The sequence below is a fragment of the Sinohyriopsis cumingii genome, chromosome 18, assembly GCF_028554795.1.
Source record: "Sinohyriopsis cumingii isolate HCF-2022 chromosome 18, ASM2855479v2, whole genome shotgun sequence".
Taxonomy (NCBI): Eukaryota; Metazoa; Mollusca; class Bivalvia; order Unionida; family Unionidae; genus Sinohyriopsis; species Sinohyriopsis cumingii.
In genome coordinates, this window is record NC_142978.1 from 3,496,747 (window position 1) to 3,568,835 (window position 72,089).

Sequence of the window (72,089 nt, forward strand, 5' to 3'; positions counted from 1 at the left end):
TTCTGTTGTGAACCTTACGTCTTTAGATGTTGTTGGTAACAAGTAGGACTGACAAACGTGCGCTGACAAGCAGGAAAATGCATTCTTTCTTGTCCTTTGTCCAGACAGGGTTGAGAGGCCAAACATCCTGAGCATTTCGAACCACGATGTTTGTGTTGCTCTCGATTGTTATAGACATAGTCACATTTCTCACAGTAATATTTGCATCCCAGGAATCCGGTGATAGTAGTAATGGCATCGAAATGTTCATGGTGATGATAAACGTGAATGTATTTTCCATCTTTAAAATCTTGGCCTCGAAACAACAGACTTCCGCGCACTTGCTGAGGGTGCACTTTTAAGGTGTAGCGTGGAGCTATGCCATCGTGCAATTTTTGCATTTCAGGAATGCCACAGGGTGTCTTTGGACAGGCCGGCTTGTTGTAACAGGAGTTCTGCTTCATTTCGTTGTTTGGCTTGGTCCGATTGTTGAATAGTTTTCCAGCCTCTTGAGGAATGAAACGTGGGTCATGGACAGTGTCACTTTGCCATCGGTGATGTGAAACTGGTCATTGGATTGTTGTACCTGTTGAATCTTGTCCATGACTTTGGAAGGGGTCAATTCTACGTGGCTGCTAAGCCCGATCCAAACAGGGGATTTCAAGCTGTCGTGATGTATGGATAGTCTCAAGCGATCGTCTTCTTTGGCTTGACAGTGTGGTTAACAAAGAATCCCACATCTCGGTAATGAAACCCCTTACTTTCTCCAACGGTACGTCGGACTTGAAATCTTTAAACTTCACCGTGTAGGTGTAAGCTGTGGTTCTAAATTTTCTAGAGGAGCATTTTACCGTCTCTCGAATGTGATAGTACTTTTCAGGGTTTACTAAGGGTGGTGAATTTTGGTTAGATGAAGACACTCTGGGCCTGGATTCTGGTTCACTCATGTCATCTTCAAAATCACTAGCATGAATCTGTGCCAAGAGGTCAGCTATTGTACGACGCGATAGATCAGGTTTCTGCCTTTTACTTTTTTCTTCTTTCTTCTCGAATGAATGCGATCGTTTCATCTTGACTGCGAAAAGTCAAATGACCACATGTTAAACACCATAGGTTACTTTATATCTATGGCACACCAGCGTATATATAAAGGGTGAGTGTCTTGCCTTCCCATATTCATTTCACTCTCAAACCAAGCAGAACGATGGAAGAGCCTACACAGATCGAACTTTTCATCAGAGCTTTGCCAGGGGTCATCAAAAAATTTTCTTCATACAAGCCGACGGACTACTCAGCCTACTTTCGAGATAAAAGTCAAGATCCTTGCTATATCTGTAAGAAGAAAGGGCATTGGTCTTCAGAGTGTCCAGACCGTTAAACAAGCTAAACAGGGACTAGAAGAGATAAAAGTCAAGATACCTGTTACCATTGTTAAGAAAAAGGACATTGGTCTTCAGAATGTCCTAAGAAACAAGAGGAGAAAGAAGAAGAGATGAGTTGGGGAGAGGAAGAAGAGGAAGAAGGCAGACAGGTGAAGAAACAGAAACAGGCGAAAAAAAGAAGGGAAGAAAGTGAGGAGGAAGAGGAGGAAAAAGCTGTCAAACGAAGAAATTTAAAAAACAGAGAGTGAACACAGACGCAGAAGAAGCGAATGAAGTTTTTAATGTGTTATGTTGTGAATTGGATTGTAAAACTTTTACCAGAATAGACACTCTATAAAACGTAAGTGTCTCTTGGCTTTGATTTTTAGAATCAGAATCTACACTCACGCACTCTCTCTCTCTCTCTCTCACACACACACACACACACACATACCATAGGGGTAAAAGTTTTTTTAGAGCTTTAATTGATGTTGGTAATTAAAATATTATCTCTTTTCGAGAGAAATGGCTGGCCCTGAAAAGGGCCTTTGGGGTATTTTTTGGTTTAAGCAATGAACTTTAACTGCCTTAAGCCTTTGCCACGGCCAAGGCCTACTTCTGGTCTGCTTACTTTCGATGATTTGGTAAAATCACTAAGGGTGGTATGGCAAGCGTAGTCACAGGGTTAGGTTGCTTAGCTCGGGAAGGCCTTTTTCTCTTCGATCGTGATAAAGAAGTTTGATACATTTGTTTCAGACTTCTTAACTCCGCTAAAATGTCTAACAGTACCATGACCTTTTGACTTTCACACCCTTGTTTCGTTGCTGCTTCTTCTTCTTGCTGTTTTTTTCTTACCTCTTCTTCTTGCTGCTGTTGCTGTAGGAGAAAAGCTTGTTCTGCTTCCTTTTGCTGCTGTATAAATTTCTCCAATTCTTCTTTCTCTCTCTGTTTAAAATTCTCCACGTGTGGTAAAGAAGGATCAGGTGACGAAGGTACTGGTTCTGGAACAAATTCATGCGACGTAAAAAAATCCACAAAATCCCAATTCAAATTCACCTCTTCTGGAAGTAAGTCCGGGTTAACTTGGGTAGTCGATGCTATTCCATCCCTTTTCGTTGCCACGGCCGGTGCACCCCAATTCATCGTCTTCTGAGTTTCCGTCATGTTTGAAAACTGTAGCATTGATTGACTGCGCACAGACGCTAGCGACTCTGTATAGGGAATGTGACGTCACAGACAGCTCTCTTCGAATTGGACATGTGGTGACTGAATTTTGTAACGCGTGTTTGGATTGGTCAATGAACTGAATCCGTTTCGATCCTCCCTTCCCCTATAAATAACTGCAGTTCGCTGCATTCCTTCACCTGTTCTCGTCACCAAGATGTGGACCAACGTGGAATCCTCTACTCTAGTATCTTCAATGCTGTTCCGTACGGACGTACCCATGTATGTCCGATCATCGTGGACTATTGTCAGGATGACAGATACAAACATTTGGAAGAGAATAAATCTACGTGGAGAGGCAAGGCTGTTTAAAGAGTGTTTTAATTTACCGACCAGAAGTGAGACAAAGTTTGAGGACAAGAAGAAGACCTAAGCGATGCCCTCTATGTTAACGGCATGGTATGTTAACATAAATCCAAAGGCCCTTTTCAGGGCCCCTCCATTATCTCAAAAAAAATTTGACTTTCTTGCCTAACTCCCAATTTTTTTTCAATTTGTTGTATCAGTGTTTAGTCTGTTGTCTGTTGCCTGTGTTATATCCATCTCCCATGTTAAATTTCCCTTGACGCTACACAGACCCACAATATATTCCCATGTTAAATTTCCCTTGACGTTATACAGTCCCACGATATATTCCCATGTTAAATTTCAATTGATGCTATAGAGGCCAATCGATGTTAAAATTCCCCCATGTTAAATTCCCCTTCACGCCATAGTGGGTATACCCTATTTTAACATTAAAGTCCCCTTGACGCTATACCGTCCCACTACACTACTTACGACTGTACTAGGTATCCAGCTTATACGATTGCACGAAAGATTTGCACATCTGTTTTGTTAAGGAAATTATTAGGAAAGATCTTAAGCTTTCTCTATGGGCATATTCTGTCAAGAATGCATGTCTCTGATAAGCATAAACGTAAGCTAAATATTTTAATGAACATGGGGTCAAAGGTAGTAAATCGTTCTAGATGGAAATATACATATAGTTAGAACAATATTTAAAAACAAAGGCAAATTGTATTGATACCATCGGTGACTATTATGCATGCTGTGCACAATTCCGCCACTGACGTCACAAGGATATGCCTACGTATCGGGCTGATTAGTAAAAGTCGCTGCGTTGTTTCTGTAGAGTTCACATTTTAGTGATGATTAAATAGCCATATATCCATTTCCAGTAAATGAATGTGTGTCAAATCTTCGAAGTGCACGTAACATGTGTTACAAATTATGATGACTGACTGTTGTATACGTCATTCAGGTTTACCAATAAGATGTCTAAGGTTTACGATTAAGATGTCTAAATTCTGGCTTGCCATTAAGATGTATAAATTCAGGTTTATAATTTAGATGTCTAAGTTCATGATTAATGGTGATGCATTTACAATGTAATGCAATTACGAAGATTGTATAAAAGCTGTGATATACTGCAGGCAAGAAAGTCACTAGTCAAAATAGATACTCATCCTTTTCCTGTTTCATACATATTGTTCTTTCAAATCATGACTGGATGTGTGTCACTAACACGTTATTCTCATAAAAGGTTTAACAACACGAAAATATCAATATAAATTTCCTTTGCCATAAAGCTAACGTGGCAATTAAAGTAATAAGTTTATCTGTGTAACATACAAATAAGCAAATTACAACACAAGTTTTAATTTTCAATGTTTACTTTTCAATTTGCGATATGAAATGAATCATTATTGAGAGTAAAAGAAACCAATTTTTTCCCTCTAGTCAGCCTCGACTTAACGTGATTCGTTATCTTTGATATAAAGTAACCACCAGGTATAAGCTGACTTTTGCGAAATGAGAGCTGTAGATATTCGGTGAAGAAATGTTGAATATGCATAGAAGTTAAGGGTGCGTAACTAGCTCTTTCGATGATGTAAGTGTCAATGTTATGTCTTATGCATTGTAACCATGAATTTGTACATATGTTGACACGCATTCATTGAAACACTGCATCCCGCTAAGTGCTTTTCTGACTTTAGTGAAACTAATACAAATGATAGTACAGATAATATGCAGAATAGGTTGCTTACTGTATCAATTACATGAATGATTCTTTACATCATAAGCATATGTATACTTTAATCATACAAGAATCAATATAGCAATTTTACAATGAAGGCTGATTGTGACTGAGACAAAATCAAAACAAAAAGATTACCGGAGAATTAGCAAACATTAAAATCACAAAGTAGCATATGGATCAAAAAGATACTTTTTCAGAGCTACAGAGATAATAACTGAAGTATAATTATCTATATCAATATATAAACAACCTAAATCACACCAAAATATTAAGAAATATTCACACTACTGATTATTATGAACCACTATATCATAACTGTAAATGTCTACTACAGCAATCAATTCAACGCAGTCCGGAAAAGCCGATTACTGTTCAGCGTTTGCAATAGCAATAGTCATCTCCAGCTGACTGTACAAATAGTTGGTCCAGTTCCACCCTGATTTCTGCAAATGTCGGTCGCTTCTCTGGGACTATGCTCCATACTCTTTGCATTACTCCATACCACCTGGTAAAATAAGTTTGATTGTCATGTTGCGGTGAATTGAAGTTCTTTAACTAAAATTAGACAACATATTTCCACCAGTGAAAAATATCGCTTGCATTTAGAGCTTGGGTTTCTGACTTCTATGAGCAATGAAAAATGAAAATAAAAACCTAATATACGAATAGAATTGAGATAATCATTTCGTTTATCGGATGCATGTTCTCAGATCAGGTATCTGTTTCATTTTTGTACCAACAGAACTGATACATTATTGTAAATTCATATACAATTTTACATATGTTAATGATGTGTGTGTGATTTGGATTTTTAACGTAGCTTCAACAAGTTTTGAGTCTTATCGCAACGATGTCTGCAGTGTGGCAGTTTATTGCATGTCTAGCACTGGGGCAAAAAGCCGCAGATATGTAGCATGACGCCCCACCTAATCACATTATCCTGCCACCAGGCTGACCAGTCCTAACACTAACCTATTAATGCTGTCACGGAATGGTGTAAATATTATTCATTAAATACATGTACTCGGGTTTCGTTTTTATCGCTGTACAACGATACCCGATGGTGATAATGTATATGGTCTATTGTATTTCGAAATCGTGAGTACGATTCGTCCTATGCCACACGTGCAAGGTGCTTTCGATACGGCAAAACGAAAAGTCTAAACGTATAAATACTTTACTGCATGTAAATGGTCTTTACAATACTAATGGTTTTGTCAGCAAGCGGCCTGCTTAAAGGATTCGCACAACTCCAGCTGTGGGGCTGTCTGAGGGTAGGAATGTCCGGGGTGTCCGGTGTTGTTGGATGGTAGGAATATCCGGGGTGTCCGGTGTTGTCTGAGGGTAGTAATATCCGGGGTGTCCGGTGTTGTTGAATGGTAGGAATATCCGGGGTGTCCGGTGTTGTCTGAGGGTAGGAATATCCGGGGTGTCCGGTGTTGCCTGAGTGTAGAAACGTCTGTTTGTCCGGAGCGTTTAAGGTGCCGGAGTGTCTAACGTCTAGTGTCCGGAGTGTCTAATGTCAAGAGTGACTAAGGTGACCCAGCTGTAGAGCCGTCAAAGGACCAGGGTGTCCGGAGGGTCTAATATGTGGAGTGTCCGGAGGGTCTAATGTTCCGAGTGATCATAGTATTCCGAGGGTCCGGAGTATGTAGCAGTTGTGAAATTGATTCGTAGGAGCTGTGGAGTGGATATGGTGCACGGGTAACGGAGTGTATCTCCATACATGTATTTTATTAGCTGTAGGCTAATTTTGGGTTAGTAAGACCTAGTGTATCATTCAGGACTGGACAGATAGATGGTATATTCGTTCTTGTGTTTAGCAACATAATTTCGCTACCTGAGCGAATACATTTTTACTATGAGTAAAAAGCTGACATCGTTTACTATTTGAGTGAACTATACTCATCTTTCCATTATTAAATCATTTGTGAATCATTTATCCTGTGGTTTTTTTTTTTTTTTTTGTGTTACTGAACTAATTTATTCGTATTTTTTATTTCCATCTTTGAATCTGTGCGTTTTATGTTAAATGGATCCAATATTTGGATTATCAATACGCACACATCTCCATAATCTACTGCTCATAAAAATCACCACATTAAACCGTATATATCTGTGTCGTCAAAACGTGTTCTGTTGTCAATCCGAAATATCCCACTTCTGACACCATTTGTAACAAGATAACCGGGTGGGATATTTCGGACTGACAACAGAACGCGTTTTGACGACACACACACACACACACATATATATATATGGTTTAATGTGGTGATTTATATGAGCAGTAGATTATGAAGATGTCTGCGTATTTATAATCCAAATATTGGATTTATTTAACATAAAACGCACAGATTCAAAGATGGAAATAAAACTACGAATAAATTAGTTCAGTAACACAAAATAAAACAGAGGAAAAATGATTCACAAATGATTCAATAATGGAAAGATGAATATAGTTCACTCAAATAGTAAACGATGTCAGCTTTTTACTCATAGTAAAAATGTATTCGCTCAGGTAGCGAAATTATGTTGCTAAAACACAAGAACGGATATACCATCTTTCTGTCCAGTCCTGAATGATACACTGGGTCTTACTAATCCAAAATTAGCCTACAGCTAATAAAATACATGTATGGAGATACACTCCGTTACCCGTGCACCATATCCGCTCCACAGCTCCTACGAATCAATTTCACAACATACTCCGGACCCTCGGAATACTATGATATTGGGAAGGGGGAGGGGAGAACGAACACAGGCCTAGACTAAAGATCTCCCATAAAACCATTCCGTACTACCAGACATCACTCTTTTCAGTAGCCCCGGTGGTGCTCTTCATACACTCTGGTGCCATCCATTTAATTGGAATTCTCTCCTATAATAATAATTTTAAGATCATGCTTACTACCACTAGTACCTTTACTTGGACATTATTCTCTTCTTATGCATACTTGGTAGTCTCTTACAAAATATAAAACATTTTATCAAACCACTGTATACTGAATCAACCCGTATTGTTGATGTCTCTTTGGCCATAACAATTTTAATGTCTAAAGTAACACATGGATAATATAATACTTTACGTGTTTTGTTCTTTAACAGTGTTTTGCTTTTATATAAAGGAAAGGAAAAACAAAAGTTAAATGTGTTGTTGTTTTAATGGTAATTAAACTATGCTTAACTCATTAGTATTCAATAAAATAATTTGAATGCGCACGCAGTGAAATAGAAGAGTAAACTATTTTAGAGTGTTAACAAGAATAAAATGTCATGGAAAAAAATACATGTTAAGAGAAATGTGAAACACAAATAATGTGCGCAATAGTTTACACGCTACCTACTAAAATGTTCTTTAATAGTATCTGAAAGCCAGATAAATTATATTCTATGTTTCTTTGATCAGAATTGAAGAATGTCTCTAGTGTATATTTCCCTTATATTTTACTCATTTCCTGGCTCATGAAATGGTGACATTGAAAGCACTGATGATACCCACCTTCTTCTCAGAATCTCCATCATTGTCATCCAGTTCGAAGTTATGTGGTCCGAACCCAGAGATTTTGACTTCATTCATGGAGGTCAAAATAATGTTCCTTGTAGCAAGTCGGCGATGAACAGTCTAAACAAATCGTAGGGTGTATTGCAAAAGGAGTAAATATATTGCAAGAAAAGGTAAAATAAAAACAAGAAGCAATTAGTATTAACAAAATAAACTAAACATTTTAAGCTCATTTACAGCCTTCAAAAATTAATATGTAAATTATGATCGCTTCAGTCCGACGAAAATAATTAAATGCCAATATGGATAAAACGTTTGCTTCATCAAACCTGTGTACGAATATATATGTACGAGGCTTTCTTATTTCCTTAAGAATATTAGTGCTTTAACTTGTACTGATAGTAATTAAAAATGATATTCTACGAAAGCTAATATAGATGATCCATCTTTGTTACTTTAGAGCTTGAACAACAGGTGTCCGGATTTTATAAACAGTTACATTTATATTTTCATCGTCATGTTGAGCCATCATTCTGCACAGAGCAAAGTCAGATCGACACATACACACACACACACACACAGAGAGGAGAGAAGATAGAAAGAGAAAGGCAAACCTTTCAAGCTCTTTGCGACCACGGTTTGACGTTTTTTGGAACTAAAGTGTAGACATGCTTTGTATATGTTGGCAAAGCGACCGCTTGTAATCAAAGTGTCGAAAACGACGTCATCACGGTTGAATTTTAATGTCCGATGTAACATATTTGTATGTTTGCAGTCTTAGAACTATTGGAAATACCAAAGCTTCATGAAATAATTTTGTCTGGCAATGCTCAAATATTATAATTATACTAATTCTACTGTATTGTATATTCTCTAATAAGACACAGATAATTGAAATATCTATTGTTACAACTTACATAATAAAAAGATAAATATTACATAATGTTTATATATGTAGACTTTTAAATTATAATCTCAAACAACATATTTACAAACGGCTTGAATTGCTCTATATGAATTACAACAAAAGCTGACAAATAATATGGGTAAAAATATGAACGTTTTGCAAGGGAGGAGAAACAAATGTTGTGCCCATCTGTCGACAAAAAATGCAGTCTGAAAGCAGACATAAGGAAAAGTAGCAATTGTCCACTACGCGAGTCTGATTAATCTAAGCGACATAGACAATACATGTATTTGTCCTACAGTGACATGATACGTAACATCAGCATCTTTCTAAATGGATAGGTGGACAAAGTATTGGTAATTAAAACGGATGAATGGTATAAAGACAGTTATTTTGAATTTACCTAGAACTCCTCCAATTATTGCCGCGGTGGGAATTAAATCTTCCTTGGCAGCTACACAATAAAAGAGAATCAGCAGAAATCAAAGATAGTTTTACGAAGTGAAAATCACGACAATCATGACGACGATGATAATGATGCTGATGACGACGATAATGATAATGAATATGTAGCACATCACATCGTAAATGATAAAGCAATGGTCATTTAGAATGATTTTGGCTGCAACTATCATAACGACGACAACGGAGAGTAGAATGACAAAAATAACTAAGACGGTTAAGACTGAACAATGTGACAAAGATTAACAAATGCAAGCGAAGTCTTATTACTTAGTTACTTTTAACAACAATAACAATGGAACGCAGGAAAGATAAATGTCACTGATTTAGAAAAACGCCTTATTAGGGATATAAGGACATAAAGTAAGGGAGATAAGTGTACATTTCGAACTAAGACAGCCAAATAGGCAACTGAAAAATAACAATTAGTAAAATATTTGATCATTTGATGGTCTTATTGATAGCACTTTCCTCACATATAAATTATTATATATTGAATGCAGGACAAGTTACTTATCTGCAAAATTGTTTGGTCACTTACTTTGATCCAAAATTTGAACTGACACTTGTGAGAGGATGAAAGACAATAGGATTCCAAAAGCTTTATTTATTGCGCCAAGCTTTAGCCAGAAATTATGCTCGATGACAAATTGCAATACCTGTTTGAAAAGAAAATGTGATATTCCCCATTCTTTGCTCTCCGTAGCCGAGATTGAAAGCTGCCGTGTATCCTGCATCTGGATCCAGTCCTATTATGTCTACAAATGTAGTATTTCTGCTGACAGTGTAAACTTTGGTTGAACCATCTTTCAAGTACAAGATGACCACAATGTCCGTCCGTCCGTAGCAGGATTCAGTTTTAGGGAGATCCCATTCCAAGCGAACACCATTAGAATTACTCTTTGCTACACGAATATTTGTTGGGCCAGAGTCTGAAATAATCAAAAGTGAACGATAACATCCATTGCTCTGCACTTGTGAAAAAACAAAAAGTTGTTTGAAAATGTTATGACAATCATGAAATCGGCGTCATGTTGAATTATCTGACATCAAAATGAAGAATAACTCAGCATTAATAGGGAACAAAACAAATAATAGCGGTATATTTTATCCTTCTTTTCAGAACTAGGTATGCCTCCCGTATAACTTTCTACAATAGTGCATTAAATATGATCATTAACGAATATATAATACTTTGAAAGCTGGAAAAGATTTATTGATTTTGAAGTCTCAAAGAACCGTATTAGTTAAAGGATATACAGTACGGGTAATTAATAACAACAATAATAATAATATTAATAAATAATAATAATAATGAGGACTTTGTAATGCGCCTAATCTTTAGCTATAGCGCTTTGCAACATTAGACAACACATATAACATAAAAAAAAACATATATAACGGTATGATTAAAAAAAACACCATGAAATTAGAAAACATAAAAAACATGCTGAAAATATTTAAGGTAAGAGAAATTATTATGTCTTTAAGTTTCTCCTTGTAGTCGAAATAAGTGAGTTTTAAGAGCACTCTTGAATGAGACCACTCTGTCTTTGTGTCTAAGTTCAGTGGGCATGTCATTCCAAGTTGCTGTGCCTTCGTATGCAAACTAACGTTGTCCATATGACTTCGTTATCATAGTGGGAATAATGAGTATACGATTGTTAGAAGAGGAGCGTAAGTATATTGCTGGTATATACACATGGGTGAGGTTGGATAGGTATGTCGGACTGGAGTGCGTCAGTGAAACGTAGCACAGAAAGCACATTTTGTGTTTGATTCTGGATCGCATGTATAGCCAGTGTAGGGTACAGCGCAGTGGGGAGGGGTGTTCTGATCATGGTACTCTAAGTATGATCAGAACAGCTGTGTTTTGAAGTTTCTGGAGTAGATATTGAGATGAACCAGACAGAACTGAGTTACAATAGTTCAGTCTTGAAAGTAATAATAAACACACAAGTGTTTAGTGGCATCACCTGAAAGATATTTGCGAATGTAGCTGATGCATCTCAGCGCAAGATATGCAGCCTTGTATATATTCATGACATGTTGGTGCAATGTGAGAGTACTGTCTAGAAAACACGTAGATTTCGTACTGAGTGTGTGAATTTAATGTTGGTTTTGCTGATATTTATCGTTTGAGGTAAAAGATGTGAATGAGAAAGTCTTTATGTTGTGATCAGAATAGCCTCAGTTGTATCATCATTCATATGCGGCTTGTTACATCTCATCCATGATTTCATATCAGAAATGCACCTCTCAACACCTTGGGTGGCTACATTTGTATATACGGGTGTCGTCAGCGTACAATTGGTGAGACACTGTATGATGATTTATGACACTTGAGAGCGGATGAGTGTATGGAATGAAGAGAACAGGTCCGAAAACAGACCCCTGTGAAAAACCACAACATAGATTAACTAGGATGGATTGTATTCCATTTGCAGACACAAGTTGTGTCCTGTTGACCAAGTAGAACTTGAACCACAGAATGTCTGTATCATGAATGCCAAATACATGCTGGAGATGAAGTAATATATTATGGTCTGTTGTGTCAAATGCTGCAGACAAATCAAGGAGGGTGAGGACTGCAATCTTTCCGCTATCTAAAGCAGAGAGAACGTCATTAACTACTTTTAGAAGAGTAGTGTCAGTACTGTGGCAAGGGCGATATGCAGATTGTACATTGCTAAAAAGACTGTTTGAATAAAGATGAGAAACAAGCTGGGGTAGAACAACCTTTACTAAGATTTTTTTGTATGAATGCGAGATTAGAAACTGGGAGGTAGTTCTTCGTTATGGTCGAGTATTAGTTTCTTCAGCGGAGTCTTTACAATGTCAGTTTTGAAAAGTGATGGGAATTCCCCGGATGAGAGAGAAGTATTAATAACATCCGTTAATGATAAAACAAGGTTGTAGGAAAGAACTCGTTTGGCAAACTGAATTTAGCAAACAACTATATCCACAAATCCATTGAATGTCTATTGAACATTGAACGTGTATCGGTGACAATTCATTTTTAATTGATTCTTTTCCCTAATTTGCACTCTGTATATTAGACAATGCAAACATACATCATATAAATGATTCTGGGAAATCACAGGCTGAATGTAGATCATCCAGGAAAGTAAAACTGTAAATGTGAACCAAACAAGACCTATGCTTTTGAAGCTTGAACTTAAGAATTAACGAACATCTGATCATAATCGCAAGATATCATGTTCCCGTAAATTTCACGATATCAGAAAACCTTAATTATGATATAATACCCTTGTAATGCTACGATAAACATTTTAGTTAGACCATATATATTTCGATCAAGATGTCTAATACATTTTAACGTGCATACTCACATTGTTCAAGGCCACGCAATTCATTTAACTTTCCCATCTAGAAGAGAAATAATTAGTTTAATGACAACCAGCTGTTTTACAGGTGAGAAGTTTTAAAATATTCATTAAAAATATTCATTACTCAAATATTTTCTCTAAAGTATTCAGCAAATTATTCAGTTTCTCAAAAGAAAAGTTATGTATGATGTCATGTTTGTAAAATATACATCGGAATATCAATACAACCTGCAAATTAAATAAAAAAATACAGCAACCTGTCATTGTAAAATTAATATTTAAAATCGCGATGCGAGAACTGTTGTGGTATTTATATGAATGTTAAATCTAAATTAGATCTCGAAAGTTTCTAGTTACTCATCTCCGAAATTTCACTTATAGATTTAGGTACTTATGATTGCCGTCTCTTTATATCATCTCAATATTATCGTATGTATTTCAAACATACAGGTTGCTTTGTAAATCTTAATAAAGGTTAAACGCTGACATACAGGAGAATATCAATAGATGACCTAATAAAGGCTATAAAATACTGATTACATACTGTAACATTAAATGTTTTTTCTAACATCGCTTGGTTGTACACTGTAACCTCTACATTTATGTTTACATGATCATGCTCTTCTTGTGCCGTCTTGAACCAACAGTTGTCAAGGTCTAGAACCTGATTCAGAACAAAGCACTTTTCAAGGACGCAAATGCAATCAACGTCGGGACATGATATCTGTAAATAATAGGATATTGCTCTTTAATCAAAACGGTCATACAGAAAGCAGCACTAAACGTGCATTTATTTACTTTAATAGTAACCAATTGTGAATATAAACAACGTGGTTTAATACGAACAATTGCAGCTCGTCGACTTCTAGTGTCTAATTTAAACGAATGCTCGTACAATGAAAATGCTTCGATAAAACATTTGAAAAAATTAGAACATGTTGAACAAGAGAATATATAAGAAATGAGACAAACGAAATGACATTGTTATACAGCGACGTACATCTGTTCATAAACTGAAGCACCAAAATCGAATCAATTTTAAGAAATTTAAGACAAAAGCGAAGTAAGATATATAAATTTGGTAAAAAGTACAAGAGAATGCTCATAAAATAAGAAAGTAACATTACATTAAGAAACTAACCAATTTCAAGTTAGAATTGAAGAATAACATTAGTACAGAATAAACAGAAATTGAAAAGAAACAGATCTTAATTTTAATTTACGGAGAAGAATATGCAAAATGGAAAGCATAGGAAAGCTGGTTTGCGTATAGTACAGTCATATATGTCACTGTCAGTGTCGAAAGTTCTAAACACATGTCTTAAGTAAATAATTAATTAATCATTTTGACTAAGTCCTTTACACATTTAAATAGAGTGTCAGAATTGTGGGATATCATCGAAATAACCAGCTTCTGGCATGCAAATGAGACATGTTGGAAATACATTTTGCAGTACCGTGTATTTGTTATTCTGTTCGGTGGTCTATATGTGGCTTTTATAACTAACTTTACTTGTGGTAGCTTCATACTCTTAGCTAGTATAAGCATCATTTACACTTTATAAGATGAGCAGTTTAACTAGGTATAGAGCAATCCTTATTAATCCATATTATTGAAATTGCAAGCATGGCAAAGAATTTCAAGATAAGATATTTCACAAATGTGATGAGGTTTTGGTACATAGAAGGTAACGTTCAAGATTTTTGACAAATTCGATACATCGAAGCAAAGTTAAGAAAACAATTTTATATATGTCGAAGATATACTTTTTTATTAAAAAGTAAAACTAGCAATTTAATACGCAATTGTTATAAGATTTGGAGTTTGCAAAATTTCGCAAAGTTAAAAGTTCCTTACATTAGGTATATAGATCGTAGTATTGTTACCCGCTGGATAGAGTTGAGAGAAATGACTCGTACAACAAATCTTTTGCAAGTAATATAAATATGATTGAGCTGAAACCTGCTAGCAAATTATTGCAATTTAAAACAAAGTTTCAGTTTGTTTAAATATTTTATATTCATATCTCAGAAGGACAGAGGAAAGCTAGTTAACATATATATATATATATATATATATATACTTGTTTAAAATATGTATCTTGTCTTGAAATGGGGTATGTATTCAATAACGTTAAGGCGAGATTTCATTACATCCTGTCACAGTTATCATAGCCTTGACGGAAGCATAAAATTAAAATCTTGATGAATAGCATAAACTGGAAAAGATTGTATTCTGTTAAAGATAAAATTTAAACGTAACGTGAAGAAACTCACATTCTTTTGTGCTCCAGCGACAGATCCACTGTATTGCACGTGGCCCGTATCATCCCGTATAAGTCTAAATCCAATTTTATGAATACCACTGTTGTCATCAGCAGCTTCGAACAGAATCCTTGCGAATGCAACAATTCGGAATTTTACTTTATAGTAGAAGGTTTTATGTATTATATTTACCAAGTTCATGTGTGTAGGTCTCTTTGAATAATTGTCACATCTCTCTTAATTTATTTTACATGAATAATAATACCTAAACCCCCCCCCCAAAAAAAAAATGTAAATACAGGACACCCATGTAGTTTTCAAGATTAAAATTTCCCATCTTTGTAACTTCAGTGAATGCAAAATTTCGTAAGATATGTTCTTTTATTGTTTCAGGCTGTTCCTTCATATTGGTTTTTTGCTAATGAAATGTATTTTGAAATAAATTTTACAAGCAGAGTTCGACACCGTTTCACTACGATCACGTCAGTTTTATTACCATTGATTTATCTAACCCGTGCGAACAGATTTGTTTATTTGATTGGGTTTAATTGTGAGTTTAAATAATATGAACGTTCGATCCTGAACGGAGTCCATCCATGGACATATGTTTGAATAAGCCCCCCTCTTAATTTTCATTGTTCAGAAAAGATAATTTTGCAAATAGATTATTTACATTAATGGAAGCTGATGTGTCCTTGAGAGTGCGAGTACCAAATACAACTTGTGTTACCTGGTAGTGTAGGTGAAGGTCCCGTTCTCTTGATTACGTACAAAATGAATTGAACTGTTCTTCAGCTTTGGTGCGGATGAATCAAAGTGAACTTCTGTTCTGTCTGTCCTTGTGTTTCCTAGAACGTCATGAGCCCTGACCCAAACTCGTGCAGTTCTTCCGTCATTTATAGTTGCATTAAAAACCAATTGCTCTTCTAATCCACTGATGTTAAACCATCCAAATGTGGGTTCCTCAGTACCGTCTGTGAAACTTGTTACTGCCTCAAAACGGATGATGCCGTTCTTGTTTGGTTTTTCACTGACATTTCTCTGACCCTCGTTATCGTCCAAACCAGGGAAAACGAATCTGTATCCAATGCATAGTAGTTGTTATATTTTAACTACCTAGAATACGGCGGATTTGTACTACCTGATCCCATTACCCGAAACCTAGTGTGCTGGACTCTCAATGTTCAGAGTCAAATCATAATTTCACGCTGAAGAATGAAATGTAAGAGTTGAGTTTTTAACAAGGCTGAGGCATGTGACAAAAAGAGCAAAATATTCACAAAATTATTCGTTCGAATTCTGTACTAAATGAAAACCTTTAAAATTATAATAATCTGAACACCGGCCTAAAAATATAATGAAATCAAATATTAAAATATACTGCTTAGAATAGAAACAGTTTAGGAGTATGAAAAAAAGCCATAATAGTTACGTTACTGCGTCCTTTTAGTTAAATTTGTTAATAAAATGATAGTCATCATAAAGTAAAATTCTTACTTTGTACTGTGAAGTATGCCGTCTTTTTGAATGTCAAGGAACTATAATGGATATGGCTTAACCTTGTTTAGAAGTTTTCCGTCTGTGATAAACTCACTGACAAAATGATTCTTCCACTGGACATGTATTTCTGTTTTATTTCCTACTTTTGTTGTCTGCCACATGTAACCTGTCTCAGGTACTGCCGACGAAACAAACATTCTTTTATCGTCAACAGTACTCAGGCTAATGCTTGAATTGGGATCATACAGTACAAAGCGTCGACAGATTTTGGAGTTATTTGCCTTATCAGCTGCTTGGAGCAGCACGGAAAACATGCCGCCTTCTGGTGGAGTGTACATGTATCGATAAATGCCATCATGTGTATGGTTGAAGTCCTTAAAGTGGACAGGATTTAACGACGACTTTTCTTCTAGTTCTCCATATGGATCTGGGGTGAGTTTAAAAATTTCCAAGTGATAGCGTTCCAATTGTGACAGATCGTCTTCCCATCCAGCCCAAGAAATGTTGATTGGTACCTACGAACAGTATTTTATCAACGTTTTACTGGAACTGATATATGCGTGATTAGTTTATTTTTAGTCAGGGACAATCTGATTTATGCGCACGCCTTAATGTATTGATATGTGGATATTTTAATGCATATAAACCACGCAAAGATAATATATATATATATATATATATATATATATATATATATATATATATATATATATATATATATATATATATATATATATATATATATATATATATATATATGTGTGTGTGTGTGTGTGTGTGTGTGTGTGTGTCTGTGTCTGTGTGTGTGTGTGTGTGATAGAAACGTTTTAAATAAAATCAGTTTTCATTGTAAATATCTGTTAATTTTATATCAATAGAAATTACCTTACTAAATTCTTTTTCAATGTGTAGGGGGACATCGGCTACTGATCTACATTTAGTGGTTCTGTCCGAGTCCGAACAGTGTATCGGTGCATAGAAATCAAACTTGAATTCCACTTCCTTCAGACCCGTTTGACCGTTATAATTTTGGGTAGTCCAGATGTTCTGCGGATGATTTGGATCCATCAGGCTCCTATAACCACCACTCGTTGCGTTAAAGACAACACTGAGCCTATTGTAAGAGAAAATTAAATTATTTATAACATATCTCTAGTCTTAACCAAACCATGAAATCATCAAGATTTTAGTTTGCGGTAACACAATTTGTTAAAAACAAGGCGTCTGAAATAAAATTTGACTAAATATAAGTTAATGTCTCTATATGGCAGTAAATATGTTGAAAACTAAACCGTTAACAGTCAATACAATATTTCGATAAATTAGTGTTGTCTATGTACTGTTATAAGGCACAAATGATTTAGGCGATAACGATGATACATAACGTGAAAAATCAATGCGTTCTAATCAGAATTGTATTGCCCAACCTTCTGCTAGCCAAGTAAAATACAAATATAGTTTCAATCAAACCTCTATAGGCTTTAGAATGGATCTTGCTGACACGTGTTTGTAATTCAAACCTCTATGGGCTTTAAAATGTAACTCGCTGACATGACACGTGTTTGTAATTCAAACCTCTTTGGGCTTTGAAATGTAACTCGCTGACACGTGTTTGTAATTCAAACCTCAATCGGCTTTAGAAAGTATCTAGCTGACACGTGCTTGTAATTCAAACCTCTATGGGCTTTAGAATGTATTTCGCTGACACGTGTTTGTAATTCAAACCTCAATCGGCTTTAGAATGCACCTAGCTGACACGCGTTTGTAATTCAAACCTCTATGGGGTGTAGAATGTATTTAGCTGACACGTGTTTGCAATTCAAGCCTCAATCGGCCTTAGAATGTATCTCACTGACACGTGTTTGTAATTCAAACCTCTATGGGCTTTAGAATGTATCTCGCTGACACGTGTTTGTAATTCAAACCACAATCGGCTTTAGAATGTATCTCGCTGACACGTGTTTGTAATTCAAACCTCTATGGGCTTTAGAATGTATGTCGCTGACACGTGTTTGTAATTCAAACCTCAATCCACTTTAGAATGTATCTAGCTGACACGTGTTTGTAATTCAAACCTCTATGGGCTGTAGAATGTATTTAGCTGACACGTGTTTGTAATTCAAACCACTATGGGCTTTAGAATGTATCCAGCTCAAACGTGTTTGTAATTCAAACCTCTAAGGGCTTTAGAATGTATCCAGCTCAAACGTGTTAGTAATTCAAACCTCTATGGGCTTTAGAATGTATCTCGCTGACCCATGTTTGTAATTCAAAGCTCAATCAGCTTTAGAATGTATCTCGCAGACACGTGTTTGTAATTCAAACGTTTATGGGCTTTAGAATGTATCTCGCTGACACGTGTTTTTAATTCAAACCTAAATTCGCTTTAGAACGTATCTAGCTGACACGTGTTTGTAAGTCAAACCTCTATGGGCTTTAGAATGTATCTAGCTGACACGCGTTTGTAATTCAAACCTCTATGGGCTTTAGAATGTGTCTCGCTGACACGCGTTTGTAATATTTTTTATTCAGCACACTAAAATGTAGAGATGTCAGCCAAGTGGAAAACGTTTAGCAAACAAGAGAAAATGAGGCAAGCAATTAAATACCTAAATCTAACTATTTATCATATCAACACAAACAAACGTTACAAGTTTGTATATTAATGCGGAACCTAAATATCGCGATTGAACCTAACAGTTTATTCGTGTCATTTGATAGGAAGGTGGCATGAAATGCTTACAACCCAGTGTTAAACAATTTGAATATCGTGTTCCTGAAACAAGTTACCATATATTTTGTAAGCCTTGCTTATTTCCACATAAAATGACTAAAATATGTTTGTAACATACATAGGTGTATATCTGTTTGCAGGCATTACAACAAACATAATTCATCCAGATATCATGAGTGAAACAGAATGCTATTTTCAGGAGTTACTACTGAGAAAGATATTAACTATCTATTTGGCGGTGTTCGACCACGTCTCTTCCACGTTCGTAAATATCATTGGTCACTGTACTGATGTGCTCTTTTTCATGTGTTCGATTTAACATTACAGTTGCAAAGGCAGCTTGAGTGACAGAAGGTAAACATTATTAATACGAACTGGGGAATATATGGTTGCAGTAAGACAAGATTATATTCAAACAAATTGCTCGTTTGATTAATAGTAAGTACAGAAATGTAATTATTTTCTTCTACAAGTACAACAACAGAGAAAAATCATTGACATATCATACAATGCAGCTATGAAGAACTTATGTTTGATACTCAAAGCATGAGTTTCACGGGTGCTTTAACGTTGTGCAAACCGAGTGGCTAACGTTATGCAGAAAAGTTATACAGCAAAAGTACAAATGTCTATGCAATACCTGTCAAAGACGACTTATTTCCAGTTTTGTTTAAAGTGTATTCAAATTCTTGCAGGAGCTACCACGTATCTGTTCAATTAGCAACAAAACACACATAATTCGTAAATCAAGTGCTATTAATCTTAATACTGACGCTCATTGTATCTAGCTTGATGTGATAAGTAAGTGCGAGAATAGATTAAATGGTAATTAGTCAAAGAGAAAGAAGGTATTCATTCTCAGATCAACAGAAGGACAATGCTGATGCTCACAAAATGTATATTTGTAAAAGAAACTGTGAATACAGCAGCATCACTATCAAATGTGGGCGGCTTCCACTTAGATAGGTAAGAATGAGCTTTTCACCGGGTCTGCTTATCTAGTAAATTACTCAGTTGTACGGTTCAACAATGTCGAATATCTTAGTATGTTTCCTACCTTTATGTTGCTTACAAACTATTGTGTGCATTTTCACTGTGTAATTTTTTCAAAAATAAATAATAAGTGGTGTACACTGCTATGCATAAGAAATAGCTGGAATCGGAATTGATCAGTGGATAGGATTGCTTTTTTGTTGTGCACCTGCAAAATTACACGCAAACAATACTGAAACTATTGCACATAAAGCTATCTCTTGTGCATAATAATTTCCGTTTCCTATAAAATATTCACATGCACAATTGACAATGAACTAATTTAGGGCTTCTGCCAATTCATTCTACAACTCAGAAAAGTTCACTTTTGCGCGTTATGGCTTAAAGTTGTATGGAACAAAAGGAAAGAGAAACAGAGACAGAGAGATCACCAGTCGCCATGTTCTATGTTTGTTGAGAATTGATTGTCAATGATTGTGCAGTTTACGGTGTCATCTCTGGGTTTGATATAAGACAGGGCTGGGCAGTAGTAATTCTTTACTTGAACGACGTAACGTGTTGGACCCCCTAGACGTTGAAATAGATAATATATAGACACTTTACGACAGAACAAACAAAATAATGCAATAAAACCTAAAAATGTTTAACATTAAGTAACTCTCCAAGTCTTCTCTATAATGTAAAAAAAAACGCCTGATATAATTCGACTTGAATTTGGGCAAGATGTATTGACTCTATAATTAAAGAGATACGTGACACTTTGTTGAAGTGATGCATGATTTCTTCACTTTGTTATCACTTTTTCACAAGCCGACAAACATACAAATCCACCACACTATTACCCTTTCAAGCGTCGTATGTTTCAAATAGATAGAAAACAAGATTTATGTTTTCAGGCGGAGTTGACAGCAAAGTGGCTATTATCGATCATTTAATAAGACCTAAGATGTTCTATCTATCTATCTATCTATCTATCTATCTATCTATCTATATATATATATATATATATATATATATATATATATATATATATATATATATATATATATATATATATATTATAAAACAAACAACACCAACACGTAGAATGTGTGACCGGTTTCGCTTTAATGCTTCATCGGACTCATCACTACGTCTATATACATACATATCGCTGCTTCTATCCATAAATGCCGGTTGTTAGTTATAAAGGACTGAAATGATATTGGAAGCTCATGAAAAAGAGATCTTGAAAGACTTACAAATCAGGCTAGATAGGAATATCATTAGTATTTGAGTGTGCGAGAAACCAGTCTAACGTAAAAGTAAATATAAAACTACTAAGGACTTGTCAATTACACTGACAAAGGCTCCAGAAAAGATTTTAGGATCCCTCAACACTTTCAAAGAGATTTTAATCGCTCAGGGAGAATGTACGATGATTGGCGTGAACAGGGAGAATGTACGATGATTGGCGTGAAGCCCTTACCAAGTCGAGGAATCTTTGATATGCTGAGCAGAATTTGACCATCAACAATTCCAAAGTCAGATGCATGTACATACAAAGGCCTGATGGAGAGAGATGGATGCGTGTAGATCGACTCGAACTCATATTTCAGGTAGTTAAAATCCTTCTGGTTACTCCAAAATGTGTATTTCTCTTTTGAGGTACCATCCATTGAATAGGCGAATTTGATAGAGTTGTCCGTACGTCTAACATGTGCCAAAGTAACTGTGCTAAGAGCGATGACTGGCATTCCTGTTTCGTTCGTCACTGATGACGAAGATAACAATAATAATAATAATAATAATCCAGGCGGTGTTGATTGCATTGTAGAAGAAGACGATGATGAAGTATGTACCTTTCATTTATATATCTTTCATTTGAAATTCAGTTTTGAGGATATGATATAGGTTTAACAAGCGCTTTTTACATTTTACATTAAGTTGTAGCACTAACTGTTTACGTAGACACTCTTTAATGGTAACCTAACTGCAAGACGATATATTAAGGCATTATCTCGAATTAACGGCGTAGGTCTTTAAGGACAATGTCTCCTTTACTTTCATCTTTAAGCACTAAGGTTTGATTATACTTTTTTCAAAGGTCTAGGAAATAACATCGTCTTACCCTTAGTAAAATGAGAATATTAAGTGTGTATTATTAATTTTTTTTTTTCACCAATAAACATCGGATACAAAAGGCGAAACAAACAGTTTCCTCGTTCATTACTTCGTATGTTTCTAGACAGATGGCGAGTTAGAAAAAGACAATCATACATGCATACATACATACACACATTCACGCATACATACATACATACATACATACATACACACACATGCATACATACATACATACATACACACATACACACACACAGATACATACATACATACATACATACATACATACATACATACATGCATACATACATACATACATACATACATCTGTACATAACCATTTATATGCGTACGATCACATACGTATCCGAATGTGCATCTGTTTACATAACTGCGTCTCTGCGTGTATTTGACAGATTATAGATATGAATGTGATCCGTAAAAGGAAATTAGCAGCTAGTTTACTTGTTAAACATGCGTTTTGGTGACTCCCGATGAATCCTTTATCACATTCACAGCCATCCGGATATCGGCATGTTCCTTGGTAGCATGGTAACAGATGCGAGCATTCCACTGAAATTGTAACGAAAGCTAATATCAGTCTACTGTCTCCGGCAAGTGGCGGTGAGGATAGGGATGCTGTTGGGAGCATTTGTCTGCAGATGAACTTTAGATGATATTTCAACTTCGCGTATTGTAACGGGGAAACTCTGCACCAAAAGTATATTTTGGGAAAATGTGGATTTTGCAATGGAGGCAGGAGGTTGGCATAAAAAAGAAACTGTTCTCTGTAGCAAAACCATTGAGCATGCAGTGATTGCATAGCTATAACCTTTAAGCGTGTATTTTTCTCAGGGGTACTTTTTAGCGATTTGAGTGTTGTAATAAGATCTGCATATTAAATCCCTTCTGAATGTGTCAATATTTATATTATACCTTTAATAGAACCACAAATCAATAAATTATATTTCTTCAAAGATTAAAATACAGAATTTGCTAAATCATACGTTCCCTATCTGCTAAAGAGCATAAAGAAATCAAATATCATCATTATTTCAAAAATCTAGTCGACTTGAAAAAAAAAGAAAAATATTCAGATTCATTTAAATAGCAAATATGTACATACCATCCAATTTAGTTGTTTAAACAAATTAGGTAAAGAATATTCAAATATGTGCTTGGATTATGATTGAAAAATTGATTAGAAGAATATAAAAAAGTGTTTTATAAGCGTGTGGGATATTTTTCGATTCAGATAAAATGATTCATTGTCTGGGTTTTCTTTCCATAACCAAAAAATTGGTGTTATTTTGATACGTCAGTGCCATTGTACGAGGTATATTAATATGGCAAAGACATCCACGCTAGTGAATGTCTACAGTTGCCACAATTGATCTAGTCCGCCAGGTTCGATTCTAATTTCAGTCTTGTGCATGCTTAAGATATTTTATTAAAACAACCTATTTTCTATCGTTTTCCTCTCGGGACTAGAGCTTTAAATTTTGATGTAAAAATTCAACTTTTTCTTCATTCGGCACTTATATTACTGCAACGAAACATGATATCTCAACGAGAATGGCCTGAGATAACGAATCATTCTTTTGAGGGGTGAAAGTATAATGAGGCAATGGCGATTTTCGCCAGAGCCATTATCGTTTGTTGATAATGAGACTTAGTCTAATGTTCATGATTCGCTTTTCGTTACATTCTTGTCCGTATGTAAAATTATGAAGTTAAAGTTTAATCGTATACCATGAAGAAAAATTGCTAATTTAAGTATTGAGAATACACGGATTCTATTTTTCCAATCTTACACTGCATATGGAAAATATTAATAAGGACTCTTTACGAAACAAATGTACTTTTCAATACCTCCTGGCGTCTGAACAATTTGACTTTTGTGTGCATATTTAACACTAGGAGAAACAAAAGGTTATTGGTGTCCTAAATTTCAAATACGAATACAAATTTGACTATAGTGCGGAGTTCAAAAAGTCAAGCCATAAGTACAATAATTCGCTACGAAATGTTTCAAAATTAGAAGCTCACTATGGGATTTTCACTGAATTCACCATCTTAGTTCACAAAATGTAGCTATATACTATTTCAATCAGATTTAGCAAAGATGAAACCGGGTCAGCATATATAATGACCCAGAGACTCGGTTTTTTAATCCATGGCTGATGCGTCCTATCGTCTCGAAACGATACATGTTAGATAAAGGCAATGATGCCATGTATATTCTTATATATTATTTACACCAGCATTACCGTTTTCAGATAAACGTTAAGCCTAAAGACATGTGACATATTTGCAACTTCATCTAGTTCTTCGTCAAACTTTTCTGTCAGAAACAAAAACAAGGTACACCACACCTAATCTGTTCCTTATATGATATCCATGGAGATGATAAATATTTCTGGATCAAAAAAACTGCAAAGAAAAAATAGTGGAAAGAATAAATAATCAATTCCATTTATATTTAAAAGTAGCTTTGCAGAGTAGAAAACTGCATTAATTTTACAAAGCACATGTACAACTCTGCCCACTTACTATGGAAGCCACCATGAAACCTTAATAGCCACACACATTAAATATTTTCTTCCTGACTTCAGTATATTTGCTCCGTTTCATTAGCTTGACAATCTGTTTTCTTCTTTGACAAAGGTATGTCATAAAAGATAACATAATTGTCCCTCGAACTGATCTGACACACAGATATCGGAATTTGATAGGTGTGCTTAAAAGGAAATGAACTTTAATTGATGTATGTGCCTTTAAACATCAACTAAGTAGTGTTCAATATATACGACTGATTTGTTACCATCTTTCGCGCTGATAATGCAAACCGCAAAAGCGAACGTAGCCGTGATATATATGATTATAACATCGTTACGTCTAATCCAATATATTGCCAATGCATTGATCTACCGATCGGCTATTGCCATTATAATTCATCTCGGAACAGTTAACTAAACAACTAGCCAACAATTTTTTTTTGAAAAACTAAACAGCAAATAATTAAGATTTTTTTTCAGATTATGTAGACAGACAAAAAACCAGCTTATAAGACCGTCAAACTTGTGCAACGTTCTATATTTATTGCGTAGTAATTATTGAAGGTCTTTTAAATAAACACTTATTTCAAACATTAATATCTAAGACAAAGGCGTTTGGGACCTGTGACGTAGTTTCAGTGTAAGCATACATAGAGAGAAGAAAGCAGTGGCAAACATTTGCATTTGAACGTGGTCTCCAAACTAAGTCGACAATAAGGAAAGAAATGCATGGACGACAAATAGGAATATTTTAAGCAAATACATCCTTATGTACCTACATCTGCCACAGGCCGTAAAACGTCCAGTATATCCTAATGGACAGTCGCACGTATTAGGTGCTATACACTTTCCACCGTGCTTACAATCTGGATTACATATAGCTAAAGAAACGAAAATAAATAGTGTTACAAAATATGTTTAGATCACGAGTAGGAACATAAAATAGTTGCAATAACAATAAAAAAGTCAACTTAGAAAACCACAACTTCTCGTATATTTCAGACAGATAAATAAAACCAAATTTCTGAAGTAAAACATAAGATGATTCTAAATAATGCATCACATGCATCACCTAAACGCAGGTCATAACAAGTAGCAATTTGTTTTGAGTTCAAAACTAACGTATAGTTCAATATTACATGGCATTTATGTACGAAATAATGATAATAATAAGGAATGTGCCTTCTGCATTTAAATTCAAAATAGAAAATAATCATTGAAAAGCAATGCAAAGTAAACTTTTGGTACATGTTTTTCTTTTATATTTTGTTGTTGTTATAGTTGATAATTATATTTTCGGAGACAAATACTTAACATAGCACACTAAGTACAAGAAAATGCAATACTTATATGTGTTCTAGGTTGTACAATTATAACTTTGACATTAGAAAAGACCGACTATTAAATTTTGGATATGGCATTTCAGTATTATTTTAGTCGGTATTTCATTAGTTCAATAATGCGCAAGCCTTCACGTTTAATAGCTTAAGTTGGACAAAAACAGAAAAGTTGAAAAGTAACTTCACTATTTAACAAAACGCCCTGAGTTAAAATATGTTGCTCATTTTCAAAATAGATTCCGTCAAATCTCAAATACAAGGCTACGCATACCAATATTGCAGTTCTGGTCACCATTGTGCCTCCATCCGGAACAACATTCTTGGATATAATACGGCTGCTGTCGCTCGCGCAAGGCATATTGATCACACCTTGCAAAAATGGTAGAAAAATGAAATTGATGAAAAACGGCGATTTTAAATCTCGGAAATTAAACTCGTAGGCATAAATTCAAGTCGTTTTAAAGCAAATCTTAGTTAAAGAATACGTTGTTCATTTTTGCAAAGCATTTGGTATTTATCAGCACCCCTTGTCCTTGGATTCAACAATTGTGAAGAAAGTAAACACAGATTTGCTTTGGTCCTTGTTACAGGGAAATGAAGACTGTCGCAAACTGACTTAGAATTAGTCACTTACTTTATTGATACATTAAACAGGATTTAATTTTCAATATAATAAAGACCTGGAAAATGTATTATCTGAAGTCGAATGTGGTAAAAACGTATTATTCGAAGTTGTATTTAGAATACCATCTCATATCAGTCATATGTCCTTGACAGTGATAGTTCTCACCAGGCAAGAAGCTCGAGCGCTTCATGATACCTGATAAAGGGTTTTATAAACAAATGCTATGCAAGGTAAAAATCTGGCATTCACATGTACGGTCACTATTGCCATTCATAAAAACATGGGCATTTAACACGGCCCGATTAAGGTATGCAAGTTCGTTATTTCTTTTAGCATTTTGAGTAATATGGAGTAAAAGTTTTGTAACATCCCACAATTTGGAATTATGCTTTTGGGAGGTAATGTATTTTTCCTCTTTTTTAGTTTATATAGAATAGGAGTTCTGTGAAACAAAACGTGTTGTTAAGAACTTTAGGAACAGCCAATCACATTTAAAACCGTTTTAACTGCAGTTATTAGTTCTTTGTTTTACAATTATGCAGTACTGTTTAATTCATTATAATCATAAACTAAATCATCTTAATTTTGTTTCGAGTGTTATCTCTGTTCTTCATTAGTAGCATTCCAATTGTTCATTATGTGACAAAGGCATAAAACACTAAAAAATATTGTTTTCAATAATTCCATATAATTGCTATACTCAGCTGATACAAACACAAACTATAATTTTTCCTTCGTAACACCTCACTCAAGCAAGAAACAAGCATTATGATATGCGTACTATGTTATTATCTATCTATTTATCTATCTATCTATCGATCGATCGATTGATCTAGATAGATAGATAGATAGATATATAAATAGATAGATAGATAGATTGGGCGCCTAATTTTAATTACAGGTAACATACTTTATTTGTAATCCTAAGAGGGCATAATACAACCAGATAGTTGCACATTACAGATTGCAGCATACTTGTTATATATATATATATATATATATATATATATATATATATATATATAGAGAGAGAGAGAGAGAGAGAGAGAGAGAGAGAGAGAGAGAGAGAGGGGGGGGGGTTAGGTTTGTAGGTAGGTAGTTAGATAGATAGACAGTGGAAATTACATACTTTGATTTAGCATACAATGTCAACGTGCTTGGTGATCATGGATTTATAATATCATGTTTATATAAACTACAGCTAGCTTCCGACCGCTCTAGTAGCCTAAGTGGTTAGAGCGTCCTCTTGGGAGGTCGTGGGTTCAAAACTTTGCCCCATCATACCAAAGTCATAAACTGGTTCTAAGAACTGCCCCGCTAGGCTCTACGCATTAAGAGGTAAGTGCTAAGTTTGGTCGGCCTTGTATCAAGATAACTAGTTAAATCAGAACAACAGCTAGGGTCATTCAACCTATTTGGCTGTCGGCCAGAAATGGATAAAATGCTTAAGGTAATAGGCCGCATAAACAATTCCATATCTCTAATGATGCATATTAATTAAACTGCATATTTTCGAAAGGACTACCTACATGGCCGCGGTACGCAGAAGGCGAGGGACTGTCCCTGCACGCGGACCTTCGGCCGCTGCTTGGACGCGTCTTTCTTAGGAATATTTGAGAACGATAACAATGTTGGTCTTAATCACCTACTCTCACCAAATTACGTGATTCAAGTTAGAATATGATACATATAGGATGCCGAACACTCACGGGATCATGAAAGAAGCACAGAGAGTTTAAGAAATCGAGTAAATTATAGGTCGCCGTGATTTACTTTTGTTGTCATGGTGAGGTAGAGATTTTGAGTGCCATCAGTTTCATGACTCAAGCACGAATAGTGTTGAGAAATAAACATCAAACAAAATTTAAATCAAAGTCAGTTTAACGCAAATTGCGAGACAAACTGGCTTAATTTTGTGAGGAGTATCTAACGCTCATCAAAATGCACCTCCCCCCACCAGTTTTAAGATTCTATATAGGATGGTCTGTATGTAGCAGATTAACGTCTATGTTGACTGACCTAAAACACTTTACGTTGGCCGGTGAAATATAGAACATAGCGACATCTTCTTGTTGCAAATACTAACAGGAGCTCATACATTTATGATGATTAATGGTTCTAGTATGAACAGAAATAAACTTAAAATCACAGAATGTAGACAAGGTCAATGAAACATTTAAAAAGTTATGTCGTCATAGTAAAATGCACAATCGTAACACGCAGTTAACATCATTAGCCCGTCTCCAGTTTGTAGGTCTGCAAGAGTTACCCATCCGTGGCTGGTACAGCAGAGGAGAGATAAATGTTTTAAAGCAACTCTAAAATTTTAATGTAACCCACATTCTGCTATTACAATGTCATATAATCTTTACTCAACGGCTAAATGTATATTACGTAAATAATGTCAACTAAAGATTTTAAAACACAGGATATTGACGAAATAAGTTATTATTACAGAATAGTTGCAATACGCTTCCCCCCTTTTGCAATCCAACTAAGTTCCTCTATATGGAAACATTGTAACGATTCTTTGTTTTGACAAGATTTGCCTCTCAATATAAACATAAAAATAAGAGATTTATCAGATTCAGTTTATTTGTTTTCTTTTGTAACTTGAATTGATATGTGAAGTGCTGAAAACTGCACGTAATGCAAGCCACTGATAGCAGAATCATTTTTAACTTTACATTACCTGGGCAAAATAATTGATCTATCCCGTCGCAGATGTATCATAAAGAAATCATAAATTGATACTGCTAATAATAAATTGTAATATGAAGGGATGTATGAAAATGAAAAATTGTTTATGGCTGAGAACTTTAAGTGCGGACGATCATTAGATTAGAATTGATTAATAGGACACTTTTAAGATTTACACAGATAACCATGGTACGACAATATGGCACAAATGTCATGCATTTTGAATGAATTATTGTGGTTCAATATATTTAGAGTTTTAATTATACATAGTTTATTAAAACTTGAATGTTGATATAGTAAGAGGTGGACACGTGATTTCCAAAATGAAATTTCAAACAGTGAAACGTAACTCATAAAAAAATATAAATTATAAAGCACGTCGTCACTTTTCAGTTATTCTTCAGGGACTATCAATTTATCAGAAATACAATAGTATTTGAACGTAATTGACGAGTTCTACCTCTCTGGTAACCCTGACATGACGTGGAATAGGTTTTCCGGCCAAAGCTAAGATCATAAGAATTAGAACCTTCATCAATGAGGTTTTCCCTACATTTGCTCTATCACTTATTCATCGTGCCTTGATACTAGTTGAATTGATATAAAAATAATAGGTAGATAGCTGAGGTAAAAAATTTGTCACTTGAAGGGCATAACTAATCATTTCTACTTACCACCACAAACACGTTTTTGCACAGTAGCTTTCCACCATATCCTTGTTCTCATATACGAGCAAACATGCCTGTAGTTTAAAAAAGAATTAAATACTTTAAAGTAAACAATACTTTGTACAGAAATTTGAAATCCCTAACAAAACTGTATTCGAAAATGAATACATTTTGTTAAGTTTGTAATAAATGCTAAATTAAATAATAATTGAAGCTGGCTACTTGCGAAAATTCTTTAAGGGAACCAAGGATTTAAGAGCGCTGAATCTGACAGTTCAAGTATACGTGTGTGATGTTGTTCAAAATTATCTTGAGAGTAATTTGATCGAAGGTTATAAATAAAAATTATCACAGGCTTTAACGATAGGACTTTTAGATAACATTGTCTCTCTCTCACCAGTACTTCCTTAATTATTGCGAAAGACCAGTTTTTCATTGGCAGTTATATTCTCGACAAGCACAAAACACACCAATATATCTTTCGTTCAATGAGTCAAGTAAGGAAACAATGTATGTTATCTATTGTGAAAAAATAGACGTTCTGACAAGTAAGAACATTAAACTCTGGAGAAACCTTATCTTACTAAAATTCTCGCATTACATAACAGCAAAGCTACGTCTAGCTTTATTTTTATTGATTGCTATCAGTCACGAAACAGACAATATATATTTAGCAGTCCCACAGTACACATAAACTTTGATTTACTAAATTCTGACTTTGTTTAATATGCTCAGCACAAGTAACCTTGCCATAGGTAGCCATTTTACCTAGCGCATCAAATCTAGGCGAGAGAAACGAAACCGGTACATTTGAAACAAAGTGAACAAACAGACTGACTCCATATAACACTGACATTGGAAATTTTGCAATGGACTTGAATATAATATACAATTAAGTCCGTTGTTGTTAACTTAGGGTTGAATAAGAAAACAAGTAAATCCCATTGCATAACCTGATATCTACATGGCGTCTCTTTATGTAATCATATATATATATGGGTGGGTGGGTGGGTGGGTGGGGGTGTGTGTAAAGAAATTTAAATCAAGAGTGTTGAGATTTTAAGTGTTCGGCAAATAGCTATTGACAGATCATATGTTGGTATGATTTGGCCTTGGAAGTGGGAAAAGAGAGTACATATACAATCATTCGCCTTTCAAACGGCTGAATACTCTTTCAATTGTCGGTGTTTGTGATTGATGCAGGAGCCAGAGACATGTCATAAAATCTGTTACTGTAGGTATCAGGCAACTTTGTATTATGATGATATTATTATTTTGGAGCAAAATACATATTACACTTAAAAATAAAGACGAATAAATACTTTTGTTCAAGGAATAATTTCCCACACCAGTAGCACATGTATAATGCATTAAAGAAATAGATTCAAATAAATAGTTCAATAATATTATCAGATGGATAAATTAGTGGACAAAACCCATGAAGCAGCAACAAATGAACAATAACAAGTGGAACCAATTATATTTGTTGAATCAGTAGTGAAACATCAATCGATTAGATAATATTTGTAACACCTGAAAGCGTAGAGTATACATATTAAACGAGCAAACAACAGTCTCAACAATACGAACCCTTCCATATACAAGTATTAATAGGCATTCGTTTTTACTACAACAATAATGACAAGAACAAACATAATAACATTAATTTAATTACCATTTACTATAGCTACTACTGTTTATACTAAAATATTTTTATCAACTCAGAATAAAAGATGACCTAATTTAATAAAGAATAGCTACTAGGATCATATGTTGTCTTTTTAATCTAAGAGGCTGTAAACACACATGTTTGATTACTCACCCATACCACGCTTCTCCGACGGTCATTTGAAGTAAAACAAGCCCCAACAAGGATGGAATCAATACAAGTTTAAACTTCATCTCAGACTTTGTTGATTTAAATTTTGTTTAGGGTCTAATTTGTTCTGTATGCAGTATGTTCTTTTGCATATGAGACCCCCAAGCCTAAAGTGTATGATGTACGGCTAGCTCGACAACTGGTGATGATGATAGGTACAGTGAAATTGTTCGTTAGATCTCATTTATGTCAACAAGAAAGTTATCTTATGATTTGAGAGAGACGTGTCTAAATAAGTTCAAAATCGTGTTCGAGCTTGTCTCTAGGTCATGTCATATCTGATGATAGAGTTTATTAGATAAATACATATTACATCGGGTTTCGTTGGTTTCATATTCAAATATGCTAAAACCGACCCACCAATGAAATAAAAACCAGAACTAAATAAACAAAACAAAGCTAGGAAATCAAATAATCAAGGAAACAATGGTTATCACGGACATTTCCAGATAAGGAACTTTTATCGGATACTTGACTTATTGGATAATAATTTCTATGAAATATGCATCAGATGATGGTTTTATCTTCATATATGACACTTGCAATATTAGGTTTAAACTATTTGGACCATGTTCTACTGAACATATCAACATCGGGTATAACTTATACTACACAAGAAGGTATGAAAATGGAGTTTGTGATAATAATCATTGCAAAGTAGGAAATCAGAGTTTTTATATCATCGGAACGAAAAATTTAATGAATGGCTAGTGCTTTTATGTTATCTTCTTCAAAGTAGTAAATCAGTCGGAGGGTAAACGTAAAATTGTTATGGGTTATTATTTAATAGGCTGTATACAAATTTGTATTCACCTTTTTGATGTTCAAATCGTATCATATTTATACTATTGTATGTATTAACTTAAATCGGAGCATACTATTATGTCTTATTTTTTCATATGAGCCCATTGTTCTGACTTTTCAATCGTGAATAATGCGTTGAGTTTGCTCTCATGAACTTCTGACTGCTGCTTTTGTCTGCGAGTACATTTTATAATCTAGATTGAATCAGGACCATCAGAAGTCTAGAATGAATCAGATTCAATTCAGTTTTGGTAAGTCTTCTCGAGGAGTTCACACTGCAGACATCGTAGCGATATGACTGACAAATTGTTAAAGCCACATTAAAAATCCAGATCCCACACACACACACACTTCTCGAGGAGTTATCCGAATAATCATCTATATCTTTAGGAATTATATTCTACCAGTTTGTCTGGATAATTGATAATATTGAATAATCTACATCGCCTTTTTCGAGATTCTTCTAGTCAAAAAATGTGTGATCTACTTTTTCTGAAAAGTAAACATGTAACTGATTGAAATATACTTTATGTCTTCAATATTCATATCGTATAATCAATAACGTAGGTTAGACAACAGGACGCAATATACATGAAAACATTTCGTGAACTCATACATTAACTGCGCCTATGCAAGCGCCAAATCGCCAGCAATGTATATAAAGGTTTTTTATTGGGAAGCAGTGTTTGTGTTTTCAGCACTTGTGCTATATAAACAAATATAAAATCAGTGAAAAATAATGAAACCAAACTCTATATTTTGACTGAAATCTGTATATCCTTATAGAAGACAACGTAATTTAGGTGAAGATACGATAATTTCCACATTGGTATTTATATCGAGCACATCTCTACCTGTACTTAAATATTAAAGTGTAGGAAAATATTCAGGCATCATCCACCTGTGATTGAGCAATGTGCAAATATTCACTGTAATGTCAGATAAATCAACCAGTCAATCATGCTAATTTTAATCATCATCATCATCGTCGTCGTCGTCATCGTCATGATCATAATCATCACCATCATCATCCATAACGACAATTACCCTAAGGAGGCCAGGTACTATATGAGTTTTCTTTCTGTTGAATTTGGTCATAATTGCAAGTTTGCCGCCAGTAGCTTCTCGTGGGTCGGTGGTTCTTTCCGGGGTTTTCTCGGGTTCGTCCTCCACCATTAATAATGGCCGCCATGTATAGCCTATCGTGTGCTAAAAACTGGCGTTAAACCCCGCAACAAGAACAACAACAACAACACGTTTGCCATTATATGACCAGACTCAAGAAAAGTTTTGGCTTTTACCATATGTCTGGTCCTTGCTTTAAATTATTGATTTTAGAGTCTCGGACCTTCATTCATGTGCATTTATTTCTACTTCGGACTTTGCGTTAAGGCTTTACGAACTTTGATAGCAATACCATCAACCAAAGTTATCATGTGTTTTTGTCTCTTTCCTGGACAAGTAGTTGTATTAAAACAAACATTGTCTTTTCCCCAAAATTATAAAGCAAAAGAACAATAACAAGAGCAAGAGCAAATATTTAGAACCTGACAAACAATAGACATCATATACATTTGAAAATGTGAATATAAAATTTACCTCTTTCCAAGTGATAAAGACAAGGACATTACTTACAAAAGAACCGAATATCGATCTTAGTTCATGTGTTGATAACTCTCAAGGAATTGTGGCAACCCCCCCCCCCCAATGGTGGAAACATTGTCTGGTATTAGTGATGCAGGTTAACATTTGTAATATACGACGGTTACCGTCAACTTCTATTATTATTTGCCGATTGGTCAACATGTGTAATCTGTACTCACTGAGCTTTTATCATCCAGCCCTTATCAAACCGACCAGATTAAGATTTCAACGTGCGAAATAAAGATACATAAACAGTTTGGCTGCATTTTTACTAATGTTAATCAGTATATTGCTTTTCAAAGTTTACCTGATTATAGGCACAACTGTGTTGAGTAGTTAACAAACAGAAATGGCTAGCACCCTTTTGATATAGCACTTAGCGTGATCTTTATGGCACACACAATAAAAGAAAAGGATATGATCACACTGATTGATTCTAATTCCATCTTGGTATTTTGTAAACTTCTCTAGCAAATATGATGAGCTGCATAGTTGAGGAATTTTCAGTTAGTAATATCTTTTTTCTATCTCGACTTTTTCCACTCACAATCAATGAAACAGCATATTTGGAATTTCTATTTAATCTCTGGCTGGATCTGTCTACTTCAGCATAGTTATTAAACTAGCACAGAAACCAACATTAGATTGTGTATCATTAAACACGCTTGTGCTGTCATATCAATCAAATGAGTTATTTATTACATCAGACATTTTATTAGCACGATAAATCCATGTGGGTACGTGACAAAGCTTGCGAGTAGCTTCTAGTGAGTCGGTGGTGCTTTCCGGGGTTTCCCCTGGCTTTTCCTCCACCGTTTATATTGGCAACAAAGCATAGATCATCTTGGGAAGGAAATAGCGCTAAAACCGATAACAACAACAAAGGATAATAATTGAATATCGCTGGGTAATAACATATAAATATATGATGCACGGACCCAATTTTATTTGTATTACAATAGCACGTAACAGATTTTCATTAGTTTAGCCCATACATAATAAACGAAATCTGAAAATGCATACGTCCATAAAATGTAACTTATATCAAAGACGTATTATCGTAATATTGAAATCATGCTACCAACAGGCGGAGTAACCAAAGTGCATGAATATTATAACAATTCAACCAAGTGACAAATACAATTTTAAGTTCACTATTCGCACAGGTAATCTGATAATTTGCACAATGCAATGAAGTTCGGTGATAAAAGGGCATTGTTGTTGAAAGCTAGAACTTTCCAATTCGACTCTTTGTCTTCTGACAGTTCACCATATTTTACTGATGCAATCGTTGACTTGAATGTATGATTTGCCACTTCAAGTTTATTTCTTTTAAAATAATCTGTTATGAGTTGCGTGAATCTCTATGCTACAAAATCGGCAGCATTCCAAACATTATTTTAGCATTGGAATGACTTAGGTGTCACTCATTTCTGTTGTGGTGTCGTCCACAACAGTGGCTAAAATTGTTGTGAACATTATTCAGACCTGTCAATAGCCAACATCTCCTGTAACACGGGTAAATATTAATCTACAAGTTTTTCATTACACGAGAGATCAATATAAAATGTACGAGTCTGAGGAAGGTCCGCATTGTTTTGCATTCCGCTGACATTGATACGTGTCAGTCTGTACTTAAAGGACACTTTAGCCACAGCAATCAACACGCGCGTACCAACATCATTTGAATCTTAAAGAGTGCGTAGCACCATTCTCAGTCGTATACAATATAAATGTTACGGTCTTTGCCGAATGAGAAAATCGCAGATTTGTAATTACCCTGTGTTTTGTCAAAGATATTTTGTCCATCAGTGGGTCACATGTTATTTTCTACTCTTTAACTTCTAAACCTTTTATAGTAAAGGATGAAAGACGGTTGACCAATACATTGCCTTTAGATGGTTCATTAAATATAAATCATCGGCTCCGATATCAGGTCAAGACCAAGGTCGTGGATGAATATTTTACTTTTTTCATATATTCCGTTCCAAACTTTAAAGTCGTTGGAGATTAATGGACGACACTGGTACACTTAGGCAGTTTGATTAAATAATTTGGCATATGCCATATTGGTGTCTTGACTTAAAAGTCCTGGATATACGGCTTACGTTTGCCGCACTGTCCAAATACATTAATAATAAGTCAATACTTAATTGTTTTTATTTCTTTTTTTATCCGCTTTTTATCTTCTAACCATCTGAGGTTTTTATGTATTAAACATGATGTGCACGTAATTTCATTGTTAGAAATTGTGTTGCATATTAGACTGAATCGGGTCTTATCTTCAAGGACACGTCCAAGTTTCGGTGTTTAAAGCTTTAGATCATACTTACATATTTGTACTTTTACTTTAGATCTGTATCAGACTTAGGGCTAAACCTTGCTATAATTATAGTCATAATCACTGTTAGGTCTGTCACGTATCACACACTGGGTCCTGTCAATAGAATCAAGAGCACGGCTTGGTACGTTTTCCATCCCAAATTTATTTTCAATATACAATTAGGGTAACGGATGAAACATTGCACACTTATATAATATAACAAGAATAAGCATCGAATAACATAAGCTTGTCATTATCTTCACATTTAAGATCATTACTTAATTATGTTAGTAGACATGTTGTGCTACAAACGTGGCTGCAGTTCTTCGAGTTCATGGTAAATGCATGGAACACCAGTCCTTCTACTCTACCGTGCTGTTATTGAACTATCACAAATTCACTCGTATCCAGTCATTGAGGGCGTTTTAACACACAATGTGTATACCCAAGGCCACGAAGACAATATATATTATGCCTTACCATCTAAATAGTTGTAACTCCAGAGACGATGGACATTCCTATTAAAACAGTAAATACTTCGTAATCTTTGTCGTGCTGTTAGAGATACCGATATGTCAACATGGAGATACCATATATCAAACTTGTTTTCTAACAACATAACAAAATGTTTCAAATGTGGAATTGACTGCTATGTGTGTATATATATATATATATATATATATATATATATATATATATATATATATATATATATATATATCATATATATCAATTTGAAATGTATTGGTGTCTTTGTTTTTCTACAGCAAATAAGGAGAAGTATTGTGGTCTGACAAGATTGTTTGGTTATTTGTTGTGCGAATGTAACCCACCAACATCGAATTTAAAGCAAAAGATGATCCACCTTACCATAGAGGTTTCATGACTCGTCACATGTTCTGATTAGAGTAGTCAAATTGTTGCACCAAATACAATAATCAATAAAATAATGATATGACTTATATGGCTCTATGGTTGTCTCTACTTATAAAACAGTTGTCGGAACTGCACAAATACTTCCACCAAAACAGAGACGATTCTCGAGTATGGAAAACTAAGAAAGATATTTTTAATAAGCTTAAATACTATCCAAGCAAAACAAGAATATTCCCATGTTTTTTTTTTTTTCTTTTTACGTTACATTAATGTCTAAAATATTGTTTTGAAAGTGGAAATACTTTGCAAGCTCTGATAACTATCACAATACACCAGTTTCACTAGCAACCAGTTTCAGACAGCATTTGCTAATCTGTTTGTTAAAAGAGAACGTTTGTGAGTGAATGAATGTTCATAGCAGAGGCATTAATATCAGTACTTTTCTTAGACTTTACCACTTATAATTTTCGTGTGGTGGATCATTATTGCTGCATAGTATAAGAAATAAAATACGTGATTTTCATTTTTTACTAAAATATACCAAACTGCCAAACGTAATTTAGTCAGTGCAGCTATTGCTTCAAAATATCTTTAGCGATTTCTTTTTAATTTAGTGCCGCAACAAAGTGCCAAGCATAGAAACTGACATTATTCTACAAGCACGATATAATTCTTGTTTTGGCTGAATATAATTACAGAATCTCTACTAATGTATCTTGAGGTAATACACGAAACAACCACAGTAGGTGTAGATATCTGCCTATCCATATATCAACTATTGGCCCGAGTTCAGCTTTATGTAGAGCCACGTAGATATCTACCTATCTATATATCACATGCGCTGGTGTAAAGTTTAACCAAGTAATGTAGATTGCATACTGACAGTTCTTCTGAAATAGCCACTAAGCACTCAAACGTATTGGCACAAACTAGTTCTGTCGAACAGCACTCACACATGGCTAACACACTTGCCAAAAAGTTAGTACGCATTATTTTATATCTCTCAACTGCTGTGATAGATTTTAAAGAGAGTATAACAGACTGAATCTAAACTTGTTTTCATTCTCAAGCATTCCCAAGGACAGCCAATCAAAAGGGTTTTTCCTTTATCTGAAAGTGTGGACATTTGTGCCATTCGTATCATTAGTGATGCATCGCTTTTGTTCAATCCACTTTAACAAAATGCAAACAAAATAAACGAGGTAGAGAACGCTTCCGGTGAAATGAGTTAGTCTAACATAAATAAAATTGATAACTGGTGTTACCGGTACACATCAAGGATTCAAAGTTATGGCAAAAATATTAAGTAATACATCGAAAATAAAATAAATCATTGTGCAAAAGTTTATTTTATATGTCTTGTCTCGTTCAAATATTTGTTCATTCATTCTAGTGGTATGATACCAAGAGGACAGACACTCAATGTGGTCTTTAAAATGTCACGATCAATGATTGACGGCTCAAAAAGGTTCTATTAATGAAGTAAACGAGCGTTCCCGAATGGAAAGCTAGAACGATTGATATGATATTTCACCTGATAATGCTTATTTTGATTCTTTTCAACCTTATTCAATGAATGAGGGTTTATTTTAAACAAAATTATGTATACGGTGAGATTTGTCATGTAAATTATCTGCACAATTTTACATTTATTTTTAATGTGGTAGTTTTCAGAGTAATAAAAGTGATGCAGATATAAGGTGGAATAAATGGATTTGGTCTTATTCATTGATTATAAGATTGAAGTCTATTTGTGTTAAATCTTCTTACCTACAAGGGATACAGACAGGGAAGATTCGGAGAAAAAGAAAGAAAATGTGCTTTAGTTTGAAACAAATTTGGGGGTAATGTTCAATAATGTGATCTATGAACATATATTAATACATGTTATGTAGCTATGCCCAGTTGTGATTTAAATAAACTAGTAATTATCGATACAACTGTGAGATATAAAACAGTATTCAAAATGTTGCTTAAACTCTCAATTTTATGTTTATATATATATATATATATATATATATATATATATATATATATATATATATATATATAATGTGCAATGTAACAAACTCACAATTAAACATCCAACCATTTTCAAGTGAATTTTGTACTTGTCGATAAATCTGTTGTCCGCTGCCAAAAGAAAGACATAAAAGAAACCTTTGTATTAGTTGTATGTGGAAACGCCCTTTTTCTGCTCTGATGCCATTTGACTCTTCAGAACAATCTGAGGACAACGATAATACGAATGTGAATCAAATACTCCTCATTAACACACGTGAGCCAAGTACCCTCATTAACATTATGTTTTACTTCAAGAACCTTAACATTATATGCTACACTTAATATTTCATTTTGGTAAAGACGCAATAGTTTAAAGTGCCTTACTAATAGACACAGCTAATAAACATGCACAATTTGGACTAGTGCAAACGTAATCTTGTCTGGACTTGACCATGCGAAATAAAGTATACCAAGAATGATATGAAAGATCGATTATAATTACACCGTTCACTGGTAGTAAGCAATTTTATCACAACAGCTGTGCTAGTACTTTTCGTCCTTTTATTATCACGGTCTTCATCTACTCATTCTCCCTTTACTTGATATGAACCGAGAAAGCAAGACACACTTTTTGCCTTGGTATGGGTGCTGTGAGGATGTTACAGATGTGACGGTTTTATACTTTTTCCTAAAGAAGAGCGGTGTATTTGGTCAAAAAAGTCTGATTTTCTGTTGGAAGAATTAGGCCTTTTTTTATATTATCCTTGTTTGTTTTTCCATTTATTGCAATACCATTAGGACTCCAAGGTCTTCAAATAAGTAATACAAAGAAGTAACAAGTTTGCTAAAATTCAACAATTTCTTTCTCTATAATATAAATTGAAAATGTAAAAAGGAACTTAAGGGAACGCGACTTAAATCCCAGATAATCGCAGAATTAAAGACACGAGTACTAATAATTGAAGTTCTGTATCAACTTGAGTAGGAATATAAATTAAATTCAACGTCACAAGAGAAGATGTGCCTGTGGTGACCTGTGTAGCGGTGACGTAGCAGCAGTCGTTTGTTGGAAAGCAATTATACAATCCAACAATAAATAAATAAATATATATATATATATATATATATATATATATATATATATATATATATATATATATATATATATATATATATGTGTGTGTGTGTGTGTGTGTGTGTGTGTGTGTGTGTGTCTGCAATTTCAATGTGGCTTTATTTGTCCGTCTAGGAACATCAGGAAACTAGTGATCATATGCAACTAATATTTGTTTTAGTTTATTCTTTCCTTGTTGCTGCATATGCGAAAATTTCTCGCTTGACCATTCATAATTTTAAAAAAGTCTGTACAGTCTGATTGTTATATCTCGCCTAAATCCTCACGGTGTGGGAAACGTACAACTAAATTGATTGCATAATTAATCTGTGTATGTCTATCAACATACTCCTTTAACATATTTATATGGCAAAATAATTTTCGTCTTTTGCCCTCGGAAGCATTGATGGTATAATTAAAATCACTTAATTTATTTTCAGCTGTGAAAGGACCATAATACTTAGCCTGAAGATGATATTATAGCATGGGTAAGAATGCCAGAACTCTATCATTAGGCTGAGAACTCATTTTCTTTGCATTTTTGCCATAAATTAATTTCATTTTTTGACTACGTATATTGAAAATTAGTCCTTGCAGCCTCACAAGCATTTGACATCTTGTATGTATTATTAGTTTTTCTTTTAACAACTTCAATGTCCAAAAACTAAATGAAAGATTCTTGAACTGTTTCCCTAACAGCAAAAGACTGTAAAGTAATAAATTCGTCTCAATATTTTCCTTTATCAATACTATATGACAATAATATATTTTTGAAATTTTGAAAGAATCGTTTTCAAGCTGTTGGCTTTCAGGGTGATAGGCAGGACACAACAAATTGCTGCATACTTATTAACACATAACTTGCTAGAATATTCCAGATGTAAAATGTTACCCTTTTGATCAGATTGGACAGACATGGGGAGGTCAAATTGAGCTAAAACGTTATCAATGCTTTTCCATCGTTTAAGTTTTGAAATTCTTCAAAGCAATCGCCTCCGGGAATCTTGTAGATGCCCACATTATGGTCAATAAGTATTGGTTGTCTAACGTGGTCTTATGTAAGAGACCGACACAGTCTACCATGTGTTCTGCTAAATGGCTCATCAAATGCAGGAATATGTTGCAGAAGACCCTTAGGTATTTCAAACCATTTTACAAGTGTTTCACAAGCTACAATATTTACTACCATCTACTACCATCAGTTTCAATATTTGGGCAATGAAAGTGATTCATGACCTTGTTATTAATCTTTTTGATTCCTGAATGACCATGCAAAGGAGTTGAATGAGATAAACTAAGAATTTCCTGTCAATAACAGGATATAATTTGATATCTCAATGACCTCTCGCCACTAGTAGGTACCTAATGTTTTCATAAGGAAACCACTTATACAAAATAACAATCATGTACTTTGTGTCTTCAGTTTCGCTAATAGCATTCTAAAACAAACAGATCTTAGAATGATTTTCCTGTTCGACGACCAGTGATTGTCACTTGTCAACCTGATGAGAAAAATGATATAGACTAGTAAATTGAAGATCACCTGTTGATTGGTCAATAAGAGGAGCAAATGTTACCTCAACAAATTTCTGACTAATACGTGGGTCAGCTAAAGAAATACTTTTCTGATCAACATCATTCGCAAGAGTTGTATTTGCCTTAACTCTAGAAACTGGACAAGCTGAGTAAAACTAACAAGACTGTTACAAGTGGATTTAGCAGAATGTTATCCGGAAGCAGGAGGTCATGGGTTCGATACCCAGCCAAGTCATACCAGAGACTTACAAAAATGGTACTAACAGCTGCCTCGCTTGGTAGTCAACATTAAGAGGTTAGTGTTAGGACTGGTCGGCCTGGTGTCAGGATAATGTGACTGGGTGGGACATCGTGATACATGTCTGCGGCATGATGCCCAAGCGCTAGACATCATTATAAACTGTCACACTGCAGACATTGTAGCGAAATGACTGAAAAATTGTTAAAGCTACGTTAAAAATCCAAATCAGACACACACTACCTTATCTCCTGCTATGTTGTTACCTAGGAATATCAATGAATACCCTCGATGGGAAAAGACGTCACTATTCTAACTGTCACGGGTCATGATAATATAGCTGATGACAAACAAAAAGGAGCATTGACAAAACCGCACTGTACTCATTAGAAGAAGACGTCTCAGAAAAAGACAACGAACCTGATAAAAAGAATTTTTAGAAGCTTCTGTATCACTTAAAATGTTAAAATATATATGATTAGCAGAACCCTGCTTTAGTGATATAGAACAGTTCAAGATGAATATTTCAGTATTCTCCATAATAAAATGAGACTTCGGTTTGTTTGATCCAAGAAATGTTTAGCTTCAATACATGACCGTGACCTTGACCTGTAGAAACAAGAGCATTTGGAATAGATCTGTCTTTATTATGTTGCACTGTTTTCAATTTACAGGAATCATAAATGACATGTACTTTCTTCTTGCTATAGATGCGCTTAGGATGAGATAAGGATTTCTGATCAATCTTATGTGACTCCTTATTCTTAAAATTGGCGCAAAAAAATTAGAAATTCTCGTACGGAAATAGCTTTTTGCCATAAGACTGCTGAGTAAAACGCTTAATAAGCAAAACAAACTTTGAGCTACGGAATACTTATCCGCTGCAAGAGCTGCATTTTCTGAGGTTTCCACCTTTCGCTCATCAAGGTAACTCTTTACGCCACCATGTACGCAGCTCTTTAACTCTTAAACTAATGAGTTGTCTGAGATTGTCTGGCAGAGAACAACTTACCAAAATCTTGGTCTTTATCTCTTGAAAGTTCAATATGAGTTAGTACAGTTTAATTTTCATAGTTCCTAAATATTTGTTGATAAGCCTGAGGTACCTACAATTAACTCCTCAAGATAGCTTCCTTAACTAGATAATAATCAGCACTCCACTGTACTGACTTGTAAGTGTAGATGTCATGAGCTTGTTTAAAAAGTGCACTTTGTAATAACTTGGCCATTTCAGAATTTCAGCCAGTTTTTCAAAATGAGGAAAATATTTATCTATTTCTTTTTCTTTAAAAAAGGGGGTACTAACCTAATATTCTTAGTAACATCGAAACTTGAATTTGTGTGTAAAGTGGGGATATGCACTTCATTTGCCAGACCTTTTTCGTTTAATCTAAATTGAAATTCCCTTTCTTCCTTTCCTCTTTCTCTCTGTAATTCTCTCTACCGTCCTTTCCATATTGCCTCTTTATTTGCATTAGCCTCAATTCTCATTATCTTTGTCATTTTCTTTTTTCTGCAACCGACATTGCATTTGTATTTCTTTCTTCTTTCTGCAACTGCATTTTTCTTTCTTTCGTCTGATGCTGAAGCAGTCTTGCGTTTTAATTTCAATTCAATAATTTGCAAGTTAGATCCAGACTGAGACTCGCGAATCAAATCCAAAAAATTCCTTTGCACAAAACATTGGACGAAGTCCTTGCTTCGTTAAAGAAGAGCATGCTTCAGAAAGATGATCTTCTGTGACAAGTTTGCGCAATTCATCCTTTTTCATGGAGTCTAAGTGTTCTGGAGTAGGATTTGAAAATAAGTTGTCCACTTTGGATGACATTGTAAGAGCTTATTTGTTTCTATAAAGATTTCAAAAAAGTGAATTAATATCGGAGACTTAGAAAATGCTGAAAGAAGGTGAATATAAATTTCAGAGGCAAATTGATCTGGAATATTTCAAGAGCAATTTGTATCCCAAGGACAAGCTCCCTATTTTCTACTACGACAATATGGTCTTAGAATACCTAATAGAAAAAGGTGAGAACCAACACGCATTGTAAAATTCAACGAATGATTTGTTCCACTTGAGTACAATGAGAAAATGTAAATAAATGAAATTAGAGTAGTGCGAAAACTAGACCTTGCTTTTAGGCACATGAAATGACTCGCATAACAATTATAAAGTAATGAGTACAGAAAACTTTACAATTGAATAAGATTTCTGAGTCGAATTAAAATGGTTAATATCATAAAACGTTTATTTGACAGTTTATATCCCAAATTTGGACTGGGAATAAAATAGACGAGAACATTAATGTTTGACCTGAGAAAAATGTGATATTTTGAGCATAGACAAAAGTGAGCGGCCAGAAAGAAACTCATAAATAAACTTGGGTGAGATGGTTAAGAACACGAAAATGTGTAGAAACTGAGCAAACACGAACAAAGAGCATTGCTTTTATACTATCGAGTCAATTATATGTTCTCAAAACAAGTCAACAGAGTTCACTGAAATGCGATTTTCATTGGTACAGCCTTTGGTTCCTAGAGGTTTTATGAGCACAGAAAACATGGATAACATTGAAAATGAATTTGATCTATCTGAATGTTTATGAAATACTGAAAGTAAAATGACTGAAAGTAGCATTAAAAAGGATTTGAATAACTGAGAAGAAACGAGACTGGCATTTTGAGATGTTAGTCCTAATGTTCCACATGCATCATCACCAGAGGAGATGAGGTTCCTCGAGATGAGATGGGTGCACCTCTTCAGTAGACACAACAAAACTAGACAATTTTAATTTTGGTTTTACAAAAACATTACAATCTGTACATTCACCAGTACAGACCTGTTATGTGCAGAAATAAATCTATTGAAAAACATGCTTGAGCAGTTTTCTAAAATAAACAAAGTTGTCCTAATTGAATAACAATCGTGGATTAGTTTCAAAAGGGGCTTTTCGTCTTCGATTCCATTTTTCTCCTTTGATTTCAAATCTATAAAACAAAATTGAAACTCAGCTTGTGTTCAGTCTAATAAGCTGAAAATCGTCTTTAGAGAAGGTCAACGTTCGAAGGGTCTGAAAATAGAGCTTGACTGAGCTAATATGATTACATGACAAATCTAAATGTGGTTAAGATCGAAGTTCACGTAATAACATCTCTCTCTGTCTATGCCCGTCTGTCTGTCTGTCTGTTTCTCGTAAAATAAAAGAATTAAAGGATGAGAATGGATCGGTTTAGTTATAATGTACATAGAGTACAAACACATGCTCATCACAAACATAAAATACATCCAGTGTTCAAGTTTCATTTTAATAAGTGAAGCTGTACAGGAATTATTAAGCAAGACTGATGGATCGACAGACATATTTGTATAAAAAAACACCCCTAACTTAATGACATTATCGATACAACTGTGAGATATAATACAGTATTCTAGCGAAAAATATTGTGAACGGATTATAACTCTTACCCCTTTCTAAAACAAAATAAAGGGAAGTATCAAGGGATAAAGGAAACATCTTTAAAGGAAAAAATTATGGCTTGCTAGGCATATATTGAAATAACAGTACAAACAGAATACAGAATAGTAAACAGCAGGTTAAACATGGTTTATATATTTTTCCCCTGGTTGCATTAAACTTCAGGTCCGCTCCTTTGATTTTCAATGGGACTGGAATAGTTTGAGCCCAAAACAACAAATGTCCGGCTTGAAGATAGCTTTTGGAATCTCTCTGTTTTATGTGTGGAAAAATAATCATATAATACTTAATTATATTAGTTGAAAAGACTTAACTATCTTGATGGAAATATAAAAACAAATTTCTGGTTTGAAAATAAAGCCACGGAGCCCCCATCCCCCGCCAAATTAATCGATTGGTCATTTAGCAGACAGTTTCTTGTTCTCCCTTCATCCAGCATCTTGTATAAATATTAAAGATATTTATTTCATTTATAAGATTTGACTTCAAGAGTCATTATAGTTTTTAAAATCTTAAAACAAATTTCTGCTGGCTGATATTAAAGATGCTTGCTCGCTATGGAGACTGTCCGAAACAACATTCACTAAAACATGCCACATTGAACATTTTTTGAAAGTTTGGCAACATTAAATGAAATGATTTTGAAGAACGTGTGAACATCATGTTCCCACCAGGCTCTTAAAGGGACGAATATAAACATATTTGTTTGTAGATTATGACATAGTAAATGTTTCCACCAATACTTTGGCAAACATTTTGCCTGAGTATTTTATTGGGAGGGGGTAATATGAAACACTGTATTTACTACCTGGCTGCTGTACAGTTCGAATGGGTCCTATAAAAGCAGTCAAAAATAGAACTTATATAAAATAACTCTTTGAATGTTTAACGGCTGTTAAGGAAACAAAGCCTTTTGTCACGTCGTAAGTTCATCCAGGACAAACAATAAACGAACAAGGCATTATACGTAACGCTGTGACATGTCTCAGTCTCTGAAAAGCTTCAGGAGTTGGAACACTCCTCATGTTCTGAGCGTATTTCACATCTGTGTTCATGTGAAGAGTTCTCAGGCTCCAATATCTGTGTCATTGTGAACTTAATGGAAGAATATTTGAAGTAATAAATCTTCGGAAAAACAACATTTATACATGATCTTCCCTTTAATCAATTAACCCTATATTGTTATTGTTACCTGCACAGAAAATTGACGACAAATCCACGACAAAGGTGGTTAAGTTGCAGGAGCTTATATCACCCACTATTTAACATTAGTGTCGCATGGGCTGATGGCAAAAGTATATAAAGAATCCCTCTCAAATTATGCAACATTGATCTTGAAGATGCAACAAGAATATATATTATATGCCCATCACGTGCCCTCTACGCCACCAATATCCTTGACCTAAGAGCCAAACCTGCCAGCTTCATCATAGAGTGTGTAACTGGATAACGTTTCATCAAAACGTACGGAAGGTATTAAAAGGTGACAGCCTAGATAATGAAGCAGTCCACTCCCTTGTGTTTGACGTTAACGTATGTGGTACAGGATATTGCTATAAATACATGACACACTATTAAGTTTATATATATATATATATATATATATATATATATATATATATATATATATATATATATATATATATACATATACATAGATATACATACATACATACATACATTGAGCTAAAGTCGCATGAAAACACTTTGATTATTTCAAATAGCCTTATGTGTGATCTTTAGCTTGAGACTCGGGGCATGACTAGTATCCATTATTACGCAATACAACTGGTTCAAGTTTCATTCAAAATAAATTCCGTTATTTAAATTTAACTCGCAGAAAATGCAGAAAATCACAAAATTACAATATCCTGTGCCTGTCCCTGGACCTAATTTCACGGGCCATTATACGGTATGTGAAACACCATCTAGTTATGACATAACCATATCCAGACTGTTTAAATCTCTCCAGATGTCACAAAGAAATCGGCTAAACATGCAAATATTAACAGAAGGCTGGAATAATAATAATAATAATAATAATAATAATAAAAATAATAATAATAATAATAATAATGAGGACTTTGTATAGCGCCTAATCTTTAGAAGCTCCAAGCGCTTTACAACATTGGACAACACATATAAGATAAAAAACAACATATAATGATATGTTTGCAAAACAAACACCATGAAATTGGAAAACATAAAAAATAAACATGCTGAGAATATTTATGGTAGGAAGCATTATTAGGTCTTTAAGTTTGTTCTTGCAGTCGAAATAAGTGAGTTTTGAGAGCACTCTTGAATGGGACCACTGTGTCTTTGTGTGTAAGTTCAGGGGGCAATTCATTCCACGTTGCTGGGCCCTGGTATGCAAAAGAACGCTGTCCATATGACTTTGTTTTCATAGTGGGAATAATGAGTATACGATTGTCAGAAGAGGAGCGTAAGTATCTTGCTGCTGTGTACACATGGGTGAGGTCGGATAGGTATGTTGGACTAGAGTCCGACAGTGAAATGTAGCACAGAGAACAATTGTTTTTTTTTTATTCTGGATCGAATGGATAGCCAGAGTAGGGTACAAAGCTTTGGGGAGGTGTGCTCTGATCGTGGTACTCTAAGTATGATCCGAGCAGCTGTGTTTTAAACTGTTTGAAATTTCTGGAGCAGATATTGAGATGAACCATACAGAACTGAGTTACAATAGTCCAGTCTTCAAAGTACTAATGAATACAGAAGATTTTTAGTGGCATCAATTGAAAAATATTTGTGAATGGAGCTGATGCGTCCCAGCTCAAGATATGCAGCCTTGCATATGTTCATGACATGTTGGTGCAATGTGAGAGTACTGTCCAGATTAAGACCTAGGTTTCGTACTGATTGTGTGAATTTAATGTTGGTGTTACTCATAATTATTGTTTGAGGTAAAGGATGTGAATGACAAAGTCTTTGTGAGGTGATCAGAATGGCCTCAATTTTATCATCATTCATCTGCAGCTTGTTATCATCATTCATCTGAAGCTTGTTACATGTCATCCATGATTTCACATCAGAAATGCACCTCTCCATACCTTGGATCAACTTCAGTTGGTTGGCTAGATTTGTATATTTGGGTGTCATCAGCGTACAGTTGGTGAGACACTGGATGATGATCTATGACACTTGAGAGCGACTGAGTGTATAGAATGAAGAGAACAGGCCCCTGTGGAAAACCACAACATAGGTCAACTGGGCTGGAGTGTAATCCATTTGCAGATACAATTTTTGTCCTGTTGACCATGTAGGACTTGAACCACAGTAAGGCTGTATCACGAATGCCAAATACATGCTGGAGACCTTGAAGTAATACATCGTGGTCTATTGTGTCACATGCTGCATCAAATCAATGAGGGTGAGGACAGTAATCTTTCCGCTATCCAACGCAGAGAGAATGTCATTAACTACTTTCAGAAGAGCAGTTTCAGTACCGTGGCAGGGGCGATATGCAGATTTTACATGCTGAAAAGACTGTTTGAATTCAGATGATATACAAGCTGGGATATAACAACCTTTTCTAAGATTTTTTATGTGAATGGGAGGTTAGAAACTGGCGGTAGTTCTTTAAATCGTTATGATCTAGTGTTGGTTTCTTCAGCAGAGTCTTTACAATGGCAGCTTTGAAAAATGATGGGAATTCCCCGGAGGAGAGACAGGAATTAATAGCATCAGTGATGTCAATACTGGATCTAGGAACTCATGATACAATAATGATATACAGCTATAAATAATAAGTCTATTCAATTTAAAAGCTTGCAAGTTGTATCTCCAAAAAATCTACTGATGTCCACCTCTGACCTTCAAATGCGAACAAAGAAAGTGGAAAAGGTTACACCTTTGTCTTACATAAATATGTAGATGTTTACCAATTTCCACCAAGTTAATAAAATTCAGTGAAAACAGCACACTAAATATAACCTCAACTTAGTATCTTGACCTTAAAGAACACATTATATAGTTCCGATGGTTGCATTCACATAACAATGTCCAGTCAATAGGTACGTTTAAGTAAACCCACAAAAATGGAATAATTTTGGACGAATTTTGACGAAATTACACAAGCATCAACTAACACTGGTTACACAGTGTCTTCAAGAAGCATGTGCACAGCGTCACTTGTACAGTTTGTTCATTGGATTGCTGCTTGTCTAAACATTAAATAATGTTAAATCCACAGTGAAGTACATGACATAGATTACAATTACTTGAAGGAATGACAATTCATATCACTATACTTCCAAACAATGCAGCTAAGACTTAATATCGCTTGATCTACTGGAGTATTTATCAATATTATAAATCTGTTATTGTCTTTTCATACCCATATAGTGTTGCTATTCATGTACATATTGTAATAAGATGGAGATCTTAGCAACTTTAAAGATTATGACCAGGGTCAGATTTCCAACCTATTAGGCCACAACCAAACTTCGTTGTTTGACGTAGATGTAACTTTGTTTCCTAGTGTACTTCAAACCTATATTTAGTTCTATGGTGGGATCATCAACAGCTTCTTAATGATGGCACAAGAGTAAGTCACTATCCTCATGGTCTATGGTCTGCACTGGAAACGTGTCTCATTTACTCTCATGTCCTTAAACCAATATGTGGCTAAAAGGGTTGGATCTCAAAAGTTTGTAAGGTATGACTCAAGGTTAAGTCAAAAGCGTAATTGGCATGGTCCACTATTTATATTTGATGTACCACTGTATATTGTTATGTCTCATGTCCTTCAGGCCCATATATGGTTATTGACTAGGGAGTTTCCGAATTTTAACACATGAGAGCGCATCCACAGTGAACATCGCTGGGCATCATCACAGAGTGTATCAAATAATTCCAATGTGTATGTCATACACTTGGCGTTGAAGATGACTCAAACCAACTTTAAGATTTATACTGATTATATGCTCATTTTTGTCTCCGTTAACTATACATTGTCAGAATCGCGCAATATTTTACGATAGTGCACTCATGCGCACTCATACTGCTCTCATGTTCACGACAGATGTGCCCAGTAGTGTATTAGGAACTACTTTGTAAACAAATTACATGCACTCATGTAGTAGGCACTTTACATTTTGGTTGATTAAATTTGTTTCTGAATGAACTTAAAAAGATGTTTCATGGACTGCCACATACCAGCTGCTTTGCTACATCCCGCGTTAACTTTCTTGATACAATGTTTGCATTTAGGCTAGCAATAGACGCCGAAGAGGTAAAACAATTGCTGTGTCCATATAAATAATATGCAAGTGACAAGGCATAAACGTTTCTTCTTTAGCTGGTAATAAGAATGACAATCATATTCTTACAGTTTGATATCATGAATATCCTCTAAATGTATTTTCTTAGTTGTAAAATTCCGATTCACATGAGCCATGTCATGGGTTTTATAGCATGATTACACATTTCGAAATTGTACTGTACTTTCGACAACATTCCAACTGCAATTACATCCTCCTTATTGTGCTCAAAATGAAATAAACATTATACACCATATCGTCTCTTTGATAATTATAATTGAATGATTTCATATTTTCCCTCATTATGATTTCAAACATTCAATAAGGGAATAGAAACACTTGCAGACGTCAACACGCTGCTCCCTTGCTGCTGAAATCAGATGTACTTCATGTAGAATTGACAGAAATGAATCCAGTCATTATCAAAAAATTTAGTATAATCGACAAAAGCAAAACAAAAATGTATTCATCCCAGACTAAATGGAACAGTGTTTGCAATGCACATTCGTTCACAGTATGACTTTCAATTTAATTTTAAGTAGATCAAAACGCCACTTTCTTTCGAAAGTGAAGAGTAGCGCGCTACTTAGTTCAAATTTATCTCGGCATAGTTATGTGTGCATTAATGATGTTGTTGTTGTGTACTGATGAATCTGCGCTTGTGTATTTAATTTGGAATTCACCATCAATTCAGTAACTTTGTTTCTTGTAGTACATTATTGTTTATATAATTAAGCCTTATTTAGAATAGGAAAATGAACATATAATAAAAAGTTTACTGCATTTGTTTGGGTACGTATGAACTCGTTTTGTCGGATGGATATATTGCACTCCTAAGTTCGTGCAGTATATCCATCCGAAATACTTGTTCATATTCTCTCATACAAATGCATCAACCTATAAATACCTTACTTCAAATATGTAGATAAAGAAAACAACATCCGAGACAATGGTCCCATCCCAAAGTTATAATCATAATATTGAAACCAGTGTGCGCATTTGAATACTTCCCCACAATCAGATTCCAAGGTTTAAAGTTGTATCTTTAATGGTGTAGGAGATGCACTGCATCATTGGGGGAGGGGGGCATAAAGAGGGACACGTAGGAGGACTTAATCCACATTTTTAAAACAGATGCATGGGTCGAAAAGTCGTTGTTATTTAGGCTGACCTAAATATTGTGACTCTAAATCAATGATAATTTTCAAAAGATCATCCATATCTAAAATTTGAGAAAAATCTTTGATTGTGAACAAGTTGCTCCTACTATAAAACAGCATTTCATGAAATAATAATAATAATAATAAAATATTATTATTATTATTATTATTATTATTATTCATACCAATTTTAAAGTTTGCAATTTCCTTTTAAACTCTGTTTTTGCTTTCATGGTATTCCATCCTCAGATTTGAATTGTACTAATGTTAGCATACAAGAAAAAATTAATTCTTCTTTTCAGATAATAATTTTAAGAAATTCCAATTATTAATTTTCCTATGGTACTTGATAGTAAAACTGTGTTCCTTGGAAATAGTCATAAACCTCACTTTCATCTTCCCAGGAACACAAACATAAACACATTTTGTAATCAGAAGTTAAACCCATTCGATTCACTGTAGTTGAAATATAGATATGATCATGGTAAAAATATACAAAGTATGATGTACCATACGGTTACACTTTTTATCACTAAGAAGATGATAATGTATGATAATCACTGCCGACTTAAACAATTGTTAAACAATGGTTTAAAGTTTCTTTATGTGCTTTAATGCCTGAAAATAATGAATTTTAACTTAAAGAAATTCGTAAAGTATGGTAATATGCTGAATGTATTTGCAGTACATACAATGCACAACAAATAAATGTTGGGTAAAGTAATTTATTTGTGGTTTAAAAGTAAGATTTCTCTGAATTAAACAATTTTAAAACATTAGAATCAGCTTCTGGTCATGTAGATAGCATGCGCTGCAGTCATACACTCAATTAGTGGTCGAAACGATGAGTGTATTTATTAGACCTCCAAAGTACTGACTGTTTAAATCACTGGATTCACCCTTAGCCTAATATATCCAACTAATATAGTCTCAATGAATCACACGTTCTCTCTCAAAACTCTTATAAACGCCATGTAAAACAAGAAAAATAAATGTAATGCGTGCATCTTCCTTATATAGTCCTCCTTTACGTCTTAAATAAACATTTATGAATCTCGAACAATGAACTCGTGCAAATTCAACGTATTCACACAGTCGTAAATGCAAATTGTCATATTCTTACCTTCAACTCTCATTTAGTCAATCAAATGCTAGAGCTCTTGTCAGGTCAATTACAGTTTAATTTCTCACGCATACACACACGACCCGTAATCAATACTCATGTGACATCTTGACCTGCTTTCATTTGTTTATTTCACCTTGTGAATCTAGCTTTTCTACGTAATAAAATGATACTTTTACGATAGTACTATTCATTAAATCAGGGGTCTCAAACACGCGGCCCGCGGGCAACATGCGGTCTGCCAAGCCATGTCCTGTAGCTCGCAAAATGATTGGCGTTACAAGGTGTCATGAGATAACAAAGGTGGTACGGCCCTTGGGCCATCGAAAATGCCCTCATGCGGCCCTCTTGGTGGTTTGAGTTTGAGACCCCTGCATTCAACTAAACAATACAAAATTAAATTAATTCTCAAGCGACATAAATAAAAATAAATTGTTATAAATTCGAAAGATGGTACATAATTCCGTAACAGCAGTACGCAAAATATTGAGCAAACTGATATAAAGGACTATTGCAGTAATACGACTTTTAAACAAATATCTGAAGAGTAAAAAATATCGTGGCCGTTTAATACAAGGGAGGTCGAAACACTATATTATCTATGCTCCTTTATGTTTTAGCCATACAAGTTTTGTCTAATAAAATTAATAAGAATAGAAATATACAAGGTATTAACATACCAACATTGCTGTATGAATTAAAATCACTACGACAATTTGATAAAATATAGGTACTATTTCAAACATCTAGAAAAGTAATTTGAGGGGTTAGGGAACGCAGCAGGATCTAAACTGAATCATGGGAAAACATAAATACTATAAACTGGTAATTGGAGGAGTAATCATCCGGGCCCTCTGATACAACTAATTAAAGACAAAGTTGTAGCAATGGGAGTAACATATAGGAAATTGACACCAGATTAAATTTCAAACAAGGTTTAGAAAAAGAACAAGAAAACAGCTTGAAATTTTGAAATAGCCAAGAGTAAATTGGATCGACGAATCCAAGAGGCGAAGTCTTATATATCAAGCCAAACATATTATATTATCATAGCATTTGACTCTAACAATCCAATAATAAATAGCTAAGAAAAATAAATGCTATATAACACATTGGGTCTGATGCATACAATTGCCGCTAAGTATTGAAAAGCGTGGAACACAATAGACTGTAATGACAACTACCCACAAACAGTGATCCCATCTGCCTCAAGGAAGAGAGATTGGTCAAAACGAAGCGAGATTGGAAGGCTATGCAGTAGACGATGGAACCGAATGACGGGCTATCTTGACACGTATCGATCGAATATCTCACCGTCAACAATACGATAGAAGAAAACACTAAAATTCTTTAATAATGAAAACAAAAGGTGTATTAACATATACTATCATAATCTAACAAATTCAGGTACCAAACAGAAGCAATACAGGACACAGAGGTTGAGTCTCAACTTAAAATACTAAGGCGATGTGAACCCAATGCTAGAAGACTAACGCGAGGTAGTACAGGTCACATCTTAGTGTGTGAAAATGAAATCGAAACTTCTTCAGCATATCAGAACACAAATGCATTGGATTGAGTCCTCCAACACAAACTAACAACTCGTGTGTATGCCTAAACATATATGCACTACAGGCAAACACACAACAAAGACACTTCCTTTTGTCTTTTTTTTTTGGTAAATGTTTTCCTTTTCAATTTTTTCAGGCATATTTTACTATATCTCTGAGAATTAGGATTAGATCGACCTAAGATTCCAAAGATGGGGGGATACTAGAGGTCTCTAAGAAAGAAGGGAGGGTAGCAGGGAGTAGAGTGCGGCTTTGTTAATTTTCCTGTCCATTGTGTAAATTTGTCATCAGACTTAGTCTTCTGACACGTGACAGTCTGAACAGTTTCTGTTTTACCCATTTAGGGCATTCATTTATTGCTAGGCAACGACCTATCAGGAGATAAGATTGTCGTTAATCCACTTGTAACTGACAATTCTTGTTTGGATTAGAAAGTAGATTAAATTGAAAAAGAATTCCCTGATGTATTTCCAGCTTGTGCAGTTACCAGAGGTATGGCAAAGAAAGCTCTTGAGAATGATGCTGGTAAAGAGAGTATTTCTTTAGCTGACACATGTATTGGTCAGGCTTTTAATGAGGTCACTTTCACTCCTTGTTTGGAATAATCAGAAGGTACTGATCACAGTGATCCTCTTTTAACGACTCATTTTCTTTATTCTAACCAGCGTGATAAACAACAATCACTTGTCGTCGAACAGGACACATATCCTGAGGCTTCCTGTTTGTTTCAAAAGGCCATTAGTGAAACTCTAGCTAGTGAAGTTCTAGTCTGTCATTTCATTAAAAATTGAATTCTTATGAGAAAATGGAGACCTCTCGAGGTACCTGCTGATGACGAATGGTCAGTGAACTTATCATTTTGTAGTTCCAGAATCATACAGACAGGAAATACTTAGTCTGGCGCATGAAAATCCATCGTCTGGTAATTTAGGGATCAATACAACTTATCACAAGATCTTAACTCACTTCAATTGGCCGGAAATCAAAGGTGATGTAGGTAAATACTGTAAATCTTGTCAAACCTGTTAAATGGTCAGAAAACCAAATGAGAAAATCCCCAAGGAGCATCTACATCCTATTCCAGCCTCTGACGAACAATTTAGTCGAATTATGGTAGATTGTGGTAGTCCCTTACCTAAGACCAAGTCAGGTAACCAATACCTGTTGGCCATTATGTATGAGTCAACAAGGTTTCCAGAGGCAATTGCCTTAAGGAATATAAAATCTAAAACAACAGTAGAAGCATTTATAAAGTTTTTACTCAATTTGGCCTTCCCAAGTCCGTACAGTCTAGTCTGATCAAGGCTCAAATTTCATGTCTGGAATTTTCCAGCAACTTATGTACGAAATAGGCATTGAACATTTCAAATCTTCTGCCTATCACCCTGAGAGCCAAGGGGCATTAGAAAGATTCCACCAGACTCTAAAAAATATGATTCTATCATATTGGTTTGACACGGGTAAAGATTGGAATCAAGGCATTCATTTACTATTGTTTGCTATTAGGGAATCAGTTCAAGAAACTTTGTGTTTCAGTCCATTTGAACTGGTTTATGGACACAATGTGTGCGGACCATTGAAGTTATTGAAAGAAACTTCTTTCTAATGAAGATTCTAAAATTAATATTCATGATTATGTTTCTAATTTTAAATACAAGTTGTCAAAGGCTTTATTCACTAGAAATGATATTTTTTTCAGAAAATAGTTTTATCTTGACTGTTAGTCTATAAACATCAGGTGTTGATCTAAATCCTGACTTTGTTTCAAAATTCGTAGCATCCACGTACACAAGTTCTATTTTATTTTTAAATGATTGGTTGTTGTCGAGGTCATGATGGGACTTCGTCTTTAAGATGTAAACAATTTTTTTATTTTTTATTTCTTTGAGTAAAATGAATGGTTTCCGTCAGGGTCATACTGGATGTACGTGACCTTTAACAAGTACATAATTTCTATATAATCTTCGAGAAGATGATCACGTGACCCCTTGTTTACGTTTTACAGAACCATATGACCTCTATTTTGGAGTTGCAGCTGGGCCTTTTCTTACACTAGAAGTTGTATGTTGTGCTGCTTGGAGTTATTTCAAATTACGTGGATTCAAAAAGGATTAATTTTGTTATTTTTCTAGACAATACGTGTGCTCATGTAAAATTGTTGAACAAGGACAGCTTTTTATAAAAATGTATTCAGCTATCAGAAACCGGAGTGATAATTCTTGTTTCTACAAGGAACGGTAGACTTCAACACCACATATTGCAGCATACGTCATCGACTTCCATCTTGGATTCTTCGTCGGAATTCCAACGTGAAATCAGTAGAACATTTTTGGATTTGATTCTATAAAACCGTAAGTTCATATTTTTTCATCTTTACAGAATTTTTCCAGCGAAATAAATTATTGTATTTTTTAAAGGTTGTTGTTTTCACTCTTTCTTGTGTTACTGTTTATTCTAGCCTAATCACGTGACATAAGAGTTGGACCGATTGGTTCATGTATAACCACTTGTTTAAAATGTTTGATCGAACACAAATCACTTTTTGTGGGATCGACCTCCACAGTGTGTGGTGTGATTTTAGGTAGAGTGTCAATCGACTAACCCATTATTGAAAAAAGTCAAGTCGAATCCATTCTATACCAGCTCAAAATTTATTTCAACAAAGTAAAGTGTATTACACCAAAAGTCACAGTTGGATATCAAAAGTCTGAGGCTTAAATTCAAGGGTATTCAAACCAGTATTGAATATAGCGGTTCACATATGCTTACACCGATGCCAATTAAACATAATCTGCGATTTCATACGGACGTTTTTGCCAAACTGATTCGCACAATCTATACGATCAGTAGCAAAAATAGGAACAACTTTGCTCGCAGTAATATAACTGTTAAATGGGATACCAATATCGTGATTATTCATGTACCCCCCCACACACGAAATAAAATCCAAGAAAAAGAAAACGTGGAAGATGAAAATGCCAGTACGTTTACACTCTGCATCGACGTATTATATAACAACAACCGAACGTCTACTTCTTTACCTTGAATAAAAAGAGATACTCAGACTAGAATACATACCGAGACTTCGACCTGCAGGCATTCCATCGATATCTAATATCTTCACATACTATTCTCGACCGCTTTTGATGATGTCAGCTAAACCCGATTTAAGGCAGGTGTTTTCTACTCTGATGGAGAAATATAAACAAATGCCAGAACGAAATCGTTCTCCATAGTCGTGCTGCAGTCATAATGGCTGCACCACTCCCCAATAAAAAAGGTACAATGCACAACAGTAATGTTACAAAATTTACATCATTTCCCATATTTTAGCCCGTTCACAACATCTTGTCGTTCAGTGGCACACGAGTCAAGTTTGTAGGATGTACCGATTCCAGTGGAGACCAATTCCCGTATCAAAGAAAATGTGCTGGACAAAAGAGTTGCTTCAACGACACATAAAGAAATGAGCCATACTATCTGTGAATTTTATATTGAAATCCGTTTAACCAAACCTCAAAAAAGCATTTAAGGCGATATCGTCCCCTTCTTTGCTTAATCGTAACAAAATCCCTTGAGTCAAAAAATATTTAGTTGCTATTTGAACCAGGAGCTAGTACATTTCATGTTGATGGCTCCGTTTCTTAGCCAAATTGCCCCACCCCTTTTGGGAGCCAGATTGATTGCTGGACATCTTTTAAGCGGAGTGCTTTTAACATCAAAATGACAGACCCTTTAGTCAAGATATCTTACCCGTATACCTGATTTTTATGCAGAAACAAAAATTAATTTTAGTTTCTTAGCAACGATGGACTGAGTTCCACTGTTGGAATGAACAACATATACATCCCGTATCCGCTAATGCTGATGTCACCGAGGTGTTACACTTACAACAAGAGATACAATTATCAATGGATCAATCATATTTATCATGAATGGAAAAGGCTCTTAGAGATTTCATCGTTGTCATGGAAACCGAAGATCAGAGAAAACAAACAGGTACAACGACAAAAGACATGGCCTTATGTATGAAAGAGAAGAAAAGGGAAATATTTCGAATTGTTTCATTCACAATAACTTTCTCGAAAGTGTTACAGTAATGGTGACACCTTCATCTACACCAAGGCGCAAAGAAATAAAGGACATGGTAATACAGATGATGCCTACACCCGCTACAGCAAGAGGGTAAGAGATACAAGTAAAACCTGAGGTGAAAAGGAGCTTGAGGAAATCATGACAAGAAGAAAGAACTAATGATCTCTGTCGTTTATTCATAACCAAGTCATGTGTTCGTTCGCACACGAAGGATCGCAATCCAAAATATCACACTATGGACACATATTTGGCATTATTTACTACAACCTAACTATGCGTCTGACGATATATATGTTGACAATTGTTAACGTGTTCCAAAATAATATTTTGAAATTATACATCTGTATGATTTCCGACCAATGATAACAATCTGCGGACACGTAACATTCTCATTTGCAGCAAGTCAAACGACAGCAGTATAGGTTCACACACTTATAACAACGGAATGTTGACACCAAAACGACAAATTAACCGTTTCACCACTGTAAATCCTGAATCAAACGCTAGTGCGATAGAATATTTTCAAAAATACTGAAAGACCGCATTTGAAACATATCTACGCATCAACATACACTCCAATACATCGACGTAATACCTCGTCTAGCTAAAGCTAAAAATCAATCGTACCATCGCAGGAGCGCATGTGCTCTAAAATAAGTAATGCTAGAACGCAAAGTAGCAGTGTTTGATTGTTTGGAATTCAAACTATCCAACAGGAACGAAATTGTAAACATAGGAAAAACAACCGCATTCTTCACAAAAGTGCTTTACCAGACTTTACGACCACATTGTTTCGTATGAAAGTAAATGAGCAGGGATTTGACCTCCGTGTCTAAGTTTTGGAAAAGACGAGCGAAGAAGTGTGGAAAGGATAATTTTATTTGTCGGAGTTCAACTATACAACTAGTTACAAAGAAAGACTACGACCTGCACGCCATAGACGGCATTCTCGATCAAAGGTCATGTATAGTGGGAAAACCTTTCCAACAACAAATTGTTTCGTACCGCGTTAAAATTACCTCCGGTTGTATATTTGGATGACGAAGAGTATTGGAAGTGGCTTAGGTAGCAACTATTCACTGATGATTTTAATATGAACTGGGAGCAATGACATTTCCTAGAAGAAATACTCAAAACTCAGTACAAGGACTCTTGCACAACAATAATCCGGGGTTTTGCGAAGAAACGAACAAGCACTGTGCAATTTCCAACTGAATATCATTACACGAAAACCCTGAAGGATCATAGTTTAATGATTGATAGTTCGTCAATATCATTTCCACTCATTACAATACACATTTGACAATGCACGCTATAAAACTCACTATAGTGTGCATATCTAGTACCATGTACCTTCTCATTTACTAAAGATGGATTACCCAGTCAGGTAAATGGTGTGCTTCGCATTTTGACACAGTCTATTCTTAGTTCTGGGTGGATACCCTGGTTTTAATGAAAGACATCAACGAAAATGACATTAATGAATCTTACCGTTTTGTTTCCCGTTCACTTCACTTTCTGATTGTAATTAGTTGCGAGTGTGAAACACAGTTTTATATTTTAGGTGTTACTCTCCCTTAATCGATATCCTGTTTTAATAACTTTCCTCAACATTCTAGCAGTAATTGTAAATTATAGCTGTCAGTAGTTTCAGGTACTGTAAAGTGCCGATGTTGGTCAGTGGATGTTCGTGTGTTGGTAAGTCAGAATTTATATTTATCAGTTGTATCCATGTTCACTACTTCTTAAACTCAGTCAGGACGATATTGTTAATACTATGGACATGTTAACATTGTCCTTTGCCTCGTTATAGAGAGGACAATATTGTTCAATCATATAGACTAATGTTAAACCGTTATATATCCCCCACCCAGTATCATGCTCTCAAACGGGCGGAGGTAATGTTGATTCTTTTGACCCCAAGCTGGTACAGTCTTTCCTACATCGTTCCTCCCCACCTGTAAAAAAGAAGTTAGAGCTCTCGTCATTTGCAGTGATGCGAACACGAACGAAATGGAGACTTTTAGCAACATGGTGGGTTTTGTTTGAAATTCATTGCAATAAGATTTAAAATCAGGACATATATTTTATTTTGCAGTTCGAAATCCTTAATTTATATATGTCTATAACATGTTCTAATGGTTGAGACAAATTATTCCTACGTGTATGGTTTATTGCTTGATATCAGGTTTCAGGTAGGAAGTACGCACGTTTTGACAGATAGGGCTTTATATGAAACATACCCTCGTTGAACAGATAAACGAGTAGCCAGAACTGTTTGTCCCATGCAATCGATGTCAATGTACGTCACAATTTTACATACTTTAGGTTTCCTATCTTCTGTCCCGTATTGGGAAACAGTTGACCAGACATAAAAGCACAAGACGGAGATTTATATTGGCATTATATATATATATATATATATATATATATATATATATATATATATATATATATATATATATATATATATATATATATATATATCTTGCGGACTGGTTATAACCTACTTTTTAGAAAGGAAATGAGAAGAATATATTGAAAATATTGATGATTTTCCAAAAGAACGCGAATACGCGTTTTGCCTTTATATATGTTTATTTATAACCGAACCCGTTATAGTTCATGAATGAAATTTCTTCAAATTTGTTCAAATATTCGTACATAATATAAAAGTCAATGTTGATGGTCCAAAACATGTGCATGTGTACAAAGCGGCATGCAAAGGACACTCCAGGGTCATGAAAACAAACAACTATACATTGAATAGAAAGGTGATACACTTGATATGCGATACATCTAGTAGATATGTATGACAGTTTTTTATATTTCAAATAGTATATTTTCTGAATGGTAAAATATTCCTTTTGAACCAAAATACCTCAAGATTACATTAAATAAAAATGTAAATACAGTACTAATAGTCAAAAGCAATAAAACGAAATAATGCAGTGTGTAGTCAAAATTAACAAAGAAGGTCGCTGAAAATGTAATGTACTAACAGTCACTTAAACGTGAATCATATGAACATCAGATTAGTTAAAAATTAAAATTACCCCTAAGTTACGTACACTTAAGCTGCAAAGGACCTAGTCACCGATCCTCGCTATTGTACCGTTAATATACAAGATATTCTGGACTTCCATTTGTTCGTCAGTTGGGTACCCATCGCCCTAACTGTAGTTTTTCAATGTAGACAGCTCGTACAAGTTATGTAATCAATGCTGAGGAAGGTTATATTATAATGAGACTTAAATGATCCTTAATTAAATGAGGGGCAAGCCGAGTTTCACAAATCTGTGTACATCCAACAGTATCATTTACGACCTGCAAGGGACATGAATCCGTGCATGCATATGTTATATGCAACAACGTATACCAACAACCATATTAGATTGCTGTCTGCTATTTGTTGTTGTTGTTGTTGTTGTTGTTATAGGGTTCAACACAATTTTTCAGCGCAAGATAGGCTATAAATGGCGGCCAGTATAATTGGAGGAGGAAGAACAAGGAAAACCCTGTAAAGAGCCACCGACCCACGAGAAACTACTAGCAAGCTTTCTCATGTACCACACTGGCCGAGCCTGAGACTGGAACCCACGTAGACAGGTGAGATGGCAGTGATCCGTAACAGTGAGAGCTTTAGACCACTCGGTCACTCGGGGCCCCCTGACTGCAATATAATTGTATAATTGACATTTACAGAAGGAATGTTCTTGGTGCTGTGTCCATGATCAACGGTGTATATATATATATATATATATATATATATATATATATATATATATATATATATATATAGAGAGAGAGAGAGAGAGAGAGAGAGGGGGGGGGGTACATCAAAATTCAGGGTAACTGGGTCCATATTTCACTTTCGCCTAATACAGGTATTCGGTTTCATTATGGTCTCATGGAACTAAAACAATGTTTGATTATCAATTTTTATCCTGTAAGGACAGATGATTCCAATATGCTTTACTGGTCGCTCTGATATATGTCACACGAGTCCATGCCAATGACCGCCATGGCAAAGTAAATACATGTATGTACTTTTTTTTCTCCTTTAAAATGATTTTAATAATACGACTGTTAGAATACTGTTTTCCTTGTCACCGTTGGCAAAGTATCAAAGCGAGCCTACATAGCTGGTTAATACAACACGGGTACTTTAATTAAAAGACAACAATTGATCATTAATACAAACAAATAGCATCTTTCAAAATTTGTCAGCAAATACACATAATCTCTCTTAAATGGCTTATCTATAGGTTTCTAGATATCAGCATTTTTGTGCTGCCATAACTTAAGTTTAGCCTGCTATAATCCTTGAAAAGAGTTGTCGCCCTTTTTATGTATCGATTTTAAAGTAGCGTGCCCTTGAGATATTGTCTCTCTGGCAAACCTAATACAGTATTTGTTATAAGCACAAAGTCAGGTCTAGCGTGTGTTAGGAGTTCAGCAGGGAAAATGCTATTCGAAGTTTGAACTGAGTTTTGATTTCAAGATTATTTAAAATGTTTTCATTTATTGTTACATTTTGAAATTTGGTATCGATATGTGTGTAGGGATTTTCAAACTATTAAATGATATGTTCATCCAAGCCTTCTAGTCTTTATTTTTCAAAGAACGTGTAAGTTTCATATTTATTTTAACATTAGATTCAGAGATTCCAATTACTTGATATTGCTCAGCTCAATATGAACGTAATGAATCATAATCACTGAATGAAAAGTGTTAGGTTGCTGCAAGCTTGGTTGAGTGTGCTTTTACATATATAATGACATGTACAGCTGCTTAAATATATGTGTGCTATGACTGTTATCTTTTGAAAACCTTCTGAGTGAATCTGAAATTTAGAATAGCATGTTATCGTTGTTAGTCAGCGAAGCATGAAAAAGACGATGCATATCTGGTTAATAAAGCCCGCTGCATCTATTTAGAAAAGCTGAAGTAAATGGCAAATATAACGGTAATGAAAATTATATAATTAGCAAGGATATCTTTCTCAAACGTCCTTTATACAAGCGTCCTGACATGTATAATATCCTTATTATTTTATTGTCGGCCCTAATTAGTGTCAGCGTACGTTACAAGTAGTGTTTTAACCTTCCATGCTCTTATTGAGGGAATTCCGGTATACCGTGTTTTCGGATTGATTAGTTTCACTGTACATATAAACAGATGCATATTACGCAGCTTAGGTCGAAGTATAATTAGGGGATTTGTCCTGCTCATAATAGGCAAGTGAATAATACCCAACATGTGATTTTCTTTTTCTAACCTTTTGGTTTAATTGGGCTAGTGGACAGTATGAACAAGGTATAACCAACAACAGCAACAACAAACTTTACAAAGCCTACAAGGAAAAGAAGTTAGACCAATACAAACACAACAACATGAAACCAAGTCATTACAGCTAGGTGTAGAAACTGTAAAACAACTGCAAGATGAGCATCATTATATAAAGAGTCTAAGAGAAGATTCATTACAGGAAGAAATCACAACCTTCCAATTACAACAAATCCAGGAAACTCAGTTACCTCAAATATCAGAAATAACACAAAGCACCAATTCACCGCAGCAAGGAAACTAAGATCCACATGAACATCCATATCTGAGGAGGATAAGAGAGGAAGAAAAAAGGAAAACAAAAACTAATGAAGATGAGCAACGAACAACAAGCGCAGAAGTACGGAAAGCGCTCAGAGAAATGACGAAAATAAAAAGAAAACAACAAAGAAGGCAAAAACTGGAGGAGAAGGAAAAAAGAATGGAAACTGAAAGCTGGTTTAGCAAAGATGAATACATTAAAAAACATGAATACATAAAAAACTAAATTTAAAAAAAATTAATAAAAATTAATATATATATAAAACGTAAATCAATAACACAATAGCAAAACGTACAAAAATAGCAACCCATAACATGCAGGGCAGGAGGGCCCCCCTAAATGGTCTGAGAAGATCAAAAAGGAGAGAGAACCCTCCAAAAAAAATGTATATACTATATTTAACCTAAGTCTTCACAGGCAACTCATGCACGTTTCCATGAATCATTATCTAAAGATGCATTTTGTACCCGTCGACCTTTCTTAAAACAAACCAATAATATCCTCAAGTAGTGAGGAAATAAACCATTAAGTGCAATCTAAGTTTCAAGCAGTTGTATCAAATATTCAAGGAAGTGTTCTTTTCTTCCTGTTTGAAAAAGGTTTCAATTTCATATTTGGTCTAGTTGATTTTTCTACCGTTTATATAAGACTCCAATCACATGATATCTTTGTTCGGTTCAACACAAACACTTCTTAAACCTTAATCACTGAAGTAAACATATCGTGTACAAAAAACATGACAAAACATAGAAGCGTACAGACGGCGAATTTTTCAGTTCACTTCATGAACAAACAGTCATTATTATTATTGACCTCTTCCACTAATAATAAACATAAGACAATATGATCAAAATAGTTTTTAAAAAAATTCTTTATTCACGAAGGCCAAAATGGCCATTTATCCCACAGTCATGCATATTTACTAGTCTAAATCGAAATTGACGTATTATCTCTTTTTGTCTGTTGTATAGATTACTTAATCAGCATATCATATTAACGATGTAAGGTTGTGAATCGTGTATCATTATTCCTACTACTACTCCTACTACTACTACTACTGTTATTACTGCAGCTACCTTATCCTATATCCTATGATAACCTTCATGATTTACTACTTTTAAACTGCCAAACACTACGAAGTTAACGCCGGTGTATGTTTTCATTACCAGATCAGCGAATGAGTGGAGTCGTTACAAGATAACACTCGTCGAAAATCGAGTTCAGTATACACACATTGTTGTATTGTATGTTTAAATATAACAATTGGCTTAATTATATATGTTACAGTTACATATAGCGACATTTGACCTATTATGGGTCATAATAACTTAGATAAACCATAATAACGCAGATGTCGTGACCAACGTCACACTGGAAAAATGGATAACTCACATTGGAAAAACGGATAATTTGATCGATTGGTTTGCTAAATCTTAAGGCTTTCCATATATTGACGTAGATAAAGAACAGTAATAGAGCTAAACGTTATCCATAAAACTCCAATAAAACGAACCCTAGTCCTTTAACGACAAATGGTAATGCTCTTTTTCTAAACCTTTCGAACCTTTCTAAACTGGGCACGTTCCTTGAGACAAATTATGTCCCTTGATTGCACCCATTAAAAGTATTCGTTGTATTTAATCATTACCTCACCAAACGCAAATTAATTGGCATTCGTTGATAGGCAATGCAAAAGCAAAACAAAATCATACCTAGCTTTCTAACTTTGTTTGGTTTAGCGTTGGTATTAAAATGTGTCATTTATCCCGCTGATACACGATAAAAATAATGTATGCTTTTTATAATGTCAGTCTAAATTACTCTTTGGTCGTTGTGGTTATTTAAATTTCATGCAATTAATAATGAGGATAATTTTATTTCCTGAAACTTTCCCTCAAAGAAGGCACGCAATCTGGAATTACTAAGTTTGTGGTGTTGGTGAGAAGGTTTTGTCAATAAACATACTTGTGTATTTATTATTTATTACATATATCAGTTTCTGTGTGTGTGAGTGCGATTTAGATTTTAATATAGTTGCAACCATTTTAGTGTTACCATGCCTACAGAGTGACAGTTTATAATGATATCTCGCATTGGGTCATCATGAAGCAGACGTGCATTATTATGTCCCTAGTCGTATTATACTGAAAGCAGGCTTACTAGTCCTATGGCTAACCTCTTAATGCTGAAGACCAAGTGAGGCAGCTGCTAATAACATTTCTATAAGTCTTGTGTATAACTCTCTCTGGATTCGAACCGCATCCTAGGCCGACGTTCTAACCACTTAGGCCTCTAGAGCTGTCGCATCAGGTTATCAGTTTTTATAAAACTCAACTTTCAGAGAACATGGTGACAGGTATCTGGAATGTGAAAATGCTCCCCTGAAGTAAGTACACACAATTAGAAGGCAACGCCGAAAAAAGATTTAAACATATTTAAGAAGAGTATGAATTTGTACATTTGATACAAATTCAGACTTTGCTTAATGCAGCTGGCAAATAAAGTCATTACCCACTCCCCATTTGAAATAATTGAACATATCATTGGAGGTCATACGTTTACAAACGTCCTTTTGAGATAATGATGTTTTCAAGTAATAAGTATCATTTTCAAGGGTTAGTGTGCCAGACTATGCTAGATATAAAAGGTGCAGGTGGATACATTTCTAATTATCGATCTACATGTGGTGTACATAACCGTTGATACCGCATGCTGCTACTAAGTTCGTTTTTACTCAATACTAATTTAATCATTCCATGTGCACAATAGAGGCTTGGATTTGAATATCATGTTATCGTACTGATCTCATTAAACAATTGAAGACAAATTACTTTACTATTTTTTATGTTCACACCAAACTTTCTGTGTCTTATAGTATTATATCCTTTTTTATAAGATCCATTCTATTAAACACGTGAATTGTAATAAAATTGGAAATAATCTTTGGCATTTTATTTATTTGTTTGAGAGTCAAAGGCCGATTTTTGGCTATAAATTTAATGCGGTTCCCATGTTCCCATGTTTAACTTACAATTATATGCTTTAAAATCCCGTAGTGTGTTCTACACCAAATACACATTGTATTAATATGTAATCTTCTTTTTAAGTAATGCTATTATTTATCTTTTATAACGAGCAATTCTTTTGTAGCTGGTACATTGGGGATTAAAGCACTTTTTTATACAAATTTAAGTTAGTGCGATACACAGAAACCACTAGCAACTGAAAATATTTCTACTTTAGCTTACTCAAGCACAACTAATGACGGAGTACACCCATCGATATTTCATTGCAGTGAAATTAAGACGGTTGTTATAAAGTTGATATTAATCGTAAAGAATTTAAGATAAAACAAACACTCTTGGTATCAGGAATAAAGTATTATTATTTACAAGTTTGGATAGGATAATGTGAGATCAGTGTGGTGAGTTTTAAAAACAGCATACAAAAGCATAACAAGATATCATACAATGCACTGGCAAAGATGCAGATTTACCGATTCGATTGAATAATGACAACGTCAAACTAAGCATCATCAGCAACGATAGCGAGGTAAATCAGATGGGTCATTACGACGACGGAATAAATTGTTAAACATATACTGTACGCTGTGCATCTTGAAGATCTCGGTTAATCCGCAACGACGTTTAATTCTTTAATGTGTGTACGATAGCGTCACTTTTCCATCCTGGACGACAGACAAAGTCAATTATTTACGACAATTTGATATTGACCCTGAAAGTTTCTTTGCATACAGAAATAGCATCCATATCTTTTAGCAGCTTACACATGAAGAACAGAAATAAAACAGGCTAAGTTTAACAAATGGTTTAATGAAATATCAACCTATATTTTGGACAAGCTCTTGAATGAACAGAGATTTCCCTACAGAAGGGACAATTTATATTACCAGTCGCAGGCACGCATTATCGAAATCCATGTATATACAAAATACAACGATAAATATAAATGCATACTGGCAGTGAGATATAGTATCTTAAAATAACCAAGTGGAAAAAAGACATTTTCAAAGATTGAATGCCTAAAACAATACGGTTGGACGAAGAAACAGGGTTTTACAACAGTGCGCAGTAGCTATAACAACAGTTGTTGTACCATGTCCTTTAAACGGTTGCCTCAGTCTTTCACCTCATGGTATCTCTTTCTTAACTAGTGAATTATTTTCCATCTTTTTCTCTTCGATTGAGCTGCAGCTGTGTTAGATACCCTACTGCTTGAGTTTATTTGATTTGAACACTGTTATGTGTCACAGTAGTACAGCTTTGTTTGTTCCAATTTATTTAATTGCTGATATCGTTTAGAAATTTCAGACTTATGCCCATGTTTGAACATCAATTGCCATAAATCAGTGTTCGAATTGAAAACTTTTTCAGCTTATATGTAAACCGAATTTTTTTTTTCTTCTGCATTTACTGTATTTCATTTCACCTGCTTGAATAAAACTGGTTTCTGCATCCTTTGTTACCTGGATTGGAACAGTCAAAATATACATTTGGTGTAACGTGATTCATATCAAGGTGATCATCACTGACAACTTAATTTGTTGCAAGAACCGAAATAAACTTTTAAAAAAATTATGTTTCAATTTGTTGCGGATGCTGAGAAATATTTCATATTGACCTAGAAATCGATGACACATATCACCATCTGTTAATTGATTTATGTACATTTATGTTTGCGCAAATTATATTCCGTATATTTCGTTGTTATATTAGTACTTTCAGGCCATTGGGTAACTGATATGCAAATTTAGATAGTTAATTAAAAGAAATTGTGTCGCCTGCAAAAAGATGTCTTCTTGATTTAAACCGCTTGGTTTCAATGTTCTAAGACTGCGTATCCAGTAAGAGTTCTTTTCTTTTCAGGTTTCGGATCTCCGGTAGTGGTTGTAAGCAATTGCAATAAGTGTATTGCTGAAGGCTTGGCCACGGGAGAGTGCTTTGTCATCCGATCAGATTTGTGAAGGTTGATGACTTTGTGTAGCTTTTCAGTTTCTTAGACATACTGTAAGGCTACCCAATAGCCCATAGTTACTACTATAACCATGAAATATCCAGGATATAATTTCTCGTGTGTCTGATTTGTATTTGCCTTTGACCAAGATTGAGTCCAAATTGCTAAGACCAGTTAGAAACTAGTTTAGCAATGTGTGACCGGTTTCAGTTTATTGCTTCATCAGGCTGAATTCAAACTGAATTCAATATCATTGCTTATGTCACTAAGTATAGCATGCTTCTAAGTGATACATAATATAAACAACGTGACATAAACTAGATGACGTCATATCTTAACTTTTTGGCCTAAAGTAATTGTTTTATTCTTTAACGAATAATTGACATGGAAATATGCATATACAGTATGGATAATTGATATTTTAGCACATAAAGATACCTACAACTCTATCGATAACTATTTTGAAATTTAAGAATAAATGGAGATAAATATTTGTATTAATATTTTTAATATGTATAATTAACATTTCTAAAAAAATAGTATATTAAACCATAATATATTATTGACGAATGTTCCATATTTCACAAGAACTCAAATTATAGAATAAAAATGTATGGTGTGTATGATACTTATAATCATAAAATAACTAAGTATTGTATTCATAATTAATCATAATATATCGAAATTTTAATCTTAAAATGCTCCTTCATTTTTAAAGAATTATTAAACTTATTTTATGATATTAGTTTCTATTTTCACTATTTAAGGTTTTCTGTAAATTAGAATAATTTAAATATTCTTAACTAATTGTAAAGCAGGGGACATAATTAAAGAAGAGATAAAAGAATGACATATAGAGTTATGGAATTTGGACCTTTTGGATATACCGTGTTAAGACCGTGAATCCAATAAATTTCCTTTAGCAGACGTTCCATCTCATAATTAGCTACAACCATAGGTTGAAAGCAGAGATCTTACAAAGTATGAGAACTGTTGTTAAAGTATGCGGCAACTTGAGATGAAATGAGATGATTGAGATGAGATGATTCATCGATATACTTGAGATGACTCATCGATATACTTTTTATGTCTGATCCAAGTAGTGAAGTGGGATACCGTAGAGACAAGAGGACTTCCATGTTAAATTGGAGAGTTGTACCGTAGGGACTATATAAAATTTAACATTAGTGAAAAAAGTTTGCACTGTAGGGACAATGGGAATTAACATGGGAATAGTTCGTGGGACTGTCTAGGGACAATGGGAATTTAACATTGGGGGGGGGGAATAAATCGTGGGACTGTCTAGGGACAAGGGGAAATTTAACATGGGAATAAATCGTGGGACTGTCTAGGGACAAGGGGAATTTAACATGGGATTTTTTTAAACAAAAAATAAAAAAAATAAATAAAAAATGGGGTAGGCAATCGAAAGTCTATCTCTTTTCGAGAAATGTGGGCGGCCCTGAAAAGGGCCTTTGGGTTTCTTCTTCTTCTAATTTCTTCTATTTCTCCACCAGCTTCTTATTTTCTGTCCTACACTTTTTCTCTTCTTTTCTTCCTCCTTTTTCTTCTTGTTCTCTTCTTTCTGCTTCTCCTCCTCTTCTTTCTTCCTCTTCTCATTTTCTTCTTCTTTCTCAATTTTTTCATTCCATGCTCTCATCCTTATTCTTTTCTCTTCATCCTCCTTCTCCTCCTTTATTTTTTTTAACAGATCACTGATGATGTCCTTTAGTTTTCTTAAATTGTTGATCTCCATCTTCACTCGATGGGAACTATAAGAATAGTGATCCTCGTTTAGGTTAACCAACATTTGCTCCATCATGCCCAAATTGTCCAGGACGTCTTGCAATTTTTTCATTTTATCAAGGTGGTTCGAAGCCATCTTCTTTTTATTCTTTGTAGAATGGTGTGAACGACGAATACTGTGGGTTCTTATAGTTAAAGCGCGGACGTGATGGAAAACATCCCCCTAAAGCCCAAAAATTATAACACCTAGATATTACTTAAAACGCGCGGACGTGAAGGAAATCATCCCCTACTTTTCTCATCTCATATTATCTACTA

At 34.8% G+C, this 72,089-nt stretch overlaps 1 pseudogene across 1 annotated transcript; it reads right to left on the minus strand.

The window, feature by feature from the left end:
* Positions 1–4,303: 4,303 nt before the first annotated feature.
* On the minus strand, positions 4,304–32,269 carry LOC149775979 (uncharacterized; annotated as a pseudogene). The gene is made up of 20 exons (XR_016416253.1): positions 32,141–32,269; positions 30,325–30,392; positions 26,597–26,694; positions 25,765–25,866; positions 22,893–23,000; positions 21,790–22,074; positions 20,753–20,888; positions 17,480–17,708; positions 16,634–17,109; positions 16,302–16,340; positions 15,825–16,172; positions 15,107–15,224; positions 13,374–13,553; positions 12,833–12,869; positions 10,139–10,411; positions 9,421–9,471; positions 8,731–8,765; positions 8,108–8,230; positions 7,322–7,486; positions 4,304–5,163 (listed from the first exon to the last, which is right to left on the minus strand). The product of XR_016416253.1 is annotated as an uncharacterized LOC149775979 (transcript).
* Positions 32,270–72,089: the final 39,820 nt, after the last annotated feature.